General features: G+C 38.9%; 1 protein-coding gene and 1 pseudogene across 1 annotated transcript; one reads left to right on the top strand and one right to left on the bottom strand.

Annotated features, from left to right (window-relative positions):
• Positions 1-5,669: 5,669 nt before the first annotated feature.
• LOC148190289 (transposable element Tcb1 transposase) lies at positions 5,670-7,445 on the bottom strand. The gene is given in 2 exon segments (XM_088071415.1): positions 5,670-6,586; positions 7,439-7,445. Coding segments are annotated over 2 exon segments (924 nt in total).
• A 15,924-nt stretch (positions 7,446-23,369) lies between these two features.
• Positions 23,370-69,172, top strand: LOC148190288 (uncharacterized; annotated as a pseudogene).
• Positions 69,173-72,089: the final 2,917 nt, after the last annotated feature.

The raw sequence follows: 72,089 nt of genomic DNA, 5'->3' as shown, positions 1-72,089 counted from the left end.
GTAAATCTCATATGAACGCTCCTTAAGTAACACAGAACAGGCACTGACCTTGTCATCAGCAGGTGGAGAGGATGGTGGATGCTATACCAGACGAGACGCCTGCTGAGCTTCCGGCCACTGCTCAAAACCAACAACTAAGTTACAGAGTCATCATTGCGTTTCAAGTGGCTTTTTTGCCAAACATGGGTGTTTTTCAGACAATCAGTGCTGTTTTTCCACTAGAAACAGTGCCACAAAAGTTGTTTTTTAAGATTATATTTATAGATTTATAGAGCAAAGGGGCTCGATTTGGAATCGAACCCCAGCCGCTCCAAAGGCCTAAGGCCTGTGGGGCATACACTCCACGAGGTGAGTTAGAGGTTGTCCCAAAGTGATTGTTTTTTGCCAAGACATTGCTGCGTTTCAAACCATGATAGTGCCACAGAAAGCTGATATTTTAAGCCAAAAACACAATCTTTCCCGAACCAGCCTGAAGTGGCTTTGTGCCCAATTCTGTAACACGCTTTAACAAAAGTTTTGTTGAAATGGAAACATAAAGCTTCATACCATCCACTACATATTATTATTATTATTACTATTATTATTATTATACATTTTATTTATAGAATACTTTTCAAGGTACTCAAACACACTTTACAAAAGTAAAAAAGAAATCATAAAATTGAAAACAATAAAATAAACACTAAAATACACACGACATTAAAGTTGATTTGACACAACAACAATAATAATAACAAATGTAACATATCTGTGGGTTGCAGAAATGTACAGAGCCGCCATTTATTCTTGTTATAAAAGTGAACACGAGGGTGTATTTCATCGTGAGTGTAAATATGTTCTTTCCTTTTTCAAAAGTTACATAGCCTCACTTTATATATAATATGTTCCTTTTTAAAGTTGTAAATGTGCATTTTTCCAACTCCACAGAATAGCCCCCCACACATGACCCCTGTGCTGTTATGACACATCCATAATTATATGGGTGAAATATAAAAAAGCGTTGTTTTGAGGACACATCTGTTCTCAAGAATAAAAAAACTGACACTTTATCAAAACATTTAGTTTCATCCTGGTCGTTCTGTTGGGCGGACTCAAACAGAACTTGTCCAGCTGTGAAACTGTTTTTGTTCTGCTGGTTTCGGCCTCTTGGCCTCGAGCCGGCCGCCTGTTTACAGGAGGAGGTTGGGTGGTCTGGGATGCGTCGCCAGGGCAACCACCCCGCTGAACTTTTGTTCCTGTGTGTTGCCTGGATGACTGCAGCAGCAGTAGTAATCACGAGGAGGAGCAAAGCCCGCCAAACTTCAGCAGCCTATCAGGAGCCGAGGAGGGAGGGGCTGAGTGAGCAGCAGGGAAACACAGAGAGAGTGTGTGTGTGTGTGTGTGTGTGTGTGTGTGTGTGTGTGTGTGTGTGTGTGTGTGGTCATACACTGCAAAAAATGAAATACGTATGGTAGTTTTAAGTCAGGCTACAATGTTTTTACATTATGTGGGGGCAATTCAGTAATCTGAAATTATATGTAATGTTTTGCTTGCTTATACTTTAATGGCATATGTAAGCCGTCTAAGTTATACCATTTGTCCTGTTTCTGTGTTCACCAACACCATAAAATATCACAAACAAATAGAATTTAAGACTCAGAGAAGTCCTAAAACATGACAACAAAACACAACAACAAGTATATGTTGCCATGACGAATAATGGCATTAATGACTTGAAAACTTATTTGGCTGTTGAGTAATATTTTTTGTGTTGTTCAGATGCCTTTCCCAACTATTTAAACTTATAAACCCTTTCGCAAACATGGGGGGAAAAGGCAATGTTCTGCAAACGGCAAGAACATAGGAGATTTAGAAAATTATATATATAAAAAAGAAAAGCCAGGGAAAACTGCCTAGAAAACGTTTTTTATGATAATCACAATGATATATTTAAAATGATGTTGGAGAATAATTGTTATGTTTTAACATTTTTTTTTACATTATTTCCTTGATTGTTTCTTTTTTTAAAAAAAATATCTATTTTTTATTTTATGTTATTTTTTCCTTTTTTTCTCACAGTTTCTTTCTAATTTTTGTGTCATTTCTTCTTAAGCTGCTCATTGCCTTCCTACCAGGTTTTTAAAGAAGTCATGCTAGTTTATTCTGGTTTTTATTTTACTTTTTTTACTTTTACTTTTGCTTTGAGTCCGATAACAATCTCTGCGATCATGGATCTAACCCCGCAAAACAAACACACATGCACCTGCACACAAAGACTGTGAATAAAATGATATTACAGTCCACACTCGTCACTTTTCACAGTGTGGATGTACTTGTCTGCGTGTTTTCCCGCCACTGAGACGTTTTTGGAGTCCTGCCAAGAATACGTTCCAGAGAAGGAAGGAGACAGAAAGTCTTTCATTCACAAATGTGAACATGCTCCTGGTATTCACTGGAACTGCCTCCCTCTGTGTCTGTTTGTGTGTGTGTGTGTTCATTTTCCTTAAAAAAAAAAAAAAAATGCTTATTGAGTTTCACTCAAGTAAAACTGTGAGTGGACGATGCTTCACACATGAGTGGTTGGATATGCAAGTGCGAGTGTGAGAGTAAGGTGTTACTGCAGCAGCACATGTACGAATACTGCTACACACACACACACACACACACACACACACACACACGGTCAGTTCAGGTCAGAATAATGTTTAAAGGGCCTCACAGTCAAGTTACAGACACTCAGTTCTGTCATCACTGTCTCAACAGAAACAAATAATAATTGTTGAATTTCAGGAAATATGTTGTCACTATTTCTCAGGCAGCAACACCGAAGGATTTTAAAACTTGTTTGTAAAAAAGCCATCACTCCTGAGGTCAAAAACAAGACATTACTATTTTAGCCACCGAATTTCAGTGCAGGATAAGCGCAACTCTTTCCTCTTGCAAAAGGATTTTAAAACTTTTGCTGCTGTGGAGAAGCTGAGGGACTCATACCTCTTTTTTTTCAGTTGTTCTCACACAACACAATATATTGGGAAAGGTCTCAGAGGTCTCAAACACCTAGGAACCCCAAACAACATCATAATCCCTTTTTTCTTTTTCCTCGAACTGTTTCTCTATACTGTAAAGTCTATTTCAATGTTGAAAATGAGGAGCAGCACAAAAAATAAAGTTCATGCAGAAATGCCAAAAACTGAAGCTCCTTGAATGACCACTTAAAGCTAGTTCCCAAAGCAAGTCAATCAATTTTTAATCATTCGTTGACCCCCAGGTGTTTGCAGAGCTCAAATCATCAAGCAGATTAACTGGCAAACTTGCTTAAATGTTAGAATTGTACATTTCTGCAAACCACAGATATGTAAAATATGTATGTTATTATGTCACAGATATGTCAGCATATTCTCAGATTGTCACATATTGCTGATTTGTCAGTGGACTTTCTGCGTGTACATATTATGCTCTCGGTATCCTCCAGTGACGGCTGATTTTCGGGATGCCACAACCCACAACGGATGTCAACAACATCACATGGTTAGGTTTAGGCAACAAAACGCCGTCCAGTTGTGTATGGCGACAGGCTTCATCCAGGCGTGTTATCAACTGATGCTGTCCATGTCCTGTCATACTGCCGCACTATGTGCTCTCCGGCCGACTGGCAGTGTGTCATACCGCTGCAAAAGGTCACTTCTGGACTCACAACCAAGAATGCATATTGTTATAGTTGTAATAACATAACATTGAAGCAGCATAGTGTGTATGTGTGTGTATATGTGTGTTTGTGTGTGTGTGTGTGTGTGTGTGTGTGTGTGTGTGTGTGTGTGACCTTGTAAAATGACACCACTTTGAATGAGTTCTCAGTGGCCCACTGACACATGATGTTGAGCTCACATGTTCATGTTCACACACTGACACTCACTTTCACCTACACACACACACACACACACACACACACACACACACACACACACACACAGAGAACTGTGGGTGACGTGGCTTCAAGGTAAAGGTCTAAACAGAAAGACATGTTGTGTACTTCCTCATCCTTTTTTCTCTTTCATGATTTCAATTTTAGTTCTTTCACTCTGCTGATTTGGTGTTATATTATTATTTGATGTTATATTTTGGGATTTAACTGTAGGAACAGTTAAATCTGTCCAGCAGCATTTCTTAGAAAACTGTCTGACATGTGAAGTCCAAGTCACACCTCAGCTGGAAGTAGGCTGCAACCTGAAACACCCCCATACACACACACACACACACACACACACACACACACACACACACACAAACACACAGCACATGCATAACTCGTAGCATACCCTTAAGGTTTAACTGATGCTGGCATGCCACACACTCCGCTGAGCTGCTGTACATAAACCTGAATGAGTTTGTGTGAATTGTTTGACGTAAAGAAGATTCACATGTCACAGCGAACATACATCTGAGGTAACACTGAGTTGGTCACCTGGGAGTGTGTGTGACACAGGTGTCAGGTGTATTTGCTCTCACGGTTTACCGTCAAAGTTGTATAACAAATGTAAAAGTTGATGAAGTAAATAGCCGCCTGACATGCCAAACAGCAAAGGAGAAACACTGATTTTTAATGTGAAACTTTTAATGATAGGAAATTCAGTTGAACACTGTTTTTTCTATGATTTTTTGTTAAATGAGCTCTCATAATATGAAAATATAATACATTTTAAGGATAGACATATATGGGTTTCTGACTCAATATCCTGATGTGACAATCTGCCATCATAAGGTGCTGTAGCAAATTTAAGGTGTGGAAGAAAATGTATTGTTGTTTTTCCAATTTAAACAGTCAATCTAAAAAAGGCTATATGTAAAATAAATATATAAAAAATAAACAGAAAAGGGACACAGCGTTCCAGCAGTGTGAGGGGGCTGCATGTGAACTGTAAATCCACAGGTGCATTTATACAGAATTAACACAGATTTTTCTCTGTTTTGTCTGATCTGCAGCAGGAAGGGGCTGACAATAAAAATCAGTAAATTTAAGGGAACAAAGGAGGAAGCAAAGTTTAAGTTAGAATGTGGAGCAAGAGAACAGGTTCGTGTTTCTGTAGAAAACACTAAGAGGAAGCTCCAGCTCCCGTAAAAAGTCTTTAACAGCACAGGGTCAAAGGTCAACTTTAGATAGGAGACGAGAGACAAAGTTCAAAAGGTTGAGTTTAAACAGTAGAGTTACGAGAAGTCTAACTTTGAACATATTGAAGGATCAGCTGTATAGGAGGGAAAGTTTATATTTAACAGGCTTAATGTTCATCTCTTCATCCAAAACTCAACTTTTAAACCACATTTATTACAGTTTAAAAATCATTTTAGCTGCACTTCAATCATCCTCACTAAGAATTATGTACAGTGGGCACGGAAAGTATTCAGAACCCCTTAAATTTTTCACTCTGTTATATTGCAGCCATTTGCTAAAATCATTTAAGTTCATTTGTTTCCTCATTAATGTACACACAGCACTCCATATTGACAGAAAAACACAGAATTGTTGACATTTTTGAAGATTTATTAAAAAAGAAAAACTGAAATATCACATGGTCATAAGTATTCAGACCCTTTGTTCAGTATTTAGTAGAAGCACCCTTTTGAGCTAATACAGCCATGAGTCTTTTTGGGAATGATGCAACAAGTTTTTCACACCTGGATTTGGGGATCCTCTGCTATTCCTCCTTGCAGATCCTCTCCAGTTCTGTCAGGTTGGATGGTGAACGTTGGTGGACAGCCATTTCCAGGTCTCTCCAGAGATGCTCAATTGGGTTTAAGTCAGGGCTCTGGCTGGGCCATTCAAGAACAGTCACGGAGTTGTTGTGAAGCCACTCCTTCGTTATTTTAGCTGTGTGCTTAGGGTCATTGTCTTGTTGGAAGGTGAACCTTCGGCCCAGTCTGAGGTCCTGAGCACTCTGGAGAAGGTTTTTGTCCAGGATATCCCTGTACTTGGCCGCATTCATCTTTCCTTCGATTGCAACCAGTCGTCCTGTCCTGCAGCTGAAAAACATCCCCACAGCATGATGCTGCCACCACCGTGCTTCACTGTTGGGACTGTGTTGGACAGGTGATGAGCAGTGCCTGGTGTTCTCCACACATACCGCTTAGAATTAAGGCCAAAAAGTTCTATTTTGGTCTCATCAGACCAGACAATCTTATTTCTCACCATCTTGGAGTCCTACAGGTGTTTTTTTAGCAAACTCCATGCGGGCTTTCATGTGTCTTGCACTGAGGAGAGGCTTCTGTCGGGCCACTCTGCCATAAAGCCCCGACTGGTGGAGGGCTGCAGTGATGGTTGACTTTCTACAACTTTCTCCCATCTCCCGACTGCAGCTCTGGAGCTCAGCCACAGTGATCTTTGGGTTCTTCTTTACCTCTCTCACCAAGGCTCTTCTCCCCCGATTGCTCAGTTTGGCCGGACGGCCAGCTCTAGGAAGGGTTCTGGTCATCCCAAACGTCTTCCATTTAAGGATTATGGAGGCCACTGTGCTCTTAGGAAACTTAAATGCAGCAGAAATTTTTTTGTAACCTTGAGCCAGATCTGTGCCTTGCCACAATTCTGCCTCTGAGCTCTTCAGGCAGATCCTTTGACCTCATGATTCTCATTTGCTCTAACATGCACTGTGAGCTGTAAGGTCTTATATAGACAGGTGTGTGGCTTTCCTAATCAAGTCCAATCAGTATAACAAAACACAGCTGGACTCCAATGAAGGTGTAGAACCATCTCAAGGATGATCAGAGGAAACGGACAGCACCTGAGTTAAATATATGAGTGTCACAACAAAGGGTCTGAATACTTATGACCATGTGATATTTCAGCGTTTCTTTTTTAATAAATCTGCAAAAATGTCAACAATTCTGTGTTTTTCTGTCAATATGGGGTGCTGTGTGTACATTAATGAGGAAAAAAATGAACTTAAATGATTTTAGCAAATGGCTGCAATATAACAAAGAGTGAAAAATTTAAGGGGGTCTGAATACTTTCCGTACCCACTGTACATAATCTCCGCACATGTATTCTAATAAACGGTTTGTATGTTATCTTGTGAATTAGTGTCTCTATCATTTAGGTCAGATTAATGAAAAGAAAGACTAGTTTCCTCACATTATGTACATTATGTGGAGTTTTTAATCAATCAATCACAATTTTATTCATATAGCATATAGCTTTCAAACGTATTACATGCAATTGAAAGTGCTTTATAGTTTGATTAAAGTACCAAAATTAGAACAACATGTGAAATAAGCAAAAAATAGAATAAATAAAAAAGCAAAAGCAAAAGCAAACCAAAACAAAAAAACCCCAAAACATTTTGGTTTCTGATATCCTGGGTCATCCAACAAGCCTAACAATTTAATGCTGGAGTCTGATGTTCACTTCGCATCTGAACCAGGTGTTTTTTTTCCTACACCTTCACATGTGCCCTTGTTGCCCAGTCCATACCATCCATGCCAGCATGTGCTTTTGTTGACGTTGTAGCGTTGGTTGCCATGTGCTTTTGTCGCCTAAACATAACCACGCTCAGTGTAAATTCCACCATGTGCTTGGGTTGACATCACAGTAGCAGCATCAACATCAACATCAACATCAACATCAACATCAACAGCCAAGGATACCTAGAGCTTAAGATGTAGACTCGGGAGTCCACTGCAAAGCGGCAATATGTGGAGACTTGGGATAAGAACGTATTGGTCAGATCAGTTTTGTTATGAATGTTTTGTAAAGTGTAGCTAGAAATAAAAACAGGTGCACCCACATTAGAAAAAAAAATCTTTGTCTCTAGAGGGTTATACAGTGCCTGCCTTAATTTATGGTTTTGGAATTGAGTCTATATTCAACAAAAATAAAAACAAGAGAAAGGAAATCAGAAAAACTGTCTTCAGGAAATTTATTCAACGGACACCTGTGGTTTGGACTGTCTCCATGGCAAAAGAGGATGACAGTCATTTCAGCAGCAGAGCTACGGGTTCAAATCCCTTACCGCACCAGATAATTTGGGCTTTCCTCCCTCAGAAACAACCAACCAGCTGCACTGAGGCAACAGAAAGACTGAGTTGGTCCTTGGACAAATTAAGTGTTTCAGAAACAGACAGCTTTAACAGCAGTTGGACTCTCTGCAGACTCTCTGCTGCCAGCTTTGCATCTGTTTTGAAACTCATTTTCAGGTTGTGGTTGGGAAAAGACTGCATGGAGTTGGGTAACAGTTAGAGGTTTGGAGTGTATTCCACATATTTCAGGCTGTTGCATCACAATATTTAAAAAAATGTATTTATGATCATGCAATTCCCAGCAGATGATTTTAGGATTTAGGAAAATACCCTGAGGGCTGAAGTTTAGTTTTTTGTCTAGTTTAGTCAATAAATACTGCTGTCAGAATCATTAATGTAAGAACAACTGGTACTGAAACTGTTTAAAAATGTAAATGCTCAAACAAAGCAACAGGATCTCAAAGCTGTACATTACACAATTGTTTAAAGAGTGCTGCAGTTTTCATGTTAAATCTAAATAAGGTCATCAGCATAGTAATGATAACATTATTTTGCGCTATCATGGGTAATTTGTTTTAATTTTATTGTTGGGAATTTAAGCCATATAAAAACACATAACTCTCATAGAAACTCTTTGACTTTTGTTGTGTTGACTTTTTAAATATACAACAATGACTCATGTTTTTCCATAACCAAGTGGTTTTAGATCTTAACCAGACCTTAATCATGGTTTAGCAAAGCCAGCTGTTGACTAGACCGGATGGACAAAAACTAGGGTTGCAGGATGCTGCAGGAGGCACAGCGACCAGACAAAGAGAGTGAGGGTGAGAGAAAAAGTGCATCTTCATTGTTTTCAAAGCTTTGTCTTTACTTACATTTCCATCTACTTTTAACCACCAGGAAAGCTATTTTCATAACTTCATGGGTTCTCAGAGCAGCAGCTTTTGAAACTGGGTTCCAGAGTGTAATTTTTTTAAAACATTGTCACCGCGTAGACTGGCAATGTGTGGATCCTGTGAGAATAGTGACGTCACAGCCGCACTTTGCGCATGCCCATTACATTACAGATAAAGACAGCAACAATGGTGAATTACCGAGCTGTGTTTGTGCTGCTGACTCTACTGAGTTTATTAACGCTGTCGGTCGTGCATGCATTCGCCTTTGTCTTCCTGTAGAGCGCAGGCACCTGGTGTTCTTCTATAGTATGTTATTAACAGTTTTGGTAGGGCCATTCTCATCTAAAGGTCGGCCTATGTTAGTTTTATTCCTGGAAAACCAGAGGCAAAAGCTGTATTGGTGCTGTTACATAAAACTGGATGATGCAATAAATCTAATATGACACTTTTACCCCCTTTTGAGCTCTACAGCACTAATTTGTGTCAAAGTTCACCAAAGTTGAAATAAGATTTACTTTGGCTCCAGAAGTGACTCCACTGACATGGACATGCAGTATTTAGGTCAGAAATAATGTTATGAAAGTACAAATGTGTCCCAGCTCTCAATCAAAATATTTAAAAAAATGTTTCAATCAGAAAAAAATGGACAGATATTTATGTGAGATCTGGATGTGAATATTTCCTGATGGTCAACATGACCGGGTGTCCTGACAATGACAGATTTGCTCAACGTCAAGGGGTTCACCTCAAATCTTTCTTTCACACACACACACACACACACACACACACACACACACAGAGTACATTCTGTTAGAACATGATAGCATGTTAAACACACACACAAGTCACCATGACCTTGGTCAGGTACATCAGACATTCACGCCGGCCTGCACACCTACACATCCACCTACACACACACACACACACACACACACACACACACACACACACACACACACACACACACACACACACACACACACACACACACACAGCAGTTGCACATTAACTGGCAGCGCAGCTCCAGAGTGCTGACGTGGATCTGAAACACACCAGCTGACACACTGACTGATGAAGCAACAGCAGTGGGTCTGACCTGAGGGTGGCGCTGCAGTAATGGAGTCATGCACCTGCTACACTGTTTTACTACATGAATGTGCTACAGGAAAGTCAGAGGATCACAATCACAGGGTTCATTCATTAGGGATCAAGAACATCCACAGAAAAATCTTGCCGTAAATGTTTCATTTTGTGCTTACAAAGCTGACTTTTTGTGTCCAGAAAATAAAATTAAAAAGGTTTATTTAAGGTAATCTGTCCATTAGATGCTGTATGGAGGTCAGGCCACACAGAGACAAGAAGAATTAATAAGCCGAAATAGTTAAGATGATAGTGAAGACAACATCAAGCAGGTTGAAAGAAAAGGCTCCTTTTTATTTTCCTTTTACTTAAAGAAACATTATGCAACTTTTTTAGTTCACTGTTGAGTCTCATTCCCCAGTCGTAGCTTTTGGGTTGGTGCTTTGGTCCGACCATCAACCAAATGTGTTGATCTTTCCTTAAACTTGCCACGAGTATCCAAACATATCAAGAGACACAAGCAATTATTGCATTCAAAGATCCGAAATTGTTTTGTTAAACAATGAAAAACATTGTCAATGAATACAGATACGTTCAACATTAACACTTTTTTTAAATTTATTTTTTACCTGGATACATTAATTTACAACATTACAGCCCGTTTTCATTCTGAACTTGTCAAATGCGTCTGCTCTGTCAGTGCTTTCTGCATACGAGTGTGACACCAAAAGCCACCTTCCATGTCCAACTGGAAATATCATGACTGTCTGCGCTGTTGTGCAAACACAGGGACTGTACTGCTTCATCCCACCATGTGCCTTTGCTGACATCACCGTAGCGACATCCTGGAGTGTAAACAGCAGACACAGAAGGTACCTAAAACGGCATAAGTACATGCAGAAGTTCACTGACAGAGTGGCACCATGTGACGAGTTGGGATGTGAACGTATTACACCCGCTTACCTTCTGATTAGAGGACCCACTGCAGCTCTGAGCCACAGCCGCCCAAAAGCATGAAGAGCAAAGAATTTCCTGGAGGAGGTTCTCGGTGTTTAATGGGTCAAAGAAAAAACTGACTTTCACCTAGGAGGCCAGTGTTCACGTCCAGTAAAATGTGAGGTAAAAGATGACGGTGACTTCTTTTAACTTACAACATGCAGTCTTTACATGGTTTTGTAATGTTACCTGATGTACCTATGGCATTTTACAATGTACCCACACCCCATGCGCAGCAGATTTAAAAAAAAAAAATCCAAATTCTTAACCAAAAGACAGACTTTTTCTTAACCATTTGGTATCTAAACTCAACTGTGCCACCACTATGTCATTTCATAACATTAAACACACCACAACCATGTAATGGTCATTTCATGTATTTCTGTGAGATCATGTTAATATAAACTTAATTTCTAGGAGACAGGTTTGAAATTATTGAATGGAGACACGAGCTGCCATAAAACAGCTCTTCTCTTCTGCTGTAGTTGTTTTTTGCCAAAAACTGAACAAACACTGAAACTATAGTGTGCACCGTTGCCACTTTAGAAAGTGAAAAGCCTGCTGGGAGTATTCACACCTTCATATGAGTTTAAGCATGCAAGAGCAAGATGGTGTGGTGAGAAAGTCTTTTAGGTTCACAGAGTTTGTGTCAAGTTTACTCCACAGTGCACTCTCGTATATTATAGTTCAAACACTGATACGCCTCGGCCTGATATGATTGGTATGTAAAGTTGCAATAGTTAAGAAAAAAAGAGTTTAGGTAAATGTGTAAAAAGTGTGAAGACGGGAGGTAAATTATTTAATATGACTGTGCTCAGACATAAAAAGGCAAGGCGCCCAAAAAAATGCAGACAAGTAACAGATCATATTAAAAGAAAGTGCAGGATTACAGAGGTCAGGTTATGATCCCTGCTGTGTCTTCTTAGAATTTTAACTGTTTTCACCTGCTGTTTGCAGCGCCTTTAAGCCCTTCCCACTCATCTTTCCACTGAGTTCAAAAACATTTCTCTAAAGAGACGGCTTGAGCATGCAACATGTTCTCATCCCAAGTCATCACATATTTCCTCTTTGTCAGGGGACATCTGCGTCTACATATTACACTGTCAAGATCATTCTCCATCTGCTGTTGACATTTCAGGATGACAACAAACGCCCACACTTTGACTTTTTTTATTCTATTTTGGGCTCCACACTATTGCATGACTTTTTCATGCTGTTTTGGATTACATACTAATGCATGAGTTTTTTGTAATGCTACTATACTATGACTTTTTATGCTACTTTGACTTTTTCATTGCTATTTTGGACACATACTATACTAGTACTACACTGTGACGTTTTTGTGCTATTTAAGACATACTAAATTCTGACTTTTTTGTGCTATCTTTTGCAACTTTTCACACAGTTACTCTTTCTTGCTAATATGGACCACATATTATACTATAACTTTTCAATACTACTTGGGATGACATACTATTTTATGACTTTTTTCGATGGCTATTTTATGACTTTTTATGTGTTTTTAACAACATACTATACTATGACTTTTTTGTGCCATTTTTGACCACATACTATACTAAGATTTTTTTTTAATGTTATTGCGGACATCACACAAAAGCACATGCTTAGGTTTAGGCAACAAAGGCTGGTTGTTGGCTGGATGGTTAGGTTTCAGTGAAAGAGGCACATGGAAAGGTGTAGAAAAAGAACACTGGTCCCTTTCATGAAAGTTTGGGGTTTATTGCTTTCGGCATCAGAATCCTATGCCAAAATCACTACAAAAGCAGCAGTATTTGACGACTTCGGAATAAAAACAGGCTAGAACATGCTCTGACTCTATCTGTCTTTTCAGCAGTTTGTGTAGGAGGTTGAATGTGTGTGAGAGACACATATGGTCTTAGGATATATGGTGTCTGTTGTAAATGTACAAGATAAATAACAAAACATGATTTTAGAAAGATGCTGACACACTTCTTAACACTTATTTTTGGGTTTTTGGAGCTATGAGTTTATTTGCTTTGTTTCTGTGTTGTTCTTCATCCAAAGATGGTTAAGAAAAGGCCTACAGTCACTCATACAGTCTGAAAAGACTACAGGCTCTTGGTATAACTGGGACATTGACACAGTTCATATCTGTGGTTCACTGGGTTCGTGCCAGTTTTACTGCAGTCTCATGTATCACAGCTATGCTATACATGAGCATAGTATACATCTGCACTTATGTATCCTATATGTGTGCAGGTTCCTGTGCTTGTGTGTGTGTCTAAACCTGCATGCATGTCAGCAGTTGGGCAAATATCCAGCTACTTTAGATTGTGATATAGTTAAACACACGTCATACTTTGAAAAATCCTACAACAAAGACGTGAAAACTTCTTTTACTTCTTTAATTTACAGGTCTGTTGGTCCACACCTGTCGGGGTTTCAAGAAAAATTCTTTGTGGGAATTAAAAGTTTTGTTGTCTTTGACTGTAATCCATTGTTTTCTCTATCTTGAACATTAGAGTTTAAAAGGTAAGTTGAGATTTTTTTGAGGCAGGACTGTTTGATAAACTTATCTAGTGTAATATACAGTATATCATTCATAGCCTTTTCCTAAAAGCCCAATAGTGCTGTGCATTGTATTACCTCACTTGTCCCTTTCAGTTTACATTAGAGTAGACTAAGCGATGCTCAGATTGTGATCTGCTTTATTTTAATGCTATCAACTGAAAAGAGGCTTCTCCTCAATAATAATATGAACAACAACAAATAACAAAAACAACCAAACAAGGAAACCATCTACTTTGAATCTTTGAATCTGGAGCAAATTGGCTCGATTTCTTTCAAAACCTGGAAAGAAGGCAATGAGCAATGAAAAAACAAATTATCCAAACATTTGCAAGAAATTAGTAAAAGTAAATTTGAAATAAATAAATCAATAAAAAAATGACATGGGAAAAGTGTTTAAAATCACAAAAGATGCTGTAACATAATTTTAAATATGTAGTTATGATCATTTATTCAGAGTTTTTCCCAAGCTATCTTTTTTTCGTATACAGGTTTCCATAGCTTTAAAAATTATTCTCTAAATGTACTATTTCTTACAATTTGTAGAACATTCTTATCAAGTTGCTCACTCACTGCATGTTATCCCGTGTTTTTTAGAAAAAGGAATCGCACCGATTTGCTCAAGATTCAAAGCTTTAAATACTTGTAAAAGGCTTTTGAAAGCTGCAAAAGAAAAGTCATGTCACTCCATATTTCAAAGGGTTAATTAAGAAGTAATGAATTCCCACATGCTTTTAGATGGTGAATCAGACTGATTTCCACTTTTAGAAACTAGAAATGATTGAATTCTCTAAACAAGCTGATTTGTTTTGAATTTGAGTTTTTAGAAAACATGTTTAAAAAAAATCACCTGTAGTCCAGTGAATATGTAATACTTTTTTTTGGTCAATAAGCTGCAGATACTTTACACTGATTTTTTTGCACAAAAATGACATAATGGCGGATAATTTTATGTTCAACACACACACACACACACGCATGCGCACACACACACACACACACACACACACACACACACACACACACACATTCTGCACTGTATATTGTCCAAATAAGTACTTCCTGTTCCTCCGTCCTGGCAGGTGGGAAAATGAATATGGTTGTAAATTGATTTACTGCCAACTGTGTAAAAATGGATCACAGTGGATTTCCATATTTGATGAGGTGTGCGTAGATCAACGGTGAATCATTAAAAGAACTTAACAGACTTAGTGTGTGTCATAATTTATCCCTGTGATGTTCACAACTTCATTGCTCTCCATGTTTAAATAACAAATCAAATAAGAGCCGGAAATCCTGTTGACTTTTTAAAGGGCAGGTGAAAATAAAAATGTCCACTCATCATCGCTTATACAATAACTTACTGAAACATATTTTTAAATATAGTATAGTTATGTGTGTTTATACTGTACAGTATTATGATCATTACTAATGTCAATGTCAAAGGTCTTAGACATCTCTTTCATTTATTTAACATTTTTAGAGCTCTAGATCAACTGCATAACTTCTGCATACATCCAAACATTTTACATTTTTAATTGCATGAAATGTACAATTTACCTGCTGATGAAAGTAGCTAGTACAATAATATTTGATTAGCTATGGTGGTTTTTGAGTCCTCTGTGATTGTGTAATGATTTGTTTGCAGGTTGACAATCATTGCATATATGCTTAACTCTGATTATCAGCCATAAATAGCTTAAATAATGAGTTAATTACTGAACTTTTATATGTTTTTTACTGCTTTTCTTCTAATTTTTATTTAATGGCTTTTGTATGGTTGTATGATTTTTAGCTTGGTGTTTTTTCTTCTACTTTTTCTTTTATTTTCCAGAATTGTAAGGCACGTTTGCTACGTGCATGAATGGCACAATAAGGTTCACTCATTCATCAATTCATTAATTACTTCACTGACTCATCACTGTTAGTTGTGATCTTTAGTAAATTAAGTCCACAAATGCATCACAAAAGACTGTGAATTAAATTGATAATCATGCATAATGTTTGCCAGAGCAACACAGCACATGATTTCATTTAATTTCAGCGATAGTTGCATTTTTAGGAAAAGTGTGCTCACAATCAAATAATGTTGTTATACTGTGTTTTATAAAACAAACAGCATATACAGTGGTCTTTCTTTCACGAAATATACAAAGTGCAACAAGAAACATTTGAAGGTTATACAGATTTTTTAATTCCATATCTTACTAAAACATTATTATCTTTATGTTTCACTACAAGGCCCAACGATTTGTCTGTGTGAATGTACTTCATTGCATCAGTTATTTTAAATATTTATTCTTAGACGTCATCCTTTTGTAGAGTGCAGAAGTCTGGAAATGTTTTGATATCAAGTTTCCTTTTCTGGGAATTGATCTTTCTCTCTCTCTCACACACACACACACACACACACACACACACACACACACACACACGCATGCAGTGCACTGTGACTGTTGCAGTGAGTTTTATTATGTAACGGTGTAAAACATTAACAGCGGTGCTTTTGTCAGCCAGAGGTAGCTGGGAGGTTATGGTGGTGGTGGTTGTGTTCTTGGTCTGATGACTAATGTTTGTTCATTTAAAGACAGTTGACTGAGTGAAGTGCTGTTTCTCAGCCACGCCCTCCATTCATCTAAAGACACTCACAATGAGAACTCCACTGTGGTGATGTTTAACATCTTGCTCAAGAGCTATTAAACTCTGAAGTCCAATGCCTAGGTTCAGCTATGAGTTTGAGAGATGTGAGAAAAATCCTACGAGCACATTTTAGTCAAACCAAAGAATTTACAAACAGGGTCCACTTTAAATCATGTATACTGATCTTACATGAAATTCATGAAAGTGTGCTTTGCTTTGTGTATCAATGCTGCGGGCAATTTTCAAGTTCTTTCATGATCACTACACCAAATATCCCCACCTTGCAACTATTAGGCAATTTAATGAGAAAATGTTGGAAACAGTTAGATGTCTTCATGTGAAACTTAAAGCTACAGTAGGTACCCTTTCCATAAACACGTTTTTGTCATATTTGCTGAAACTGTCACTATATACACACAGCAGTACATGAGAAAGATCTTCAAAATCTTTTATGACTCGCACAGATAAACAGAAACAACCAATCAGAAATGAGTAGTCTCTAATGCAGCTGTGAATCAGTGATCTTGGAGTCAAACTGCCAAACAAATATTGCAAAATGACTGTGTTTCCACTGAGTGATGTTATGCGACTTCTCCTCTGGCGATAATATCCCAAGAAGCATGGCGATGGATGTTCAGAACAATAGCAGCTTTATTTCTATTGCAGCAGCCGCACTAGCCGTCATTATTTCTAATCAAAGGCTACACAGGCGTGTTATGGGAAGGATAATGGAAAGGCAAGCCTGTTATATGTGGGAGCGATCACGTATGAGGGATTTCTGTGAGGTGATAATCCACAATGCAATAACACCTCTTGTAGCGTCTGCTACATGATGCGCGAGGGAGCCATTTCCTACTGACAAGTGCATAGCTAGGGCATCATGTGACCTATAAATGTGACCTTAAAAAAGTAACATGATTGTATTAGAAAGATTTTATATTCACAATTTCAATTTGTGCAATTTCAGAGTTAATGGAAACCTGCCTACAGTAGGCATTCCAGTTCATCCCAAAGTTTTTGGATGGGGTCAACATCACAACCTTGTGCAGGGCAGTCAAGGTCTGGAGAACACATTTTTTCTGGAGCTGGCTTTGTGCACGGGGAAATTGAAACAGAAATGGAAACAGGAAACTGTTCCCACAAAGTTGGAAGAACAGTATCATCTCGAATATCATTGTATGCTGCAGGGTTAAGATTTCCTGTTACTGGAACAAAGAACATGAAAAACTGTCAGATTAAAAAAAAACACACAACAGTACACATGTATAGGGGTGTCCATATACTTTTGGCCATGGTGTATTTAACATATATATTGCATCCCTTAGTGTGTGATTGTTGTCTCCTTCATGTCTAGTGTGTAGTTTTTTTTTCCTGACAGCTCATGTTCTCCCTCAGGATCAGTTTTAACAGTCAGATAAAATCTACATTCTTGTTTTTCATGAGACAACAAGGTGTCGTAATGATTAATCCACATAATGTTTTTCTTCTTATTATGACTCACTTGCAACCTTAATCTCTAAAAACCTCACTTTCTCCTTGTGGTTGACCATCGGTCATGCAGCATTTTGGGATGCCTCTGTGCCTGTAAAGTGTCATCAGCGGTCTGTGGCTCTGAGTCAGAGAGGAAAGTGGTGACTGTACTGGGATTATCAGCGCTGAAGAACCGGTTTCAGAATGACTGTCAGCTTTGAATGTGTGTGAGAGCTGGTTTCAGTATGACTGTGTATTTGTGAATGAGTGACACAACTAATGTTTGACTTCCACTGCCTGGCTGTGTGTCAACTCTTAACAGCTACTGTGTTTTATTGTCTTTCTTTGGCTGCAGATTAAAGACGTCTGCCAGCTGTGAAGAACAGCTGGAATTTCACATGTTTTTAATAAAAGCGTTTTGGTGATGAGAGGAGAGGTCGATGGGGGTCAGATCACACACCAAGGAGTAACATTTATCATTCAAAATACAATTAGAATATCTCATAATGTGCAGAAATAATTTAGCAGTTTAAATGATTTGGGGAATTTAAAAGTATTTGCACATATAATCTTTTCTTTTGTTACATATATTTTCTTTGTTGTAGGCTATTTTGTAGTTTTGATATTTAAGAACTGAAAGGTGGCTAAAGCATTTAATTATACAATGCAGATACGTTAAGTATAGTAAGAAATAAAAACTTAAAACCCTGAAACATGTCAAAGGTTAGACTATTAAAATGCAGGTTTGTTGCCAAGAGATTACAATTGACGACAACAAAGACTTCAGTATGTTAGTAAATATGAACTTGCCTCTGAATAGAAGAAAAAGTTACTTTAGATGTAATTCATTAAAAAATGCATATACATGCTAACTTGAGTGTAAAACAGTCTTTAGATGGGAAATTGCTGAAATGGTTAATTGATTCAAAGCTTCCATTCACATGTGACCCCATGCAGGAAATGTTCCTGAACATTGTGGGAAAGGGACTTTAGACAATAGAGCTTTCACATTCATCGCAAATAATCACATTTTTAAAACATCCTATCAAGTTTTTTGCCTCAGAGTTAGTTTTGATCGGTGACCCGGGCGGCTGCTATAGAAACTGTGTCATGTAAACATACTAATCCAGGATTCTTCTCTGACGAATCTGCCGCTTAAATGTCTAAGAAATGAGTCAGAGAAACAAACAACACGATGAAACACGACATGATGATCAAGGTGAACGCTCGCCTGGAGACTTGATACCTCTGTGCAGCCTTTAGAAGTTTCTACATGTCCAAATATAAACCCTGGTCTTGACCTTTGACCTTTAAAACATGTATCCTTATAGTGATATCAGTGCTGATGAAGCTTTTCCTTCCTCCCATTTGAAAAACAGATTCTTAAATTAAGGGGAGAGATTTCCTTTTTCCTGTGAAGCGGTAACCTGTTGTGACGCATGCACACACACACACACACACACACACACACACACACAGAGAGCGAGAGAGAGAGAGAGAGAGAGAGAGGGAGAGCGCGCAGGGTCAGTCCAGAGCGATGGGAGGTCAGTGAAACAGAAGTGCTGACTTCTTTTGTTCCCGATCGTTCAGCCTGACACTCGATTGTGTCTCTATTTCTTTGTGTGCATGTTTGTGTTACAGAACAGAAATAAAAGTTGACATATTAGACAGCTTAATGGGATGTGTCAGCCGGAGACAATGAAGAGGTTTTTTTTCGTCTCGTTCTCTCATTACCCCCCTCTTTCTCTGGCTCTCATAACAAAGTGGGGGGGCTCTCTCTGTCTGTCTCTCTCTCTCTGCCCGGCTCATGTCCATACATGTCCGTTTCCTCTCTGCCATCATTGTGAGAAAAATAGTTACCCACATTGAATCACTTCATCATTGATTAATCAGGCAATTATTTTCTCCATTAACCATTTGGTCCATGAGACATGGTGTTATTAAATGTCTTATTTTCTCCCACAATCCTGAATTTAATGATATTCAATGGAAAATGAAAAAAAACAAACAATTGCTGCAGCTCTACTTTAAAGTCATTAAATAGTTAAAAACACCAAGACAAAATAGGAAAACAACATGGGAACTTGATTGGAAGCCCGTCTGTATAAACAAGTCTTCAGGGTTCACACAAGGTTTGTGACTCGGGTTGTTTTCAGAGCTGCCAAAAATCTTGTAAATGTGGAAAGAAACCGAAAAGCAGTGAACATTGCCTCAAATATCACCGCAGGAAAATCCCACTTTACGGACAAAATCAGAAATATGAAAGAAGGTGCAAATATTAAAACAAATGCACAACAATGATGCAAAAATGGAAATGTGCAGCAAAAAAGGAAATGCTTGGAGGTAAGAAAATCCTAAAATGTGTACAAAAAAGTGAAAAATGTCTTGCTTGAAAAAGATACTTAAGAAAAGATTAAAATAAAATTAGGCTTTAATATCTTTAGAAAGGTCAGCAGCTGCTGCCTCTGGTATCAGGCTGTACTGCTCTCTCGCTCTCTCTCTATCCCAGACCTGTTCCATTCAATATTAACTAAATTAGCATGATACTCTCTCTCTCTGTGTCTCTCTTTGTGGGCATGTCCTGGCATGTCTGCTGGTGGTCAATAGAGTCAAGCCCCCCCTCCCCCCATACACACACACACAACAGATTTGATATGCATGATGTCTTTCACTGTTTCACTGTCCTCCATACAAGGACAGCTCAGCCGTTTCAGCGAGCACCCCAAAGTGAAAAATGTTTACATCCTTCATTAACGGACTGCAGTGATTACGCCGGAACAAAGAAGGAAACAAAGCTGTCATTTCTTTTTAACCCAAGTCACTATATTACCCCATAATTAGCCTGCAGTCATGATCTTTTCTTTAACCCCAGACAAAAAGTTTTTGTGCCTAAACCTAACCAAAGCTCAACTATAGTGGTGTCACACTATAAACAGCTTTTAAGCGTTTTGGAGAAAACAGAAAAGGGGCATTAAATCAGAAAATGCTTCTACGTGTCGTTCCTGTCCGTTCCCACTCATTACTCATCAAATAGCGCCACTCTGTCAGTGTTTTCAGCGTACAAGCGTGACACCAAAAGCCATATTCTGTGTCCAACCGGAACACGACCGGATGGCGTCAGATGAGAATGCGCTGGGACAGAAGATGTGGCGTTGTTATTATATGTTGGCAGATGGCCGGATGCAACTGGTCACGTGCACATGAAATGCTGAAGGACAACTCAGATTAAAATGCCACAAACAATCATGTGTAAGTCTCAATGTGAGTGTAAACAACCATGAAATTGCATTGAAATTCAAACATTCAAAATGCTTTCTGAGGTGTTCATTGGACCACATATCTTTTGTAGTCTAAGCTGTAACGTCATCACTGCAGGACGTGGTGGTTGTTTTTGGTGACGGCGCGCTAACACTCTATAACTTGCCTATTTTTTTGACAAGCTGGACAATATGTGGCATGACTTTTGCCCTGTGGAAGGAGACATGTTACATTTTGCTGACAGTGATATTTCCAGCTGTACTGACATAACTGCTAACGTGTCTAGCGAGCATAATAACTGTGCACAGGGCCCTTTGACCTTCCAGAGTAAGTGATAAACACAGTAACAAAATTAGACCACAAGTGGTAAGCTGCAGATGCAGGATGAACACAGCTGTGAACAGCTGTCCACTTGTACTTGAATCACCAAAACACGTTAATACCAGGTGTAAACAGGTTATGATACTTGTAAATTGGGATAACTGCTCATGCATGGATTGCAAGTACTGCAAAACATGTCAAAAGAAAAGAGCATAAACTGAGTCACGTTGCCAACTGCAGCATGAATGTTGCAAATTTGATGAAATCGGCACCTTCGGCACAAGTGTCATTTCCTCAGCAGTGACCATCAGGTTCTGACTGTTTTAACACCTATAGCAAATAAAAATAGCAAATAAATGCCATTACTATGATTTTTAAAATACTCTAGTAACTTTTAATGTCATGTGAATTTTAATGGTGTATTTTATTGTGTATTTTACTGTATTCAGTTTTATGATTTTTTTTTTTACTTTTGTAAAGTGTCTGAGTACCTTGAAAAGTGCTCTATAAATAAGATGTATTATTATTATTATTATTATAAACCTGTAATGTGACTGTGATTATGGCTTTCTCGATTTATGTAAACCACATGAAAATTTACTACTGTCGGCTGAATGTGTTGCTGTTTCAGGGCTGCTGGCTGCTGCTGACTCTGAAATTCCACTGAGCTGCCACACAGGAGCTGAAAGCAGCTGAGATGTCACATATGTAGGCCGGTCGGGAGTGTGTGTGTGTGTGTGTGTGTGTGTGTGTGTGTGTGTGTGTGTGTGTGTGTGTCTGTGTGTGTGTGTGTGTGTGTCTATTTTGTGTGAATAAATGAGTGTATGTGAAAGACTTAGACAACATGTTTCTACTCGTTTCTGTATGTGTGTAGATCCTTTATTTGTCTGAATGTGTGTATGTTACTGCAGTTACTGTACTCATTGGTCTGCTGTTTGCATGTATGTGTGTGTGTGTGTGTGTGTGTGTGTGTGTGTATGACTGCGAGTGTTGCAAGCTTAGCTGTTTTTGACATTTATACAATGATTGATGAGCATGGCGCGCTGTTTGCTCCTCTGCTGCATTCATCATCCTATTTCTCTCTGTCTTTTACTCCACTCTCCCTTCTCTTTGGCTCTGGATAAGCTTTGTGGTCATTGAATACCTGGAATATCATTGTGTGTGTGCTGGGAGGTTGAGGGTCCACAGACCTGAAACACACTGGAATCTGGACACATTTTGTGCCCCAAGTCAAATCAACTAGATTCAGGAAAGAAAAACTCCCAAAACCCATAAACAAGGAAAGAAGGAAGAAACACCAGGAAGCTTAAGAGGAGGGGTCATTTTTCCAGAATCGATGGAATACAATAAATCTTGTCAATACAGATTAGACAGAAAATGTAAATTTAGTCATTTAGTCTGCACGGTGTTTCGTTTTTGACTCGTGTTCCAGCTCCATTTTGTAAAAGTATTCGTGCGGCAAGAATAAACTTAAACAAGGTTTATTTTGGAATAGAGAAAAATACAGCAGGCGAAGTCCTTTCATAATCACTGCTCTATCGTCTTGTGCGTGACAGGTTCAGCATAATGGTTTTCGCCCCTTGGTGCAACTAGTACACACGGTGATGGCGATGCGGCACAAAGATGATGATGACTGCTCTCTGCTGCATGTTACACACATCTCTTCCACTGCTGGGGGGCAGAAACAAACACTGCCAATCAAGTCACCTTGCAGCCCCCCTTTGTCTCTCTCTCATTGTCCGTCCCTCTCTTGCGTATGCTCTCGCTCTCTTTCTCTTTCTTTCCTTCATGATTCAGTCCATAAAAACTCCTGCCAAAGAGCCATTTAAGCACCAGACAGTTTACAACTGTTTTGTAAAAAAATTAAATAAACGTTGAATCGGCGAGAACCCGACCCAATTCAAGCCTAAACGCAGTGGGTTGGGTTAGCCCCAGTCGTGTTCGGGCAGAGAATCAGAGCTCTAATTAAATAATCACTTCATCTCATAAAAACATATCTGCAGGTGGTTATGAGGCTGGAGTCCAGACACAAACTCTATGTTTTACTGTTGAAATAAACATTTAAAATGTGACTTGTTTGACTGAATTAAGACAAATTTAACTCATTCCCAGGAATTTTCTGCAACCTTACAATTTTGTGCAAGCACCACGACTTTTCCGCAGTGACTGTAGAGGATGCCTGTCGCGAAGTGGATCCACATGCACGGTGACGGGTTTGATCCCAGTACCTTGAGCTTTGAGATGAGCCTGGAGGGAACTGTGCTGTTGACGGTAGTCAAAGTTAATATTTGTATAATATTCAAATGATTTTCACAGACGAAATAGACGTTATTACAAGACAAACAACAGATGAATCAGACTCCCCCAGCAGGTTACACATTCACCAGCACTGACAATGAGGAAAAACATTTGGCTGCATATTTCCACAACAACAAAAGCCCTTATCTGAGGCAGACAGATCCACAACAAACCAGCCACATTCTCCACTTACTACTTGTGAGACGCTGCTACTGCAGTCTCAAGTTTCATAAAAATGCAGCGAATGGTAGACAAATAATAACAGTTAATGCTGAAATGAGAAAGAACACACAGTTAAGGAAATACACTTTGGTTTTTCAGGACATACAGTAACTTGTTTATTGGTGCCACTTCCTGGTGTTTGGAAAACCCCACATATCCATCACCATCTTTTCAAACTGCCCTTTACACGTCCCTGAATCTGAAAGTGTGTTACAGTTTGTCACACATTCTTTGGATTACACTGAATGGTTTTCAAACGGAAAAACAACATTAACATGTCAGGAAGGAAGTAAAGTTCAACAGTATGTCATCAAAGTGTTTGGGAAGGTTTTTTTTCCTTACAACTGAGCTGATATGAAATAATCCAGAGATAATTGACTAAATCCATGACTGACTTCAATCTCCTGCTAATTTATCAGCATGCAGAAACAGCTGTGGTACTTTTTGAATTATGTGCACAAATGCAAAGAAATGATGCAATGGGATGAATGCAAAGCTACAAACTCTAAACAGATATTTTTACAGGATGTGTTTCCTTTAAAAGCCTCTTTCAACTAAACTTGAAAGTCTGATTTTTACTGTAACGTCACTACAAATGACTCCCATTGTTCATTGATTCACTGCACCATGTTAGAAGAAACATGCATTAAATATTGCAACAAAACCCAGTACCAATTAGTGATAACTGGTGGGGGAAGAAGTTCTCAGATCTTTTACATACAGTATGTAGAAGTAACAAAATGTGAGTAACTGATACAAATTGTCCTTTAATATTTGATTTTATTTAAATGTATGTGCCAGCAGTGGAGGCTTTGCATCCAATTCATCGATGTTTTCTTTTTTCTTTTTTGAGACTTCTGCAGCTTTTTTCACAAAGTGGGGGATATTCTGTAGAAGCTGATTACATCTTCAACCCATAATTATCATTAGAGGCTGTGTTAAAGATGTTTTCTTATTTGGCTGCTTGTAATCACAGTCTGGGAAGTTTGAGCACTTAGTCCACGACAAAAACAAACAAACAACAACAACAAAAAATGGTTTTAGCGTTTAACAACTGTAACAGCTGGAGGTTTTAGCCACCATGTGAAAACTGCTGTCTGCAGCTGATAAAAACTTGGGTGATGCAACCCAGTCGGCAGTTGGCATGCTGTACATTTGTGCAAACCACGAATACGTTACATTTGTACGTTATGATGTATCATATCAACATTTCTAAAGTGATTATATGAGCTGACTTTGTCATCTGGCATTGGAGGCGATGGCCGAGCTGCAGACCACTTTTAGACCAAAAAACAGTGATGGGTTGCTACTAAACAACAAAACTGGTTGTTTTGTTGCATATTTGGTGGAGTTTTGGCCACCAAATGTGGGAATTTTTAGCACCCCATGAAACAAAAAGTGATTTTTAGATTTTTCTTACCAAGACATCAATGCTTTTTCAGCAGGGATTGTGCACTAAAAACTGGGTATTTCAAACCAAAAAAAGATCATTTCCCCACAATAACCAAGTGTTTTTTGTGCCTAAACCTGACTGATGTTTAATCACAACTTTGTTTCAACAAACAAAGTTTCGAAGTATCTGCTACATAATATTGTGCACGTAACATATCTGTGGTTCGTGGAAATGTACAATGCTATCAAAACTATGAGCTTAAACAAGCTATACCACCACTATAGTCTGCAATGACTATACTCAGCTGATCATTCTCTGTGTGTTTGTCACTATAAACGACCCCTTTCTTGATCAGTCAGTGTGAATACCTTTATTAAAACTGATGGTGTCCGTGTTTTTTTGGTCATAATGCTCTGTGGTTCTTTGACGCTGCCTGCTGTCTGTGAGGTGGTGTCTCATGGGAGTCTGCAGCCGGTGTGACAGTGTTTATGATTTCCTGCTGCTGCGTGCTCTTCCTGTAAAACTGTCAGTGCTGCTGTGTAAAGCCTTTAACCTCTTGACCTTCAGCCGTTCTGTTTCACACTGTCTGCATCGCTCTGTCCTCTTCTTCAGCCCTGCATCCATACAATGGTTACGCTTTCTGTCCAGAAACTACACCTTTCATCCTTTGTCTATTTTCCCAGAGGCTCTGGTCTGCACCAGCCAAAGCAAGACAGCAGTATTTGTTTGTTTTTTTTCCACACAGTCGAGACACTTCATAATAAACACATCATAATAAAAGCCAAATTTAAATTACTCAGAGAAGTTTGCTAAAATGCAACTCAAAAAAATAGATTAGGTGAAAAAAAATACTAAATCGTGTTCTGCCCAGCTGGTTATATATTCCCAGTTTGTCTTTGGGATACTGAAGAAGGTCTCCAACACATGTCTGTTCAAGTGAGGAGCAAAGCTTTAATCTTGGTAACACACATGGGCTCTTTCAGGATTGGCGTTGGCAACAGCAACCAGCTAAAACTGCACACGATGAAATTTATTGCAGCAGAATGATTCCGTTTTTGTTGGCATGGGAGGCCAATTGAAGTAATGGCACCACCAGCTGGTGTTTGCTCTCAGCGGCTCAGGATCTACAGGGTCTCTGCTGGCTGTATCCTCTTCTGGGGCAGACTCGATTTCTCTTGGCCTCAATGAATGAATATGACTGAATATCCAAGACAGCCAAATAACTGTACAATGTATCCTTGTCCATAACTTTCTTATACTTAGGGATGTTATTTTGGCTTTTAGCTAGTTTGTATTAGAGTGCCCCACAGGAGATTTTTTTCCTGTAAACCAACTTGAAAGTTAAAGTCACCCTGGTTCCCAAAAATCCTGTGACTTTTCCATTAGATTTTGGATTATCACAAAAAGTTAAGCTCTGTGGTAACCAAACTTTTATGATACTTACACATTTTGTTCAGCAAGATAATCTATTCAGTATTGCTGAAGCTTAAATGGAATCGCTAGAAATATAAAGCTTAATATTAGGCTAAATACACTTAAGTGTCACTAACGCTGAGAGGCTTTAAAACTATTTTCAGCATAATGGTGTTCCTCAGTCTCATTTAGCCACTTCTTAGCAACTGACTTTTTTAAGACATTTAAAAGCCTAAAAGATCACAGTGGGGTATTTACTGACATATTTTATGTCGTAAAACAAAATGTGAAAGTCTCTTAAGTTGGTGTTAACCACAAACCTTATTTAAGGGCTTCTGACAAAAAAATTATTATAAAAACTCACCGACTTTGAGACAAGGGGACAGGAGGTGTTAAAATGCTTTCTTTCGGGATAACATTCCAAGAAGCATGGTGATGGATGTTCAAAACATTAGCAGCTTTATTTCTATTGCAGCTACCGCACTAGCTGTCATTATTTCCAAACGAAGGCAATGTAGGCATGCTATGGAGCCATAATGAAAAGGAAACCCCCTTATATGTGGGAGAGGCCACATATGAGTGATTTCTGGGAGTTGACAGTCCACGATTTCACAGAGGAGTTGTGGATTCAAAACTTCCAGATGATACGCTCAACTTTCTCAGAGTTATGTGATGCAATAACAGCTCTTGTAGCTCCTGCTGCATCGTGAGGGAGCCAGTTCCTATCAGCAAACACATAGCCATAGCATCATGTGACCTATAAAAGTGTTTTCCTTGCAGTTTGTGGAAAATGGATTTTTTGAATTACCTAAAATACAACCGCATGCAAAGTTAAAAACTTTTTTGGTGATAAATGGTAGTTTAAAATTAAACAAAAATGGACACGTTTCCATTAGGCATAGTTTATATTCGCAATTTCAGTTTGTGCAATTTGAGGGTTAACAGAAACCTGCCTTGTGATACTTGTTGGAAGAAGTTTACCTATAGGGCTTTCTGCCAGACAGGAATTTCTTGGTTAAGTTTAGAATAAAACAATTATGGTTTGGGATAAAAAAAAAATACATTCCTGCCAAAGAGTGCTTCTTGGCAGAAAATCATAGTCAAACTTTTCCCATGTGTCCTATGTCACTGTCATGTCAAATTATGACGCTGGATGCAGGAAGAACAACAGATTTTGCAGCTGCAAACTCAGCTTTTTCGGTCAATATAGCACGCACTGAGGAATTTATTGCTTCAATCGTCTACGTTTACCATCAACATTGACCGGAGAGCCACATAAAAGATGGCAAAATTCCCCCTTAAGGATCTGAATACTCCACCACTGTACTTTTCTGTACCTCCATTCTTTCCTTCCTTCAGCCTTCAACTCTTACAACGTCTTTTCTTTCTTTCCATGCTTATAGCTCCCTCCCTCTTTCTTGTTTCCTCTCTCGCTCTTTCAGAGAAGTGTCTTGGCTTGCAGCAGCTGTTATGTGCGCATACTGCCTATCAATATATGTGTGTGTGTGTGTGTGTGTGTGTGTGTGTGTGTGTGTGTGTGTGTGTGCACGGACTGTAACATGATCTTGCGACCGGGAGAAACGGTTTTAAAACCCTCACGTGTATCAGTGCAGTGTGTCACAGGAACTGCCATATAAGGCAGCAAGAAGATCAGGCATCCGTTAGGGCGTGCATGCGTGAGTGTGTGTGTGTGTGTGAGGTTGACAGATACAGCAGGTCTTTCCATTCAAAGGTAATTTAGCATAAATCAGACACTAACTTAACTTCAGGATTTAAAAGCAGTCTGAAATCAACATTTATATCTAATATCAGGTGTCTTTTTGTGTTCATTATTTTTACATCCATTATTTTTTTAGTTTATGTGCATCACATATGCTAAAAGGAGCCTTGTGCATTGGTATCAGATGCTGAGGGTGTGTGACATAGCGCTGCTATTTGATGACCAGAGAATAAACAGGTTGGTGTAGGCCGCAGTATTGAGCTATAAAGGGTATCTGTGCTTTCTGATGAGCACGAGACACACTTTAAAACACAGCTGCAATGCATCTGGTGTGAATTTCACTGAATGAGGCTTTACTGCATTGCTGCACTGCATTGTGGCTCTGTCACATCTCTGCTGCAGTTTCAGTTTGAAACTTTAAGGAGTCTGTACCTTAGCTGCAAGGTTTTGTGTTTGTTTTTTGGTAAAATTGTTAGGACTTTCACAATGTCTGCTGAAACACTAAATCTCTCTTTAACAGACTTTTTTGTGTTTTCACTACACAGTAACAGTCTGGTGTTTTTGCACAGTGTCTCCCTGTTTGAGACAATTGGGATTTAAGAAAGAAACCTACCAAAACCTACAGGAAAAATAAAAAATTTACAGATGTGTCTTGGATGAGCACCCTTATGTTTTGAACCTGGCTCAAGGGAAGCAACATGAAGTAAGAAACAAAGTTGGACAAACAAATTTTAAGTCTGAGAAAGCAAAATAAAATGAGTGAAGAAATTGGTGTGGAGAGACTCTGCTCCTGCAGAGAAATAAAGAGGAAGGTAGAGGAGGAGCCATTTATAGGTGCATCAGGTGCCACTGATTGCACAGGTGGAGTGAGTTGATTGGGAGCTCCCTGAAAGAGAGAATGAGAGAAATATTTCGGCCAGCTGGTCCAGGTGGACCAGGAAAAAATAAAATAAATTAAATTTCTGCATAGTTTAGTAACATGCTCCTTGTGGTCCATGTACTTTCTCTGCCCAAAGCCACTTTAAATCTCTCTTGATCAGCAGCATTTTCTGATTTGACTGCATCAGAAAGAATGTCCTGTGGCAGAAAGCCATAGCTCACCATCACTGCTGCTCTGACAGCAAGCTCCAACTGTGTCACCCAGCTGAGAAAACTCTGACTCCTGTTGTCAGTGATGGGAATGGGCAGGTCAACACTGACATCCCCGCTGGTCTGGCATCTGTGGAAAATCCCTGTGCCAAGTTTAAAACAGATCCTCTGAGGAAGCTAAACTAAAAGATAACAGTGTGAACAACTTGTACCAAACTGCTGCACTGCCAAGAAGTGCTGATTGGTGAAGGTAGGAAGTCAAAACCCGACCTCTGTGCATTCAGTCAGGAAAAAACAGAGGTTTGTGGACACTCCCTACGTTTCTCATTTACATAAATTCTCTAACAGAGTCCAGCAGGTCAAAGTTGAGCATACCTTGATGAACTCTGACCTTCAATTTGCATAGCTGGCCAGTTGAAATTTCCCTATGGAGACAATAAAGTGTATAGTATCGTATGGTATCGTATGGTATCGTATGGTATCGTATGGTATTGTATGGTATCGTATGGTATCGTACGGTATTGTACGGTATCGTATGGTATGGTATCGTAACAGACACGTGAGGATTCTGTAAATAAAAATCTTGAATATAAGAGCTTTAAGGCTAATAATCAACTGTTACAAGTACAACTGAATTAAACATATTTGCTTCATATTTTCTGAACCTTGTTGACAAAATTTTCCATAAACTGTCAAAACATTGAATTATAGTTGCATTTGCAACCCCAAAGTCCCTCTTTCCAAGTTGCAAACCCTTTCCCCTTCTAATGTAAACACTCATTTTAACTGGAAGCTCCAATGATTGATTGACTGGTTATGTGTGCGTTGAAGGCCGAAACATGTCCTCATCTGCCGGCACTGTTTCAAGTCTGCAGAGTTACAGTTCTTCACTGTACTGCTGAGCATAAAGTTGTGCAATGTTTCAGATGATGAATCAAAGGCATTCCTCACATGAAAGCACTAATAAAGCTGTACAGTAAAGCCTGAGGAGATTAACGTGTGTTAAAGTGTGTACACCCCACATGCAGGTTTCTGCCTGTTATACAGATGTACAGGGCAGGGTTTATGAGCAAACTGTACATTTGGACATGTGACAGAGGGAGAGAGAGAGATTTGGAGAAAGTAAAGTGAGGCTGAAAAAGACAGGAGGAACAGAAAGGAGAAAGAGAAAAAGTGTGCACGTGACAGAAAGAGAACATGATATTATCGGTATGTGTGCCATTTAATGTGTGTGTAACAACATATTTAGATGTGTGTGTGTGTGTGTGTGGGGGGGGGAGAAAGTATGATCGGTTGTGAAATTGATTCCTGCTCCCAGAGGATCGTGGGATACGTCCACGCCCGTGTGCTCCATTCCTGACTGACACCTTTAAAACTGATACACTCCCCCGAGGAGTTCTCACACACACGCCGAATTTATACCTGCTCCCACCAAGCTCCAAATCATAAATACACAAGTGATTCATCCCTGTGTCATGCTGTACTCCCCACGTGTACACACATGCACACACACACACACGCAAAATACAACATAATTATGCATGTAATTCCTCACAGCTATAATTCTGCTGAACTGGCTTATAATAATTTCCAAGGAGCCAACTGCTCTCTAAATCTCGAGTGTGAACTTTGGCTAATGCAATGATGTCTTGTCAAATATCTTAGGGACTAGTCACATGTAAAGCTAGCTAGTGTTTATACTAGTGTCCCTTGCATGAGCTTTGTGTACCACAAAATGTCATAATCACCCCTTTTACCTGAGTGTGAAGGCTTTGAAAGCTGTCCATGTGCTTGGTCCTGCACCTATGAATATTTGTATCTCTGCACCCACTGCCTGAACTACGCTTTCCAGTTCAAGAAAAAAACACTTTTGAGGGAAAACTAGCTTAGAGGTTTCTTCTGTTTGTCTGTTTCCTGTGCAGATATCTCTTATGATGTCCAACAATAGATGGATTTACTTTACAGATTTGCATTAAACTTAAGCAATATTTTTGAAATGTTGATAAAACACAACTTCAAAATAACTGCGTTTCCACTGATTGATGTTATGCAACTTCTCCGAGAAGCATGGTGATGGATGTTCAAAACATTAGCAGGTTTATTTCTATTGCAGCCACTGAACTAGCCGTCATTATTTCCAATCCAGCAACACATATGCGTGTTATGCTCATGATAAGATTGGTGACCCCAGGGGGGAAACAAAGCAGTATAAAGTAATTTTGAGCTTGACATAAGCAAGCAACACTTAAACAGCACACACACACACACACACACACACACAGTGTTTTGCAGTACGTCAGTGTTTTGTCAGGCAGCCTACTTTTCAGGTAATATTCTTTTGGTAACTTGGTGACTTTTTACTCATCCACAGAATATTTTGTTTGTCCACTGCATGTAGTTTGGAAGCATATTGCAATGAACAACCCATGGAGCTGTGCAAGCTAGTCAGATGATATCCGAGAGAATAAGAAAGTAGTGTGTGAGGGACTGGATAGATTATCCTGGAGGTCTTATCAAATAATATGAACGGGAAAATGAGTAAGGACAAGCTGTGAAGATCGAGGGACCAAAGTATTAGAGACAAGTCAGATGTCCATGAGACTAGTCTGATAGTGGTTTAGTAACATCACAGTGACTAAACACAGAGGTATCTAGAATTAGGAAACATTTTCAGCAGAAAAGGTCAAACCTCTCTCTCTCTCTCTCTCTATGAATACCAGAGGAGCTGACAGTGTGATTCACTCCTACGCTGAAAAACTTTCCCATGCTGAACAATGTGAGAGGGCAGGACGCTGTTTTTAGAGCCAGGTCGCCGTACGACAAAGGTATCACTCAGCCAGTGAATCCACATGCGCGCACACAAACACACACAGACACACACACACACACACACACACAAAATTCATGTGTATCAGATTTTATTGGGTCAAACGTTTTTTCAAACTGAGCAATAAAGGAAAAAGCCTTCTCTGTCTGTCCTTCCTTTCAAGTCATTGTGTGTGTGTGTGTGTGTGTGTGTGTGTGTGTGAGACACTGCTGCAACAGCTGGTTCAGAAAAAGAGAGAGATTAAACTTTTTCTTCTCAGTTTTTCAGATTGTGTAAATCAGCAGCAGCAAAGTGCATCTACGAGTTGGTCTCTGAAGAAAAAGTCCCCTTTTTTCTTTAATCTTTGACAAATGCAGCTTTATTTCACTGATGACAGCTGATTCTAATTTCATTAGTCAACAACTCTTTGAAGCTCAGTCATACAGACAACATTCCTCAGAAGCTGAAGTAGCCGTGACTTTAACTGACAAGATAATTTTATCTGGTCATAAATTATTGGACATCATAGCTCTGGAGAAAGCATCGTCACTGCAGGTCTAAATTAATCCCTGGAAGGCTACTGATTTAAAAAAAAAACATACAAACAAAAAAAAGCATTAATTTTAAGTTTGACAAAGGTCAAGACAACTCAAAATTTACATTCAAAGAATGTATTGCAACAAATATGAATACATTTTGTTATTTTTGAAGTTCTAAAAGTGAAATTGATGCTGATTGTTTTCAAGTATTTTAAATCTCATCGTAAGTTTTGCAACCCACTTTTATTTGTACAGTTATGAAAAATAACGCATTCTGCTTCATGCATTACTTTTTCAATAACTGTACAGCTTGAGGAAGATTATTAATAGGTCACTCTTTGTACAGTACAGGTCGCCAAACTGTCTGCACTGTAAAAATCAACAAAAAAAGTTGAGAAAACTCAAAAAGCTTGACGCCCATCACCCTCCAGTTCTCATCTCGTTAACATCGTTGGCTCTGTCAGCACTGTTGCCGTTGTTTAACGCTGTTTATGCTGTTAGCACTGCTAGCTGCCAGCCCAGCCACCTCCATATTGAGGGCCATGTCCAGACAAATCATACACATGTGCTCTGAATTTTGCAAAGTGCCCCTTTAAGGCTGCAACAACACATCGCAAGCAACAACACAAACAACATGTTATAATCCCAAATCGTCACGTAGTGCCGCTCTGTCAGTGACCTTCTGTGTCTACTTGTGATGGTTTAGGTCCTTCAGCGTCAGCTGTTTACACTCCGGGATGCCATTACCATGATGTCAACAAATGCACATGGTGGGATGAAGCAGCACAGCCCTTATATTACCACAACAGTGCTGACCATCACGATGGTTACGTTTAGGCAAGGCAGCAATCCAGGTACATGCAACTGGTTCGATCCGGCCACATTTTTTAGTGACGGCGCTGTGCGTGTTGCATGTGGACGTGCCTGGTACCATCTGGCCATCCGCCAGCGTGTACCAATGCCACTGGTTCTGTCCGAGTGCGTTCTCATCTGATGCTGTCCAGCTGTGTTCTGGTTGGACATGAAATGTGGCTTTTGGCAGCATGCTCGTATGCCAAAAGCACAAACAGAGTGGATGTTTTTCAATGAGTTTGAGCGAGAATGGGCTGGCCATTGTTATCCAGACTGATGCCCCTGATAGAAACAGCTGATTTGAAAATATTTAAAGTTTGTTTTGGTTCTCTTTTGTGTCACTTACAAAATGACACAAAAGCAAACTGAAATGTCAGAATCTACAAATCCAACCAAAGGTGGCATTTCCACCTGTGCCGCCTCATCTGAACAGACAAGTAAGTGACATTTTGATTAACACTGGGCTTCCAATCAAATACTTTAAATTACAGCTGCTAAAGGTTCAGGTCATGGTGCGAATCTGAACAAAAGAAGCAGAATTGATTTGTGAGAGGCTGAGCTTTCATTCTGATTGTTTTGTAATAATTTGACACATTTTCGGTAGTAACAGGAAGTTAGGGTGTGTGTTGTCTGTGTGTGGGTGTGTGTGTGTGTGTGAAAGGTGTTATCGATGTGTGCTTTGATGATGTCAGCTGGCAAACCGAAAACTGAACTTCCAGATAACAAAGAGACACAAAGGTGATGCAGTTTCAAACGAAAACACAGATAAATGCAGGTGTTGTAGAAGTTTTGGCTTCAGTGTGAAGCCACTTCCGGTTTCTAAACTCTTCATCCCCACACACACACACACACACAAACACACCTGATCTGTGTGTATTAGATGATGAAAAGGTGCCAAATCACACACACCCACGGACCGATTCCCATGGGATTCTTTGTTTGAACATGGGTGTGTGTGTGTGTGTGTGTGTGTGTGAGTGTGTGCAGGTTGTTGTCGTGGTTTGGGCGTGTGGCAATAGTGTGAAAAAGAAACTGTTGAATAAAGGAGAGAAAAACATATTTTTGAAGAAGTGTAGCTGCACAAAAGGCAAAATGTTGCAACTAATTAACTTCATTGATGGTTAATACATAATTTGCTGATAATTTCATGAATAATTGATAATTGTTTAACTCCTCTTCCCATCTCAGTCCGCTGACAGCACAAGCACATCAAGTGTTACTTCAGACAGTAAATATACTGTACAGCTGAACGGCCCTATGGGTAAATGACAGGCAGATAATACCTACCTATATGAACAGTGGGAGTGCCTTCATTACCTTTCACCTGACTTGACAGATGACTGAAGGCAGACTTAAAGAAACACATCTCTCTGACTTTTGTCTGGTTAATCTTTATTTACACTGGGAAGGTTTGCAGATAAAGCTTGTTATTTTTCACCTGCTCCTCCCTGATTTACATAACATACAGTACTGTAAAGACTAAAACTGTAAGATCCTGCAGAGATGCATGCATGAGACTGAAAACTGTCAGCAAAGGTGTTGACAAAAAACAAAACAACAGCTGTGAAGACATGATATACACAATTGAAGTACGAACACATTATGCATTAACCCTTTGGAACCTGGATCAACATCACTTTCCGTGTGCTACTTCCAGATGCCTTCACAAGTATTTACACCTTCAAAATCTTAGCTTATTGTTTTTTTGTTTTTTTTAAAACAACCTGGGGAAAAAAAGACAAATGAGCAACTTGACAAGAGCATTCAAGAAATTACTAGATTTGGAAAATTATTTTTAAAAAGTTTGAGAAATTGTCCTCAAAACTATATTTATAATAAGCATAATCATATATTTAAAATGATTACTCACAGAATAATTATTATTTTCAAACGCTTCTAAAGTCGTTTTCTTTTTTTGTGCTTCCTTTTGTACTTCCTCTAATTTTTGGGTTTTTTTTTTTTTTTTTTTTTTTTTGTATATAAAATTTTTGGGTTATTTCTTCCTAAATTGGTCATTGCCTTTTCCCCATGTTTTTTTTTCTTTTTTTTTTTTTAAGGAAATCAGGCCAATTTGCACAAGTTTCAAAGGGTAAAGTGAATACAAATGACGACAGATGTAACCTGTTTCCTACTGCTTCTTTGTTGTGAGATTGTGACAGATTTCATTTTTTTAATGCTTTTTCCTAGAAGTACACATGGACTCTGTCCACTTCCTCTCTGACAGGAAATCTCCCTGCAGCCTGCTGTCTTGTGGCGGCGCAAAAACATCGCAGAGCACGTTGGAAAGACACAGCTGATGTTTGTGTATGTATGTGTGGGACCGCAGACCGTCAAAAACAGGTGATGCTGCTCTGTATCCATGGTTACCACAACTTCCTGTCAAAGTCAGGCAACAGGAAACAAACAATCTTACAGAAAGAGAGCACAGCTTTAAAGTGGTTTGGGCTTTCTACAGAGAGCATCATTTGGGAGCGGGGAAGAAAGAGAGAAAGAAAGAGAGAAAGAAAGAGAGAAAGAAAGAGAGAAAGAAAGAGAGAAAGAAAGAAAGAGAAATGGGCAGAGTAAGTGAGACAAATTGCAGAGAGCATGGAGCAAGAGACAAAGAAAAAGTATAAGTAAGAGAAAGTGGGAGAGAGCAAGAGGGAGATGAAAGAGAGGCATGGAGAATGAATAGAGGCCTGCAGTCTTCTTTTACAGTCAGAAAAAAAAGGGAAAAGAGTAAAGGAGAGGGAGAAAAGCTGCTTGAGGAATTCCATTCAGCCATTTCTAAGAAGGCGTGGGAATTCTCTGGAGGCAGCAGTGGGAGAAGAAAACACCAGAGGAGGAATGGCATGCTTTCAGGGTCATTTCACTCACACTTATCCCCAGTGGTATCTGTTCAGCTTTAGATTAATGCTATGTGCTGTAGATTTAGGATACACATCGGTGGGAATTCTGCTGTCAGAGTTCAAGAAAAGGATTGGATTTGTGGTGTTCAAAAACACTGATAAAAAACTGAAACCTTTTATTAAACTCAACATATCTTATCAGGAATGATGTGGTTTTATCATCAAATTGGAAACTACTTTTTAAAATGTCTGAGTTAAGGTTTGCAATATTTTGCACTTTATCTCAGTCTGGTGTTTGCTTTCTGTCTGAATGTGATGTTTCTTTTCTCTTCACCTCACCATGTGCCTCCTTCCTCTTATCCTAAACATCTGTGCCATGTGTGTTTGTTGACATTCTTGCGTTGATTGCCATGTGCTTTTGTTGCCTAAACATAACCACATGCCACATCATACCATTATGAGACTGTATTGACATGATGTTAGTGGCATCCCAGAGCGTAAATAGCAGATGCAGGATAACTAAATCCTAATATATAGATGCAAAAGTCCATTGCAAAGCGGCAAGATGTGATGACTTAAGATGAGAATGTGTTCTTAATACCGTCCATCTCCGTCCAAGCAGCGCTCAAACACAGATCCAAATTAGTCTGCACTGAGTTTGAAAAGAGACAGAATAAGTAAGACTCATATAAAAAGAAGTAACCACTGTAAAGTTTTCACAGACCTCCATGCTGCTTTCTAATGTTGACTACTTGATACGACACATCCAAAAATGAACAAAACAGAACGAAATGAAAAGAACAAAAAAATAAATAAAATACCTTAGTACATGCACTAAATTTGGTGAAAAAGAAATGGAAGATGTTTTTTTATTTAAAAAAAAAAGGGGGGGGGTGGATTCAGTAGACAGTACACTGCTTTATTCTGACATTATTACATCATAGATTATAATTTCTATTTCATATTTACAGTGGCAACTGATGATGCAACAGCATGAAAAAGCACATTTATTGTCATTTGTTGACCCGTTTCATCTCATTTTCACTGCTCCCTTCATCATCTGACAGCTATGATGAAAGCGCTGAAGACCTCCAACATTCAAACTACAGCTCAACTCATCTCTTTCCCAGAGGTGTTGCATTACTGCGGGGGGTAGGGGTGGGGGGGTGGGGGGGTTCTCAAAATTAGGGGTCAGGACCCACAAATGGTTCACAGGTTCACTCCAAACCCTATCACAGGCCCCCAGAACCCTTCACACAGGCTTGATTTAATGAGCAGAGGGTCCTGAGGTGAGAGGAAGATCTTTTGATATCCACAGTGTGAAAAATGACCCAATCCAGTTTTAACTGGACAACAGACTGTCTCCACGTTCAGCTGTCAAAGTGTCGTTAAAATTAAACGGGACAGCAGAGGGTGTCAAAGAAAGAAAGAAAGAAGTTAGAGAGGATGTGTGGTTTTGATTTGAGATCATTATGTACTTGATATAAAGGTGGAGCTTCCTCAACAACAGGAAACCAGTAAAAAAAATCCCTTTTTCAAATACCAAAATATGAAAAAAAACAACCACAGGTTTTAGCCACATCAAAGATATGCAGATACGGTCTAGAGCAAATCTACACGAATATGCTGTGTAGAGCAAATTTACTGTGGAGGATAAAGTGCAACACACACCAGCGACGTCATGTCATTGCACATCATATGACACCCATAGACACACTGCTCACCACACAGGAAAATCAACATACAATACACTGGTTTACTTTTGTGAGCTGAAAACCATTTCCCTCAGAGCAAACATTTATTTTTTTTATCTTTTATTTACATTTATTTCACAGATAAGAAACAATACATTTTAAAGACAATAAAGCCCCCATCAAATGGCATTTGAAACAGCACTGAATTCTTAAATGATAGTTTTATTATTTTCCACGATATCAACAGAAGCCCTGTCGATGTACCGTAGACTCAATCAAATAGTATGAGACAACACTCCCCCCATGCTGTGTCTTTAGGGTGGTTTCACATTAGCTACCTGGACCCAGATCTGAGTACACTTGACCCCAAAATCCAGTTCAGTTGATTAGTGTGAGCACAAGTGTCCCAGGCTCTACAAGGCCACTTGAAAAGATGTTTGCCGGCGCGATTCATGTAGACTCAGGTGCAGTCCGCACGAGGCGTGAAAGCAACCGTGCACATATATGCATGTGCTGTGTGCACTGCGGTTATAATAACAGAACTTCTGTCACTGCTTTGGCAGCTTGTCCACACTTTTTAAAGATGCACTGTGGAAATCTAAAGAGAATTTTCTAATTTGGTCTGTTTCTGTAGCCTGTTTTCATTCAGAACTCGTCGAATAGCTCCGCTCCGTCAGTGCTTTCAGCGTACGTGCGTAATGCCAAAAACTGCCAACTGCCTCCGCCTGGAATGTGGCTGGACATCGTCAGCCGAAAACAGTGCCGCATAGACCTGGTGGGGTTGCTATTATACACCGGAGGTTTGGTGGACGGCACCAGGTGCATCCACATGCAACGCACACGGGCAGCATCACTTGAGAACGCAGCAGAATCGGTCACGTGCTTATGAAACAAGGAAGGACGTTGTCAGGTTATAACGCTGCTGGTGACGACAAAATTAGCGCCTGTTTGCTTATAGGGCAGGTTTTTTTTTTGGTCTCTGTATGTTTTTAATTTTCTTTTTTGGGATTTTTTAAGGAAATTGTCTTGTAACTCTTACTATTTTTTTGAGGGGGGGGCATATCTTGTAAAGTTACTTTCTTCTTATGTTCTGTCTTATGGTTTCAAAGGGTTAAAGCAAAAGTGACATCCTCTGAAAATCTGAACAGAACAGTTAACCCTTTGAAACCTGGATCGACATTACTTTTTTTCTTCTGTGTAGATACTGTCATGATTACTTAAACTTAAACTTAAACTACTTTATTTTGAAAACATGGAAAAAAGAAAAATAAGCAACTTAGCAAATGTTTTGCAAATTTCAGAAAATATCAGAAGTAAAATAATTGCTTAAAAGAGCTAGATATAAACATAAAAAAACCCTATATAATTAAAACTATAATTATATTTTTATCATATATTTTACAGAATAATCACAATTTTTTTAGCACTTAATCTCAGGTCATTTTCTTGTTCGTTTCTTTTTTGTTTGTTTTATATACCTATTCAGGGTATTTTCTTGTTCTTTTTACATTTTGGTTTTGCTAATTTTGGGGAAATTTTTAAGTTGCTATTTTCCTTTCTTCCCATATCTTTAAAACACACTAAACCAATTTTCTCAGGTTTCACAGGATTAAAATATATATTTGAACTCATTAACTCTTAATTTGTTAAACTTCTTGATTTTGAACTGTTCCAGAGACAGTAGTTTGGGGCCCTCGACAGTGTGTATGTGTGTTGTTTCAGTTACTTTATCATGCCATCCCCCCCTTTCTCATCACACACATGCACACCCCATTAACCCCCCATACAGTACCATTACACCCTGTGCGGAAAAACAGCAGTCTAAGAAAAACAGAGCGAGAGTGATTGAGCAAGTGAAGCTGCAGAGAGAGAGAGAGAGCATGCTGTGTAAACATTGGTCCTGCAGATGAATGAGACTTCCCCCAGTTTGTTGTTCCAGTGTTTGGTCTGACACAGACAGAGAGGATGAATGGATGAGTGTGAGAAAGTGAATGAGGTAGAGAGAGTGCGTTGGGAGGGGCTCCAAAACCAGTGGAGTCGGCGGAGTTTTTTCAAGCTTCCAGTGTTTTAAATTTCCTGTTTCGTTTTGGGAGTTTACAGAGACAAATGCTGTTGTTTGTCTTGTCGGGACAAGACTAATCAAAGCTTATAAAGATGTACTGTATGTTCTGGGATGTATTGATAGATAACCTGATAGGAGCCCTGCTGGTGGAGGGATATCTGTGGTCAGACTGCAGTTACAGACACAAAGAGGTCAACAGAGAGTTAAAGATCTGCTCACACAAGCACCAGTGATCATGATCACACACACACACACACACACACACACACACACACACACACACACAAACACACACACACAAAGAGAGCTTTAGAGGACCGACACAGCAGAGCGGAGCATCACTAGTGTCTTTGTGTGAATAAAAGAGTTGGATTTAAACTGCTGCTGAAGATTAATCACTTCTTTCTTTCTTTTTTTTAATTAGTGCTTATAACCAAACTTTCCTGTCACAGCATTCAACTTAATCATTCAACTTTGTTTTTGTTTTTAGCTGTTACACATTAACAAGACAAAAAGCTGCTTCGTTAATAGATGTTAAAATTAAAATGAAGCGCTAAAGAAAAACTTTCCCTAAAATGGGGGTTGGGGGTCTTTTCAAGAAAAGTTTTAAACATCAAACATGTAAATTCCTACGTTTTGGTGGATTCTTATGCACTAATATTCAGCAGAAGATAACTCTTCTGCTTGTCTTATTGTTTTTGTTAATTGCACTTGGCTGTAAGGCTTGTTTGCTGTTTTTACATGTTCGAAATAAAGATTAATTAATCAATTTATTTATTAATTCATGTCTCATCTACTCAGATCTCAGCATTTAACTTTGACATTTTTTTCTTTTAGAGGTTTCTCAAGTCAATTCATTAACAACTGCGACTACTCCAGCCATGCTAGCAGGGTGTGAGTATTTCCACAGCACATTTTCGACAACATTTTATTTTTTTAATAAAGCAGCCCTGGCTGCTAGAAAGTACGCTTCTACCATAAAACTTTCGTTAATAATATCTGAACTTTTATTTCCTAACTGCCGCTCAGCAAAGATTATTTAAGAAATTGGGAAGAATGTAAAAAGAAGCACATAATTATATATTTAAATTTCTATTAATATATCTATTCATTAGTAGCTGTCATTCTTTTTTGTCAATCTTCAGGAAATTTTCTTGTAACCTACTTATTTCTTTTTTAATTTTTGGGGCAAGTTGCATTCTTTTTATGTTCTTGAGAGAAATCAGGCCAATGTTTTTTTTTTAGGTTTCACACAGTTAAACCACAAAGTCACCTGCTGCAGATTAAACACAGCAGGTAAAGTTTATCTTTAAACCTTTTTTTTTAAAACCAAAAACACTTTTATAAAAATGAACAGCATGGTAACCGGGCCTCTCGTTGGTAAAGTCGTTTATTTGGGAAAATGTGCAGCCACACCTGGCTAGCAAAAGGAACTGAGTGTTTAACTTATATCTGAAGTTTAACGGTGTACAACTTAGACTATGTTTACATTTTAAGTGAATGTTGCCCAAATCTACCAAAAATATCACTTAATTTAATTTGACATGAAACCTAATCATACTAAGTTACTGATAAATTTTACTAAACTTGATCTCTCTCTTCTCGTTTCTCTCCTAAATCGCTGCATGTCTGAATGTTGTTTTTTGGGAAATCTCATTACTTTCTGAACCTCGCTGACCTTCAGTGACCTTTGGTGAGATAAGGGCCATGACCTGCTGTGTGTGTATGTGTGTGTTTTGGGAGTTAACACAGAGGTCAGAAGTTCGAGCAGCGCTAATGATGCAGCTCGTAACTGTGTGCACGTGCCACACGGCATTAAGAATAGCATGACTGCTGCATGTTGGGGGTGAAAAGTTGACTTTTTTAAAAATGTTTGTCACCAAAGAAGGAGGTCACAACTCTTTACGGTTTGGGACCGTGGCTGACACCGCAGACTCTCTGTCGTTCTATAATCCTGCACGAGCTTTCAGATCTTCTGATGTTTTTTTTTAAATACACACAATTATATGCACAAGAAAAATGGCAGTTTTTGTCAGTTATGCTCCAAAATTATGAAATACCCTACCAAAAGCTTCAAGAGAAGCAGGCTCTTTGAACATTTTTAAATGACAGCCGAAAACCCATTTATTAGTCTGTTTTTATTAATGTTATTCTTGTAATTATTATTTTGTATATTTTTATTCTAAAGCACTTTAAACTGCATCACTTGTTTGAAAAGTGATAAATAAAGTTTATTATCATTATTATTTTATTTATTATTATTATTATTTATTTATTTTATTTTATTTTAGCTTATAAAGACAGTGCTGTCCTACACCCTTTATCCTTTTCCATTTCCCACTTGTTTAATTCCTTTTTTTTTACTTGTTCTTTGTCTTCCTCCTCTGCTTCTTTTTAGGAGTTTATTTTCTTTGTTTATACGTTTTCTTTTTTCATCTCTGCTATTTTGGTCTTTATGACCTCTACCTTTTGTATTTCCACTTCTCATCATTCGGTCTTTCCTTTTCTTTTCTTCTGTAATTTCTTTTTCCTCTCTATGTCCTCTTGTTTGAAATGTTTTTGCATCTTTTTAGGTGTTTTTTATATTCTGGATTCCTTTCTCCTTTTTTTCTTTGTATAAGCTTTTTTCCCCTTTTCTCTCTTTTTCTCATGTTATCGCATTCCCGTATTTCATTTTCTTATTTTTCTTCTCTTTAAACCATCTGTGAAATGAAAGTGAATGAAAAAAAGGAAATATATTCCTTCACTAACACCTTGTTAACATTACACAAAAAACACAAAGCTCAATGAGCTCACAAGTATTTGTCAAATTATTTGTCTTTCTTTGTTTTTTTGACCTCAGCTTGAACGCTTGCACCTTCCTCGTATTGTGGTTAGAAAAATGTGACCTATCTTGCCAATATCCGATGACTCAGTGTGTTGTAAGCTCACTTTGCCTCGGGTGAATGAATTAATGACAGAAAAAAAAAAAAAAACACACAGAGGGTGGGTCCAGTTTGCCAGCCTTCCCGTAAGTAAATCTATTTTTTTTTATCACAGGCAAGAGAAGAGGAAGAAGCTGTTAGTCACTGTGATATTAAATTACGAAGCAGCTTGAACCTTGTCCAATTCAAACAACCCCTGTTCCTTTACAGCCAATCACGGCATTCCTCGCCGCCCCCGGTATTCCTCTCAGCCAATGAAGAGCGAGCGTTGAGTGACACAAGTGGTATTCCATTCATTCCTGAGCGCTGAACGTTAAACGTGTGGTTTGGTGTTTCCTTTTTTCTCTCATCTGGCCATCCCACCCTCAGCCTGTATGTGTGTGCGCATGTTTGTGTGAGTGGGAAGTGGAATGTGTGCTGGGATGTGAGCAACTTCCTGTTTTTAGTTGTTAAGTCCTGTACATTTATGTGTAGCTTCACACTATATATATATATATATATATATATATATATATATATATATATATATATGTATGTGTGTGTGTGTGTGTGTGTGTGTGTGTGTGTGTGTGAGAGACCAAGGGGAGTTTCTAGACACTGTCAGGCAAAAGGCACCTTAAATGATTAAATGATTATTGATGATTCAATAAACAAATCTTTTATTTTTAACAATGTTTTTTAGAGGTTTTTTTTAGTTTTTTTCAGACAAATACAAACATGAGCAACGTAGTATAAATATCAAAACCAGAAGTAAACTTTGCTTAAATTATATAAATAACAAAAACACAAACATTACATGCTTCCTTTCAAAGAAAAATGTGGAAAGTTTGCATACATATAAGCTAATAACAACACAATGTATTCTTTTAAAGGAAAGATGAGCAAACTTGGTCTGAAGGAAAGGTGGCTTCATTTTTCAACATGTGTTTGACACCAGCAGCAGCAAGCGGCTAGAAGGGGGCCCCATTAGAGAGATTCCCAACGTGTGTTTGCAGTTTCTAAGGGGGGTTCAAGTTGTGTCGTTGATATGGACCAAATATCAGCCGTCAGTGGGAGGCCCCCTTCTTACCATTATAGAGCGACAGCTAGTAGGGGGCCCAATTAGGGGGATTCCCGACCTGTTTGTGTTGTTGCAATATGTCTGCTTTTGGGAGCCCCCTTCCAGTTAGGGGTCCTAGGCAATTGCCTACCTTGCCTACCTCGTTGCAAGGCCTCTGTTTGTGACAGTGAACATAGAAAGGAGATTGACAAAGGGGACTGAGATGCAACATATGGCCAAAAGTAAGTGGACACCAGAACATTCCAGCCTATGAAATGGTTGAACATGTCATTCAGAGGCGACAGGCATTAACCTGCTGCTGTAACAGCTGCCACTCTTCTGGTTTCAGGTTTCACCAGATGTTGAACCGGGCTGCTGGCTGTTGTTCACTTTAATTCATAACAGCATTAATGAGGTCAAATGCTGATTTTAGGTGATAAGATCTGGTTCCAGTTCATCCCAGAGAGTGTTGGATGACCGGAAAACAAAACAAAACAGTTTTTTTTACTGAGACATTCTTGCATATCCAGCCGGGATAGTACGATAAAAAAGCTGTTATATTTTCCTCAGACATGGTGTTTCCTGCTAGGACAGTGCCACAAAAAGTGACTGTTCATTAATGAGAGAGCGCTGCATTTCCAGCCTGGATAGTGCCATGAAAAGGAAATTTTTTTTGGACATCACTGTGTTTCCAGCTAGGATAGTGCTACAAAATGTAATCGTTTTTTCCTGAAATATTCCTGTGATTCCAGCAAAGATAATGCCATGAAAAGCAATTGTTTTTACCAAGACATTTCCATGTTTCCTGCCAAGATAGTGCCACCAAAAGGGGCTGTTTTGACCAAGACATCATAGTATCTCCAGCCATAACAGGGCCATGAAAAGTGTTTGTTTTTTACTGAAACATTGCTGTGTTTCCAAATGGGTTAGTGCCACAAAAATGTTTTTTTGGTTTTGTTTTTAAACAGCATTTTCCAGCGAGGATTGTGCAATGAATAGCATTTGCATCTGACTGAAATAGCACTTTATACTGAACAGGGATTCTAGCACATGAAGTAGTTGTTCAAGACATGTCACTGCGTTTCCAGCTGAGATATTACATGAAAGTAGTTGTGTTTTTTAGTTAGACGCCATCATCTTCAGTAGTGATAGTGTCACAAAAAAGGATTGTTATTAACTGAGACATCACTGTGTATCTAGCTGGGATTGTGCCACCATAAGTGGTTATTTTATGTCAAAACACGATCTTTTGCTAACCATGTTTAAATGATTTTTGTGCCTAAACATGACCACACGTTTACCACAGCACTATTGAAAATATAATCGTATCCACAACATAAAAACGCACAAACATATCTGTGGTTTGCCAAAACGAACAATGCCAACATTTATTCTGGCGGCAGAGATGTTTGTGCTGGGAAGCACCGTTGTGTTGAAACAGGAAAGGTTGTTCCTCATTAAACTGACACTATGTTGGAAATAAAGTATTGTGTTATTTTAATATTTTCCTTCTCTGGAACTAGAGAGTTGAGTTTATGTCCTGGAAAACAACCCCAGACTAGGTACTGTGAGGACATCCCTGTTCAAATACTTAAGACCATTTTCAGTAACAAGAGAGAGAGAGAGAGAGAGGTGGACTTGATCTGTCTGAATGACTTTGCATATATTCTCTGTGTGTTTGCTCAGAGCTGCTGAAAAAGGTTTTGATTGAGTATATATCTTGTCAAAAGGAAAACAAAGAAACAAAAAATTTAGTATTACATTCAATAAATAACCATTACAAGATTTACATTCATATGTTTGAAAATGCTGCTTCATGGATCACTTTTAAAAGATTTGAAAATGCCTTGCTTGGGTTTGATGACCTCTGACCTGCACTTTTTTTTGATAATTAAGGCATTTTACATCCACTGTGGAAAAATCAGTGCAGCTGCAGCTCAGTTGAAGACACATGAAAGTGTTTACGCCACAATTTAAACACTCACAGTTTTGCCCAAAGTGACTCAAAGGTCAAGTTCATGCTGTGCAAGTAAAACTCCCTCCTTGTCCTCCTGGAGAAAGAAACGTGTGTGAAGCACAAACACGCAGCAGCTAGATTATTAGCATGTAAATATTCAGCACTACATCATCCCCCTCAGCCTGTTAGCTGTTAGTGAAGACGGCTAACTGCTGTGTGAAAGAGTGTGTGTGTGTTTGTTTTACAGGGACCATGTATGTAAATACATCCGTCTTGTGGAAATGGCCTGTTAAATGGATGGACACACACACACACACACACACACACACACACACACACACACACACACACACACACAAAATACAGAGACACTGCTGATCACACTAAAACCCCTCAGGACTCTCAGGGAAAAAGCTTGTACGTGTGTGTGTGTGTGTGTGTGTGTGTGTGTGCGTGTGTGTGTGTGTGTGTGTGGTCACAGTGGTGTGGAAGATGTACTCAGATATTTTACTTAAAGGGGAAATTCACCCATTTTTGAAATTTGTTATATGTTATTCCAATGGTCTAAGACAGTTCAAAAATACTATTAACATGGACAACTCTCTCCTATATCCAAAAACAAAAGTTCTTTTGCAAAATGAGCAGGTGACCAGTTGCAGCAGTCCCATGTTTCTAGGATTTTAGGATATTTCTAGGATTTGAGGACCTTTCTCGGATTTTGGGACGCTTCTCAGACTCCCGCACTCTAATTAGTTCATCCCAGAATAATTATCAATGCATTCATGTGTTTATTAATTTATTGTTGCGAATGGTAAATGTGAGGTGTATTTTTTTTTACTACACTGTACTGTTGTGAAATTCACTAAGGAATCAATAAAATCTTTACATTGTTCATAATAATACATACTAATTTATTTATTGATTCATTAATCCGAATCTGCAAAGTAACTAAATATATCTAATGAATGCAGGTGGATAGAGAGATTAATATTTGCTTCTGAATTTGGTTGGGTAGAAGTATAATGAACACTCAAGTACCTCAAAATACAGTACCTGAGTAAATTTAGTTACTTTCACCACTTGTCAGTGACGCTGCCCTTTATACTGAGTCGTGACTGAAAGGTCATGAGCTCAAACCTGTGTGACAGACGTGTGTGTTTACAGGTAAATTCGGGACAAGGTCTGAGCTTTTCTAGGAAGACGAAGCCAATCATGTGGTCTGCTCAGGTAAACAGCGTTAGCAGATCTCTCACTCTTTACTTTGGGTTTGTTTATGTTCTACATAAAGGAAGCTGGAGCCTGTTTTGACCACAGTGGACGTCACTCTGTACGCTTTGTATGGATAACAGGTTGAGGTCAGTGTCAACAGAGTTGTACTCTCATTTTACTTCCATTTCTCTTTTTAATTGCGTATTACAAAAACAACCTACACAGAGCAAGGTAAGGTAAGGTAAAAAAAAAAAAAAAAAAAAAGAGACATTCGGATTCAGCTATTCTCATGTAGTGTTTACACATTTTTCTAAGAAATTTAATGCACTAAAATTTGTACATATATAGGTAATCATGAGTCAATAAGCTATATGTAATCCACATATTTGGGAATGCTGCATTAACATGAGCAATGTGATGAGGGGAGTAAAGAAGGAAGCAGTTTGGAGGCAGGTCTTGGCGGGTGATGCCTCAGTAAACACAGGACTTTTCCCCGGGACTTCCCCCAGGTGACAGGTGTTTGGAACCATATGACTTTTCAGTGAACTTTTAGTAATTTTAGGTAGTGTTGTCACCAATTAAACCTTCAAAACTGTTTTACTGTGATGTCTTGTTTTGGAATGTTGAATTTAATGTCTGCACAATAAATTAACCTTTGGGTACTATTAAAGAAACCTTGAACCTTAATATTAAACCTTAAACCAGGGATATTGAAACTTGCTTTGCTTGGGGGCCACTTCTGAAAAATGACAGGGGGTCAGGGGCCAGTTGCGGCAGACCCATACATGTTTCTAGGAATTTAGGACATTGCAAGAATTTTTGGATATTTCTTGGATTTTTAAACATTTTTAGGGTTATAAGTAGGACCTCTGTCTGGGGTACCTCATGTATACTAAAAGTGCTAAACCAGTTTTTTGTATGAATCACTTTAATTTGATTGATTGGAAAATGGTTGGGGGACCCACCTGGCACCCTACCAGGCCCACACTGAGTTGAGTCACACCGCCTTGAACCTTATCTCATACTTAACTTAACAATTCACTTCACATATTACTAATTTTCTCTATTTTCTTGTGAGACTTTTCCTTTCTCGGATTTGGAATCCATACCTATCCTCACCAGAAAAACTCGAGAGGCTGTGCTATTATGGTTCAGCAAAATTCAGAGGAAAAGGAGGCACCAGGCTTAAAATGCGTGACGCAAATTTTATTCTATTAAATGTTCAAACTTTTTTCTGTTTGGTGTATAGGCTAGACATTTTATAGCTGAAGAACAACAGCATCACTTTGGGCCTACAACACTGATGAAAAAAAACTAAAATTGTTAAAAATCCCTGTTCTCCATTTCAATGTAAGTTTTTGTCACTGAAGAGGGGCTTCAGATTCTGGACTCTGCAATTTCCAACCTTTGACCTCCTAACCACTAGCTGACAACTGACCGCAATGTTTTGTCATTGAGGAACTGAATCTTTTAATTCTCTGCAGCTGGCTCACACGCGCATGCACACACACACACGCTCAGGCAACTCAAAGACTTTCTTGTTACAGCCTGCTGAGCAACAGTTCACTGCGTACAGCATATGTACACGTATGTGTGCGTGTAAGAGTGTGTGTGTGAGTCCTTTGGCTGTGAGCCCATCCAAACAGAAAGTGTGAGGAGTTGGCACAGCTGATGCAGAGTTTTAGTGTGTAAGCGCCTCTCTCTGCATAGACTTTATAATTGTCCAGGGAATTATATGAAACAGACGTATTGTTTCAAATCTAAGAAAGTACCAAATCAAATCTTAACTGGAGACACATTTAGTGGAAACTGAATGCAAATACAGTATCAGCCCAGAAAGACCTCTCTTTTTTTTGGATATCATGTTTGAATGTGCTCTTTGAAAAGAACGAGTTTTGGTCTCTACATGTAGAAAGTTGAATTATGGGATTTGGTTTGCAGCCTCAATGATGTTTTTAGTCTATTAATCATGAGACATTTAGAACAATAAAAGTGTTAAGGAAACCCGACCAGCAGTAGAGTTTTTTATAGTTCATGTGCTGTGTGTTTTGCCTTAACAGAGGACATTAAATCTGTGAAAACGAGTTGAAAGCAACTCCCAACGAGGACTATCACTGGGTCATTCCTGGTTGCTTCCCTCACAAAGCAGCAGCTTGTGTTAATTAGGGTTTGAAACCTGGTAACTTTCTGCTTTTTAATTTTCTCCTTTCTTTTAACATCCATTCAATGATGTTCAATCGCATGCAAAACTGAATCTCGCAAAAGGTCTCTGTTACTGAAAGACAAAAGAATTAAGATGCAGCAAAAAATTCAAACAGGAATGGAAAAGTTTGACTCTTAGTGTTGATTTATTTCCAAACACCAATCACTGAATTTTCCATATATTTGGTCTTAAATCAAAGCACTGGAGGAATATAACATTTTAGTGGGTCTTGGCAGTGTTTTTGTGCAGTGGAAAAAAGGCTTTCAAGGAGGCTGAAAAGACAAAGAAGCAAAAACTCAAGCAAAAGTATTCATGTCTGTACAACACAAGCAGACTGAACGATCTGGAGATGAGTGGCTGCAGAGCCGGGCTTTAAATGCGATATAGATAACATTAACGATTGTTTGCGATTAATCTTTTCTAGATTACATTTGATAATGAAAGTATCATTTGTTTTTTGTGCAGTGGGGCTCTCATGTACTTTGTACCTCCATCCTTTGTGTTGCTGCCTGCTGCTATTAAGTTATTTCCTCTCATTTGGGCGCAGAACATATGTGCTAGTTGGATGCCATCTTGAAGGTGTTTTCAGTGCAACTTTTTGGCATCGACACTTTCTTATTCAGTTTGATGTTTTCTGGGCGTTTAATCCGACCAACAATTGTTAAGATATTTTAGTCAGGATAGGGTTTCAGAGAACGACACGTTTTCACCCCATATCGTCACATGCTACCGCTTTGCAGTAGACGTCCACATCTAGATTTTATGCTCTTGGTATCCTTCTGTGTCCGCTGTTGACGTGCTGGGAAGCCGCAACTGTGATTTTAACACAAGCACATTGTGAGATTAAACTGTACGTGGTTATGTTTAAGCAACACAAGCACATGGCAACCAACGGTGGGACGTCAACAAAAGCAGATGGTTAGGATTAGGCAAAAGAGGCACATGGTAAGGTGTAGAAAAAAATATTATGCAGACATGAAAGGTGGCTTCTGATGTTGGGATCTTATGCTGAAATCATCACAAAAGTGGCACACTTTGATGACTTCCGAAAGAGAACAGGCTGCAGCCTTAGAATTACCATAATGTAGGATTACAAGATGCCATTCATGACCCATGATATTCATTTATTACTTGTTTTTCTCCTCCACGCAGTGCTTACTTTGATATCCCTAGTTTTAAAATTACAGTCAAGAGCAGAACAAGTCTGATTCTGAAGCTGCAGAATCACTTCACTTCTAGATTTCATCTACAACAACAGTTATTTTATTTATATGGTGTTTTGTTTTTTTTATTTTGTTAGATAAAAAAAGACAGAAAGATAAAATTGTTCCAAAAGAAAATAATAATAATAATAAAAATACTCAAACTAGCTTGCTTAATTTACTTTGTCCAGCCAGGGTTCACTTTGGAAATTGCCCTGCTGAGTCATAAAAATATAAAATTTTCCTGTCGTCAAGGAAAAGTTGAATCAAAAATTGCCAAGCTGTTTGTAAGTTTGTTCCATGGTTCCCTCACTACAGTCTTTACATGAATTGGAAACATTTAGGAAAAGCATAAACTGTCAAAGATGTCCAGTCACAGTTCACATGGTCTTTATGTGGTATCTGTGAAACCCAAATTTGTAGTTACATTTTCAAGGAGAGGCATGTCCAGTCCTGCAGAGCCCCAGGACCTAGCATCCAAACAATGAGGTTTAAATCTGTTTTTTCATGACAGGAAAACTTTTCTTAAAATCCTAGCGTTGCAACTTCTGCATCACCAATATTTTTTTTTAACAGTGATATCAGAGGCTGCTCAAAATACACACACACACACACGCACGCACGCACGCGCGCGCGCGCGCACACACACACACACACACACACACACACATACCCTGGAAAGTTATTAGAGGAGTCAGGACTCAGTCGTCAGGATGCAGACATAAGCCTGTGGTGTGGGTTCCTAGAAGGAGTGAGTGATGTTATATAACCTCCTCCTGGCTGTGTGTCAGTACACTGTGTTACTGTCTGAACTACAGGCAGCTGGTCGCCTGCCGCAACTGCAAAACTTACACAGTTTGTACATTCAGTAGTAAAAGTCAGTGAATCAGGTTTCACGGTAGCAGCGTGACTTTGGCGTCGTTGTTGGTCCACCACATTTATTCAGGCTAATAACATCTCAGCAAATATTGGTTGAGTTACCATTAAAGTTTGTACAGACATTCATGGTCACCTGAGGATGCATCCTCCGACTTTTTATCTAGTTCCACACAACATGTTTTCATCCCAACTTGTCACATGGTGACACTTTTTCACTGACCTGTTTCTATACTTCCTCTGCGTCAGCTGTTTACGCTCGGTGATGCCGTTACATGATGTCAACAAATGCACATGACACTGTCATGATGGTTAAGATTAGCCGACAAAGTCACGGATGGTTAGGTTTAGGAAAAAGCTAGCTGTGGGAGCTAGTGGCTCTGGAGCTCATTCCTCACACTGTGGTGACAAAGACCTGGTTAAAAATTGGCAGAGCATCGCTTTAAGAGAAAGTCACATACCCCTGAAAATCTACCCATTTGTGAATTAGAATGTCTGTCCGCTATACTATAAATGCCATTTAGAATTGTTCAAAGGCTCTAAAGGGGTTTCTGTTTTATAGAAGAAGTATTCTTTACTGTCACATGTACATTGTAAAGGGAAATTATCTTTTGCATTTTACCTATCCTCTATAAATCGGTGAGCAGCCGCATTCAGCGCTAGGGGACCGAAAAGAAAAGCTACTTTGCAGATAAATATTTTATTTGCAAAATACAGTAAAGCAATAAAATGTGGTATGCTGATAAATGTTGAGCATATCCTACAAAAAAACTAAATTTTGTATCCTGGTTTATGAAAAAAGCACATTGAGAAACTCATTTATGGGAGTTCAAAACTTTTTAATGACCAACACTATGTCTTAATGTTTGTTTTTCATCATGGTGGTCAAATTTACTCTACACATATCATGTAAAATAATTTAAAAAAAAAAACGAACAAAGATAGTTTAAACTCAAGAGTGCAGCTGATAAAAACTAAATAAATATGTTAATGCTCAAAAGTTGCTTTCAGTATTAGAAAAGTAGAAAGCCTGATGTGTTTGAGTTTATTTGAGAGCATCATCAGGTCATAAAACTACCTGTTAAACCTCCACACCGTCACCTCACACGTGCTTTATCCTCTGAGTGAAACCTTCCTGTCGACACTTTAAATGTCTGGCAATCACAGCTCAGCTGCTGGGCTGAAGGTGTTTTCTGAGGTGAGTGATCAAAGTGAAAAACAAATGGGCCATAGTGTAAATTTTCCACTGAAGTGACCTTTTCGCCTCCAGATGTTTTTTTTTCCTTTTTTTGAAAAAAGGCTTTCAGTTATCGATAATTAGTTAATGACAGACAGACTTCAATAGCATTCAACAATATCTGATCTCACATTCTTCAAGGAAACATTTGAATAAGATTTGCATTCCTGTAAACTTGCCCTCTGGGCGTGACTCAGCAGAAGACGGCACACTGAAAACTGGAGGTTCAGTGGGAGAGATCCAGAGGGAGCTGAAAAACTGCCTGAAGACAAAAACGTCAGTCAAGAGTTTCTAGAACATCTGTGCGTTTAATGGTTGTGGGAAAATGTAAAAGATTTGCGTTAACCTCTGCAAAGTTCAGTTAAGTTTCCTTGTGAATTGATTCTCTCCTTCATTTTCACTGATGCTTTTTCAAACATCACTTTTATTCTTCTATGTGATTTATTTTTTTAAGGGGCAAACGACCAAATAATGTTTTTTGAAATATGCCGCTTGGAGATAGCCTACTGGCACTTTCAATCTGTCAAATGTTACAACAATTCAGGGGAATCACTCGACTGCATTTATTTTTGCTATGATGACGGCAGCGCATGTAGATGCAGCAGCCAGTAGCTTCTGATAGAGCTATGCACTGCTCAGATGGAGATGGACGGTAGTTTATGGCTGCACGTCATTGCATCGCGCCAGAAAATGGGTGAAAATTAAACCAGGAGTGGTATTTCACTGCTGATCGGAGCCAAACGGAGTTGGAGTGAATAAATACCCATGTATACTGCAGAGTCATCTGAAGTGGGAATCCATGGCGATTGTTACCATTTCAATAAAATACAAAAGCTAAATGTTTGTGGGTTTTTTTTTCCGTTTTTTTTGTCCAGTAGAAAAGGGAATAGCTGTGTCTTTGTGTGCTGTTTGATACTAAGCAGGGAGTGTACACTGGGGTTGTCAGATGTTTTTGAAAACAGATTCCTGCTGTGGCTGAAATTCAGGTGATTCATGTCGTTTCACAGGGCGTTTTGGTACATTGTTATAATAAAAATATAAATTATAGCTATAATGGTTAACTGAGCTTCGAGGAGCTGTTACAGGTTCATCAGGTTGCTGCCCAGAAGCTTCTTTTAAACTCAGTCAAACATGAACTGTGATGTGGGTCATTACAGTCACCTCTCAGCGATGTCTCAACATGCTCGCTGGCTGCCAGAAAGACATACACCCAAATTCCTTGAAATTGCTCAAGAAGATTGGTATTCAAATTCCCTGTCGCCGCAGGATCAATATTTGAATGGCATTTGCATGTAAGTGGAAGTCAACCTGAGGCGAATATCAGGGTTTTTTTTGCATCTGAACTCTGAGGCAACTGAGACGTTGGAGAACATTCCTGTCAGGGCAACGCTTATCTCTGGTATCGCTTATCTGCTGACAGCGTTGACAGGAGGCGTGGGCTGCATGGGGGGCTGCAGGGGGGCGGGGGAGGAGGCTCTGTTTACACAGTCCTCTGTTCAGTTAAACCAGTTCACTATCAGATCACGAATCACTGTCATTACAACTGTTACGCATACCTGCTCAAAAGATCGAAACAGACGTAGAAACAAAAAGGAAATACTGTAATGGAAGTTGAGACATACAGCGAATAGGAGTTTTATTTAGACTGTCAAATGATTCATTTTGGTAATCGTGATTAATCGCATAATTTTTAAAGTTAATCTTAATTAATCAAAGTTTTGAATCATGTTTTCAACACCATCACTTGTCATTTCAAAACAGTTTTGATGTCTATATTGAAAAGGTAAAGCAATATTTACCAGATTGTATTGATTAGAAATCAAATGACACTCGAAAAACTGCATGGGACTATCATAAAGTGTATAAAGGCAGAAAAAGGTCCACAGACTATTAAACTCACAATAGGCTTTTTTTTTACATGGCATAAGTGAGCAGGTCTATGAAGGGGAGACTCATGTGACTCACCAATGGAAACTATTTTCATTCAGATATTTTGTGAAATGGCAATGTTGTTTCTCCATTGATCTGACTGAGAGGCAAGAATGACATGGTTGGTACTATTGGATCCCTCGGGTCATCTAGTTTCACATGATACCGGTATACATCAGTTTTGCTTTAACACTCAGCCTGGTACAGGCTCTTAAAGACAACAATGTTGGCCGGTAATTACGCGATTTAATAAAAGAATGTGTTAGTGACGGACTTAATCGCATTGTGATCAACGTGTCAATGCTGCCAGCCCTAAATTATATGCTGTATATACGGTATATCCATTAATTAAATCCATCCTCTACTTAATAAGAGGTGTTGAAGACTGAGTCAAGCATGTCTTTGGACATCCAGCCATTGACCAATAGGGGAATTTGACATGCAAGCTCGACTGCAAGCTCAAAATATTTAAAGAAGGTTTTAAAGGCCGTGACACACCAAGCGTTTGGCTGTCTGCCCACATTGGGCTGACGACGGGCATCTGTGGCGCTCGTCACTGCGGTGTGTCCCCATCCCTTCGCCCTCATCTACCCTCGTTGACTTTTTCTTCAGGTCAGTTCGGCATATTGAACCAGCAGCGGCCGCCGTAGAGCCCCCATTCATTAAATCACTTTGATTGACCATTCAACTCAGAGAAGACCAACGGAAAGTAGAAAGGAAACAAACAGCTAAATATAAGAGCGAGTGAGGTTGAACCAAACGAGTTATAAGAAGTAAGAAAGTTGTGTGTGCGTGTGTGTGTGTGTGTGTGTGTGTGTGTGTGTGTGTGTGTGTGAATGGATGCATGTAAGTGAAATAAGAGCCACCAGTTTGTTAGAGGAATGTGAGTGAAAGCTTTGAGGTGTTTTTGTTTCCATTTCCTCACCTTAAAAAACAAAGAAACAAACAAACAAGCCAGCAACAACAAAAAAATCCGGCCTTGGATAAAAGGTGAGTTATCAGCTGATCTTCAGTTCATTTAAATACATTTTGTTTGTGGAGGAAACGAGCTGTGTTTTAGTCTAAAGGGGTTTTACCCACCTTTGTTTTCACACAGGGAAAAAGACAACTCCAGGTTACTCCTCCACAGTGTGATTAAGAAAGACGATTCATTCACAGAATTGTTGAGAAGAAAAAAAAAAACAGTTTTGTCAGTAGTCCCAAGTCAGTTCTGAAAATCTGGTAGAAAAAAAGTGTGTTTTACCCTGTGCTGTATTTCTCCACAGGTCGATAAAGTTTTCTTTTTTCTTAAGTTAAAAAGTGAAATTCAACATTTACTGTCAATTTTCACTAACATCTAAGAAAGATTGTTTTAAGAGGAAAGTAATGAGATTTGACAGCAACCAGCATTGTTTAAATTCAAATGATTGACCAACCAATCAGTCACCAGGATCACACTCTGAGAGGACTCTGATTGGTTGACAGATGAAACGAGAACTAGAGTCTTTACAGCAGCTCCATCAGAGACCACCATGACTTTCAGTATAAATGTTCTCCAGCTCTAAGTCAGACAAACCATCAATGATTAAACTCGGTTCGCCGACACAGTCACTTTTTCACTCGCTGCTCATTCTGGGAGACCTAATGACTCAAACACACAAAGACCTTTAGCAGCTGCTTTCAGCTTCACAGTAAAAAGAAACTAAAGAGAATCACCAATAACCCCGCTTCCCATTCAGGTGGGTATTTATGGTACACCAAATGAAAAGCAAGTACTTTGCATAAAGACAATCTTCTTCTCCTTCTTTACAGCTGAATCCGGATCATCAACTTGACTCCAAAACTTTTTTGGTCCACTTGGTTCATCACATCTTAATTTTTTAAATATTTTAAAAATTTGTTGAGGTGTTACGTTTATTCTAATCAAGTCTGATCAGTTCCACTGAAATAAGTATGTATATAAGAAAACCTGCTCCAAATTAGCGACAGACTCCCTTCCCATTGCCAGTAGACCAGAACTGTGTGCACGGCTCTGCAGCAGAGAAGAACATCTTTGTGTGTTATCTTTAGCCTCTCTCTCAAACTCAGCCGAGTAATTTGGAAAGATGTTTGAGCGCAGCTTGTACAGAGATGAATGGTATTTTTTGGCAGCCTGTCATTACATTGCGCTGGCAAAGGGGCTAAACTTATCACGACTATCGGATTGTAACCTTTCACGTTAATAAACAAGCAAGAGGTTTTTTGTCTTTTTATGTTCAGTTGTGCGTTTCGTACATATAATATGAACATTTCTGAGGTGATGTAGTTCTTATTACATTTGATTTGATAAGCTGACTTTGTCATCAAGAGGAGGAGAAAGGTAAGCCCAGGGTCAAGGGCAGGCCGTACTGAGCCGAGCCTGCCCATTTGACATCTCTCCCTGCCCAGCTAATGTGTAATTTTTCAGACAAGTAGAAACTGGAGAAACTTGCAGTGGCAGTCCTTTGTTTTAAAAAGGGAATGGATATATAAAAATAGTTAAAAACCGAGGACATTATGCCCTTGCATCAACACGGAGCGGGGCAGCACTGACTGGGAGGGTGAGTAGACTGTTGTCATGTGTATCTTTTGTCTGCTGTTCATTGCGGTAGATTGTAATGTTGTTTCTCTATATTGTGTGTATTTATTTGCACGCTGTTGATTAGTTGTGCTGCTTTATACAGTGTTACTGGTCATGCTGTTCAGTCTATTTGTGCCTGTTTCTGCACCTTTAGCACAGGTCATGCTGTTGTGTCGGCTATGCGCGTATTTATGCACAGAGTGCGTCTTTACTCGGTGTTGTTGACTGTCATGCTCGGCTGTTGTTTTTTTTAAAAAAATTGGTATTTGGCTTCTAGCAACGAATCCACTTGTTGTTGAGTTTAAAATGTACATCTGTTGTGATACTTTTGTTTGGGGCTGAGGGTCACAGACTGATTCGGAAAATACTAAGAGATGGAATAATCCATTATTGGTTTCTTTCTTGGAATTTATTGACAAAAAGAAAAGATCTTATAAAATAATCAAAATTGAAAAAAAGAAACCTTAACTCAAAATAGACATCCAACAAATACCATTTCCTGAAATAAAACACAACAATGGAAACAATGACAAATGTAAATAAATAAATTTGACAACAGTAATTGAGTCCAACTTAACTCCACTCTATTTATCTCAGTACAAACACAGTTAAGCTGCTGGCCAACACTTTAATACTTCCATTACAATGACCCATCCTTTTCTTATTATCCAATTTTACTTTTTCCATCAGCTAATTCTTTCCTGCTGAGTAAAGACCATTATTTCTCCCTTTTAGAGTCTGAAACCTGCTCATTAAGAAACAAGTGCAGGCTACATTTATTATCCTTTTATTGCTTTTTCAAAGAACACAGATACGCAGACATGTGACATGCTGGGTGAGAGGTTTCTGCTTTCTTAAGAGCTATGTTCAGCTTTAAATGCTTTTACTGAGTGGAAAACAGCAGAAATAACAGTACTTGTCGTTTAAGTACCCACAGAAGTTCAAAATAAAGGTCAGAGAAAGCATTCGCTTCCATCTATATCGTATTAGATAATGTAGTTATTGTTTCTGAGCTGTAGCAGTTGTATGAGGAGTAAAAGTGAAAGTGCATTTCCTGAGATCCAGCCTCTGTGAAACCTTCAACGCTCCGTCTTTGAGTACTTTCAGGTCCCGCTTTTAAAAGCGACCTTGAGTCAAGAGCATTTCACACTGAGTTTCTGAATGACTCCCACTTGTGAAGACAGCGGTATCAGTGTCGGTGACACAAAGTGTTTCCGCTGTAGAGGAATGAGTCAGTCGAATAGTAAACCAGGTTACGCCAGGAAATGTTCCATCTATATTTGTTAGAGAGAGTCTGATAAAAAGATAAGTTGAAGGTGTGAATGCAAACAGTGGGAACACTGCTGCTGAGGATCAATCCTTTTTTTTTTCCTTTTTTTTTTCTTTCAGTGCTTAAAATCAAACTTTCCTGTCCCAGTATTCAGCCTTGGCCCTGCGTCCTCAATGTGCCCCTAAGCCTCCTGCAGACTGTGAGATTTTTGCAAAGTTTAGTGCAGTTGCACTGTGTGACATGGATCTTAATAAACTTGGGTACAACGTTAGGTTTGATGTATGCAGACTGTACAGTGATGCTACTGAATCACAGGCTATGACCAACAACCTACGACCAACGACCAATGACCTACGCCCATCTACGTTGACATGCATGAGCAAAACGCTGTCCAGCATGTGTCATCTGTCCGTGACGCCAGAAGGTGGCTTCTGGCGTCACTGTCGTATGCTGAAAGCACTGACAGAGTGAACATATTTGACAGGTTTGGAGTGAGAAACAGGCTGGCCTATTTCTTGCCTAAAATGTTTTCAGAAACGTATTTTAATGCCCTTTTTGCCAAATTAACAAGGGTTTGTGAACAGGAAGTGGACCCCAAACTGCTTCCAGCACGGTGAAAACGAAGGCCGAAAAAGCAGAGTTCAAACGGTCTGATCAAATGTAAACCAAGATTCTGTTACTGAGTTTCTTGCTTCAGATGGCTTCAGAAACATGTTTTGGCTTAATGTTTAACTGCAATAAGGAATGCGACCAGCCGCCATTGTTTCACAGGGACCAGTCCACAATACCGCAGGTGCATAGCATTCTGGTAGTTGTAGGTTTTCTACCTCTTGAGCAGAAGCTCTAAGTTTTCTCTTTCTCCTTTCTCTCCAGCCCCCCCAAAAAACGCTAACACCCGCTAACACCCGCTAACACCGGGCTTTTAAATGCAATGGGAATACGTTCAAACGGCTCTCACACCCGGTCAAGTGACTTTGCATTAGACTCAGGTTTTTGTCGCATCAGGCTCCAGCTGGCATTGATAGGAATGCAACACATGGGTGAACGCAGTAATTTTAGCTCCTTAAACGATGAGATGCAATGACGCGCCGTCAGTAATTAATATGTGTCCACCTAAACAGCCTAAACACCGATCCAATCACATCTGCACCGAGTTTGAAAGGAGAACTTAATGAGTAAGAAATAAAAAACGAGAAGAAACCACTGAAACGTTTTCAAAGACCACTGTTCCTTCTGTTGTCTTCTGTTTACCTGTCCTCCTGCCAACAAGACAACGCACACACACAAACACACAAGCCCGTGCCAGGTAACGGAAAGTCTGACTCGCTCTCCAGAGATAAACTCAGTGCCAGTGGGAATACAGACATTTAGTGGGTTTAAAAAACCTGCGTGCACCTGCTAATTGCCGTGGGAGGTATCTGTTTTTTCTTTGCTGGTCTCTCTACTGCAGAGACGGCCTAGTTTTATGGGACGGCCATCTTTATATCGGTGAAATTCTCTCTTTTTATTTAGAAGTGGTCTGGGTTAGATATAGCCACATTCTTTCAGCAGTGAGTGCGCTCAGGTCTCCTGAGCTACACTGAACATCCTCCGCATAGTGTGTGTGTGTGTGTGTGTGTGTGTGTGTGTGTGTGTGTGTGTGTGTATTATTCATAGAGATAGGTGATCCACAACAGCTTGTAGGATGACTGAAGGATTTCCTTTGCAATTCAGGTAATCCTTTGTGTTGTTGTAGGGGGGCAGTGATAAGTATGTAAGGCATATCTATTGAGGGAATCCCCATCTCTCCTTAAAACCACCTACAATGTCCGGCACTATGTCCCCTCGAGGCAAACCAATAAAATGGTGCTTAAAGGGCATATAGAACAAACCTCCCACCGGTTAAAACAACAGTGGATTGGGCTGTTATCAGGTTATGAAATGAAACTTTATGCCAGAAAGGGCTTTCATGGACCTTTCTCCCTTGTGCCAGAGAGTCATAACACCTTCTCATCCCAACTCATCACATGGTGCCCCTCTGATATTGACCTTTGGTGTCTACCTATGACGTTTTAGGTAAATCACTTAGAATTTTTAGCTGTTATATTATTTCAGCTGAAAAAGATACAAATTCAGTGGGTTAAAAAAAACAACATATTTTTCCAGTGCTTCACTTATTGGCCAACTGGGATTGCTTGTTGTCTAAAATATATTGTTGTCTTGTTGTCTATAAAATTATAATAATATAATAATATAATAATTATAAAAATATAATAATATTCTGACTTATGTTGCCCATTTATGACATCAGCAGAAACTCTGCTAAAAACAGTGCCAACTTCCTGTTTTGTGCCATGAAAAGATTGAGATGACAGTCTAAACAAGGTAGATCACAACGAAACACATAGTCCTGTGGCTAAACAAACAAACAAACAAACAAACAAATGCAAGACCACAGAGCTGCAGCTGTTTTGAATTGATAACAGTCAAAGTTACAGTAACCTTGTAACGTGTTTTGAGAGGAAATTCAACAGTAACTTAAACATTTAAAGCCGAGGCACGAAAAATCGTAGATATAAAAATATAGTGTAAAATAAATATCTGTAAATATATATATTTTATTATCTTTTCTCTATTTCACTCCCTCTCTTACTCACATGTTTTTGTTTGTGGTTTCCGGTGTTCGTTCTTTCACCCCGCCCCTTTAATATGAATACCTTTAAAGGGCAGCTGTTTTTTTTTTTGTTTTTTTTCAAATATAGGATGGGAAACGTCTTTTTTTTAACCATTGTTCAGTGATTTCTCCGAAACAGAAAGAAATACAGATTTGTTGGTAAGGTCATTCCTTAGTCACAAACATGTAGATTTTATGGTAAATTATTTCTGAGAAGTAAATTATTTTATTTATAAATAAATAAAATAATTTACATCATTTTTTGTTTTATCACCACTGCAATCAAGTGTACATTAAAAAAAAACCAATTTTATACTGATTTGGAAATCAATAATAAATTCATTTTACTAAAACCAAAATAGTTTTCCTGTGTAATGTCTCTCACAAAACTGTGGAGGAGGCAGAAACCTCAGGTGTGAATGTGGAGTTGCCGAGACTATGAATCAGTCAGCAGATGTGCTCAGTTACCTCCCAGGGGAAAAAAAATGTCGCACAAAAAAAGAAACAAACTTGAACCCATGAAAAACATGCAGATGAGGAAGTGGGTGTTTTGCAGAACAGAGTGGTTATGTTTGCCGTCACAAAATAAAAGATCCCCTTTAACCCCCTCCATCATTATTGTTGTTTACTGTTAATCTGTCTGATCAGCAGCCAAGAAATGCCACCTTTGAGGAGCAAATGTAGAGTAATGCTGCTATAAAAAGCACCATATGTTTTAGTGAGATATGACATTCATATAATGAAATATATCTGTGACTGTTACAGTAATACCAAAATGATCTGTATGATCAATGCCAACACTGCATTCTCATCAAATGGCACCATTCTGCATCTTCTTTTAGAATTTCTTTATAGTTCATCTTTTTATGTTTGTTTTTAAATCTTACAATTTCATGTTTTCAAAACAGGTTTAGTGGATTTACATGAAGTCATGTTTATCGTTATACATAAATAAATAAAAGGTCCTCAGCAGCAGGATGAAATGTTTAGCAATGATTATGATACATTTAATGACTTTAACCCTTTAAAACCTTGAGCGACATCACTTTTCTTGTGCTGCTTTGTTTTTTTCTTGTTTTAAATCTAAATTTCAGGAAATCATTTTCTTTTCTTTTGTTGCTCATTGCCTTTTTTCATGTTTTAAAAGGTCTAAACACATCTTTTTGGCTCGGCTTGTGGTGCTTGCCCGGAAAAATACATTTGATAAACGCAGCAGCAAGGTCTCCTTGCAGAGATCATGACCCAGTTACTGAGGATAATCCGCAGACCTTCTGAACAGTTTCATGTAGGAACTACTTTCTTTCATTTGCTAAAGTTTTTTTCTTTGGTGCTTTGCTTTGCTTTGAGCATCACAAGCGTGTAATGGAAAACTGCCTAATAAAATAGTTCTGCAAACAATATGTTAACATTTAAAACTAAAACACAAAACAGTTCAGAATCACTGCAGTAAGAAAATACATTTGTGAATAAAGAAAATATTTAAAAGTGTTAATACTTTTTGTTTAATTAAAATTACTTTTGCTGTTCATGTGACTTTGGGATGCTGAACAGTATTTTCCTAATGTGCTTGCCCATGGACCAAATACTGCTGAACAGTGATGGGATCTCTGTGTGATGTTGATGTTCTACTGGAGATTCGTCTCATTTGTTTGGGCGTTTCGAGTTAAATAGCTAAAACGATACTGGTGTATAAGCAGCAAAAAATTCACTCTGACAAAAAAAATATCTTCAGTTATCTTGGTTTGTAGAGTCCAGAGGTGTTTCCAGAGCCTGTGGGTGTTTGAGAAGAAAATTAAAGTGTGTGTTGAGTCAGAGAGAAAGATGTTTGTATGAGTGTAAGTGAGTGTATGGGGGTGATTACAATAGAAGTATCTCCTCCCTGCAGAGCAGTCAGGCAGAACAGTGTGTGTGTGTGTGTGTGTGTGTTGCAGGATGAGTTTAAATTGCCACATTGCTGCAACTGAACCATCTGTCAATAAACTGTACTTTAAAAAGATTTTCCAAAAGAGCAACAAATAAGCAGTTTTACAACAGAGACAGGACAACATCCAGGAAAAAACAAAGAAACACAGGAAGGATTTGCTTTCAGCAGATTTACGGGATTTATTCTGTTTTATTGTTTCATGGATAAAATCAGGGAAACTTCATTCAAACTACCAGCTGTTTCTGTTGGTGCAGGAAAAAGACCATCTGCTTGCGTACAGCAGAACATTTTTACAAAAAGGGAAAACAAGATAATCTGACTAAATGCTGCAATCCAATTTGATTACAATGGGAGTGCGTTCCTGAATCAGCAACTGTTTTCATCGTGCATCTGTTTCTAAAACACGGCAATTCAACTTTCAGCAGGGAGAGAGAATGAAGGATAAGGGTGAAAACCATTCGTTTTTACGTTTTTTGTTTAGTAGCTGTTAATACTAGTTGTATGTAATTGTTTGTATGGTTTCAAAATCTGAATTTCTACATCAACGTTTCTAAAGGAAGCACATCTTTATTACATCCAACATTTATTTACTTATTTATTTATTTTTTTAGTAACCTGTTGCTGTGTTTCCAGCAGTGTTTATTCCACCAAGTGTATTTTTTGGCGACCTTTCACCGCTTTACCAACACTTTGTTCCAGCAAACATAGATGTTCTGTTACAAGCTGTTATTATGTTTCTAGTGCTGTTTGTGCCAAAAATGTCGGTGCAATTTAACAACCAGTCACTACTTTTCCAGCTGTGTGTTGCTACGTTTTTAGTGCTGTTTGTGCCAGATGTATTTTGACGACCTGTAACTGCATTCCCAGCAGTGTTTATTGCGCCAAACATAGTTTTTGTTGTTGTTTTGTTTTGTTTTGTCTGTCACCTTTTTCCAGTGGTGTTTCTCCACCAAATGTGGATGTCTTTTTAGCAAGCTGTTGCTACATTTCTAGTGCTATTTGTGCAAAAAATGTTGGTGTTTTTTGGTGAACTGTCACTGTGTTTTCACTGGGGTTTGTGCCACCAAATGTGAGTGTATTTTGGCGACAGATTACTACCTTTCTAGTGGCTTCTTTACCATCAAACAGTATTTCTTTAAATTAAATGAGCATGAATTTAGTGAGCTGTTGCTATGTTTCCAGTGATGTTTGTGCCAAATTGTGGGCTTTTTTGGTGAATTGTCACAGTGTTTCTAGTAGCATTGGTCGGCCAAGTGTATTTTTTTGGTGACTTTTAACTACATTTCCAGCGGTTTGTTCCACCAATTGTGGGTGTTCACTGGCATTTGAGCCAAACAAGTTTTTTTCTTTGTGATCTATTCCTGGGTTTCCAGCAGCATTTTTTCCAACGAATGTGTGTTTTCTTGCAACCTGTATCTGTGTTTCTAGTGTTGTCTGTGCACCAAATATGGGGGTGCTTTAGAAAATTGTTGCTACATTTCCAGTGTATTTGTTTCACTAAATGGGTTTCTTTTAGCAAGTCATAGGAGGAAAGTGTCAACGCGTCCTTTAATTAATAATGTACAAATGTACAACATTTATGATTTGATTCTTCTGTCTCTTCATGGCTGGATTAAATTGTTAGGGGGTTAAAATTCCTGCCAAGCCCCTATTGACACTCCCATCTCCCTCCCTCTGCTTTGCGTTGTGTATTTGCCCCTGCACCTGCACCTGCCCCTGAAGTTCCCATCAGAAACAGTGCACATAGTGAACTATTCATAGGAACTTCATTGTCAAAGCCTTCATCATCAGAGAATAACACTACCTAGATCCTGATTCTACACTTGTGAAAATAGCATACTGAGCCACATTTGGCTGAAAAACTAGTAAATCCTGCTTGTATGTACATGTCTTTAACATGGATTTAAGGTGAGCTCAGAGAAACTCCTCTTTCAGCAGATGAATGTGAAAAACTGTCCATCGTCCTGAGGGTCAAAAGGGGGCAAAACACATGTTTGAGTCAAGAAGGACTTTGAAAATTGATTTTTACACGGAGCAACAAGATGCAGGGCCCACATTCTCTTAAGTCGTAATTTAAATGCACACAAAATATCACATTTCTTGAAGCTGCTTCACAGTGAGATACTATTAACTTCCACTGCAGAAAGTGTTTACATTATAAAATCATGACTTAACCTTTCATTTAGCATCTCTTATGCAGTGCTTTTAAAGGGTCAGTTCACCCAAATTTAATATTTGTAGAATTGAAACATCATTAGCCTGAGTTGCTGTTGCTGTCCACAGATGCTAAATATATTATATATACAGGAATTTTGGATGTCCTGTGAGGGCCTGGCAATGTACGTTTTTTACATGCATTGTGTCGCTAAAACAAACAAACAAAAAACCCCAATGTAGATTAAAAAACAAAAAATTGGATTTAGGTTTTCTTCCTTATGTTTATGCCTCCTTATGTTTCAGTCATAACAGCCTATCCAGGTTAGCTACCCTGTTAACTGCCCACATTATGAATGAATGCAAAGCCATGGCTAGCTTGATGATTTTAGCATCACTTTTAAACCAATTTCCTTCTTTTACTTTTAGATTAAAAAAGAAGCTTTCCTGTAGAGGAAACTAACTTTTTGTAAATCTCTCCATTCATGCTTTCTCAGATGGGTAAGAGGTCAGCCAAGCTGTGAAGGTTAAGCACTTTGCTCAAAGGCTCTTAATCAAGTTCAAGTTTATTTTAGAGCAAAATGTAATTCAAACATTGTTCAAAAATACTTAAAACTGAAAAATAGTACACACAACTTTAAGTAAAGGTTGATACAGACATGCAGGCCGGCTTTAGTTGCAAACACATGATCACCACCCCCACTGCCAGACTGATCATTTAATCATGAGTTGCTGGTTTGATTTCTGGCACTGTGGCACCCACTGAGGATTATCTGGACCAATGAAATGACAGTATTTCTACCCACAGAGCAATGAGTCATATCAATGTTTCTTTTGATTCATTATTCTGCAGCTGATCTGTTGATTGAGCCTGTGTGTGTGTTCTCAGTTGTGTGTGTTATGAAAGGAACTTCACAGGCAGGTAAGGTGATGACGTTGGAGGGGCTGCACAGAACTTGGAGACCTTCCACCGGGGTAGACTGAAATCTGCTGGACCACAAAACACACCCACACACACACACATATGTAGGCCTTTATATACTCACACACCCTTCATCTCTTTCGAAATGCTTCATCACACACACACACACTCACACACATAGACTGTCCATATACACTGTGAATGCACAGAGGCAGAGAAAGTCCCCCTGCTGTGTTTTCAAGCCTGGCTCATTCAGTGACTCACAGACCAAGTGAAGAAAACCACACACCGTCAGCTCGGGACTGACACGGGTTTTTTCAGTTTCAGCTCACAGCCTTGCTGCTGAGAGATGGAGAAAATGAACCATCAGTGGTCTCCCCAAAGTGGCAAACCCCTTGATGTTTACAAGAGACTGATGGATGGCACATAGCAAAGGTTAAACTATACTGAAGTGGGTTTTTAGGTGTTCAGCTCCATTTATTTCCACTGAAATGATCTTTCAGCTTGTTTATTTTTTGGAAGGTGAAACCCACAAGGCAGCAGTAAGCAATTTTCCTGCTGCTTTCTGTAAACTGTGGCTCCAGCAGACGTGCATGATGCAGGTTCACATTGGGCTCAGAAATAAACAGGAGTGTTCTTCCATGAAACAATGTCCTCTGGTCAAAGTGGAAATAAAACAAAAATTAAAATACTGCAGATCATAATAAGACAATAAAGGCTGGAGCTCAGCTGGCAGAGCAGGCAGTTAAAAGTAGGGTTGGCGTTTTTTTGTTGACAGTGTGGGTGGTAATGTGTTACCGTAACACATTATGTTTTTAATGCCTAATTGTTACTAAGTACACACATAGAATTATTAAACATTTATGTTGTTTCTTATGTTACAGAAGTTAAGCTTAATTTATCTGCATAATGTGCAGCCAACAACTCCTGTAGCTCCTGATGCATCTTGAGGGAGCCAGTTCCTACGGACACATGCATAGCCATAGCATCAAATCACTATCACATCGCTATAAAAGCCAAAAAAAGTGTGTCTATAGCAGTTTTGCAAAATATGGCTTTTTCGAATCGTGTGAAATACCACCTTCATGTGTGCTTTTTTTTTTGTTTTGCGAAAAATGTGATTTTTTTTCTATAAGCTTATTATATTATATGTTCGCAATTTCAATTTGCGCATTATGAGGGTTAATGGAAACCTGCCTAGTGAAAGGCGTCTTAGTCTGGACAGTCTGTGCCGACTGCTGAGGAGGAAAAAGGTGTCTGGCAAATGATTTTTACAGACGACATGATAAACGTAAAATAAGCTAGATAAGTGTACTGTAGAGATATTGACGGCTAATTAAATGCCCTTTGCCATTTAAACATGAAAAAAGGTGATGCAGCTTTTGCTAACGACGCTCCAAAATGTTGTCATACTGTACCTTACTAAGAGCTTGAAGAGATGCAGGCTCGCTGAACATTTTTAAACATTTTTTGTCATTGTTACTGCTCTCCATTTCTTTTTAATTTCATTCATACAATTTGATAATTTATGCACTTTTTATTGACCTATTTTGATGTCCTTTTTGCTTTTGTTTTAATGTTTTACATATTTATTATACTTTTATTGTGGAGCACACTGGGCTGTATCTCTTTTATTATTATTATTTAGCAGGTCCAGGGATTAAGAAAAAACACAGTATTGCACCCCCAAAGAAGCTGGGGGGATGCAGTAAAGACTTTCTGTCTTTTGAATGGGTCCAAAAATACTGTCTCTATTTCCCATAATGCAATCTGAAAACATCTTTTCATTGCCTCTCTCTGCCGAATAAACACCCACATCTTTCAAGCATTACACCTCCAGTTTGCAGCATAGACTTTCTGTTGTGATTGTGTAGTTTCCAAACCCAAATCTAGAAGCTCAGTTGGTGTCACTTGAGTCATTTCTTCAGAAAATCCTCCTCCAGAACCACAGATGACATTTTGTCATTTTACTGGCTAACGAGACTTCCTATGACTAGTAATATGACTTTGATGTGTAAAAGTGTTGGGAGTCCCCCTTTAAGAAAACACAGATTTCTGATTTCTTTGTTACAGTGGAGCAAAAAAGTATTTGGCAGCCACCGATTGTGCAAGTTGTCCCACTTAAAAAGATGAGAGAGGACTGTAATTTTCATCATAGGTACACTTCAACAGTGTGAGACAGAATGTGAAAAAAAATCCAGGAAATCACATTGTATGATTTTTAAACAATGTATTTGTAAATTCTTGCGCAAAACAAGTATTACACCTACAAACAAGCAAGAATTCTGGCTCTCACAGACCTTTTACTTCTTCTTTAAAAAGCTCTTCTATCCTCCACTCATTACCTGTATTAATGGCACCTGTTTGAACTCGTTATCTGTATAAAAGACACTAAGGGACAACATTGTAGACATGCAAAAGGCTGGGATGAGCCAATCTACAATAGGCAAGCAGCTTGGTGAGAAGAGATCAACTGTTGGAGCAATAATTAGAAAATGGAAGAAATACAAGATCACTGACAATCTCCCTCGACCTGGGGCTCCATACAAGATCTCACCTCGTGGAGTACAAATGATCTTGAGAACGGTGAGGAATCAGCCCAGAACTACACAGGGGGACCTGGTCAATGACCTGAAGAGAGCTGGGACCACAGTAACAAAGGTTACTATTAGTAACACATTACGTCGTCATGGATTAAAATCCTGCAGCGCCCGAAAGGTCCCCCCACTTAAGCCAGCACATGTTCAGGCCCGTCTAAAGTTTGTCAGTGACCATCTGGATGATCTAGAGGAGGATTGGGAGGATGTCATATGGTCAGATGAGACCAAAGTAGAACTTTTTGGTAATAACTCCACTCGCCGTGTATGAAGGGGGAAGAATGCTGCATCCCGAGAACACCATACCCACTGTGAAGCATGGCGGTGGGAACATTATGCTTTGGGGCTGCTTTTCTGCAAAGGGGACAAGAAGACTGATCCGTATTAAGGAAAGGATGAATAGGGCCATGTATCATGAGATTTTGGGCAAAAACCTCCTTCCATCAGTGAGAGCATTGAAGACGAAACGTGGCTGGGTCTTCCAGCATGACAATGATCCCAAACACACTACCCAGGCAACGAAGGAGTGGCTACGTAAGCAGCATTTCAAGGTCCTGGAGTGGCCTAGCCAGTCTCCAGACCTCAACCCAATAGAAAATCTGTTGAGGGAGTTGAAAGTCCGTGCCCCAAAAAAATCACAGCTCTAGAGAAGATCTGCGTGGAAGAATGGGCCACAATACCAGCTACAGTGTGTGCAAACCTGGTGAAGACCTACAGGAAACGTTTGACCTCTGTCATTGCCAACAAAGGTTACATTACAAAGTATTGAGTTGAACTTTTGTTACTGACCAAATATTTATCTTCTGCACCATTATACAAATAAATTGTTTAAAAATGGATTTATGGATTTATTTTTCACATTCTGTCTTACACAGTTGAAGTGTACCTATGATGAAAATTACAGACCTCTCTCATCTTTTTAAGTGGGACAACTTGCACAATCGGTGGCTGCCAAATACTTTTTTGCCCCACTGTATGTGGTGTCTTAACAGGGTTTCTGACAGAGTTTTAAATGGTGAGCTGGTGCATAATGACGAAGCAGAGCTGCGCAGAAGAATGGAACATCATCAGGTGCAGCAGTGCACGCTTAGCCATAGAAACATGTTCTGCAGTTTTTGGGTTAACCCTTTTTTCTTCAGAAACCTGCTGTAATGGGTTGCTGTTGCTGCTAAGTGTGTTCACACCTTCCACTGACCTAGTTTGGGTCCAGAGCCATGGTTTGAGAAACCGCTGCAGGACAGTTTGGAAGTTTTAGATTTAAAGCTGTGAAGAAGAAAAACGGTTTATAGAGTTTCTGTATGAATGGACAGATGTGTGTGTGTGTGTGTGTGTGTGTGTGTGTGTGTGTGGTTGCGACATGAGGAAACACTGAAAAAGAACATTTCTTGGTATTGTATGTGTTGGAAACTAAATTACAAACAGCCTGAAGGTGTGAAGGATTAGTATTAGTCCTTTGATGGACTGGGAGCCCAGTGCTTACTGGAAAATTCTGCAGACCCTCAGGACTCTTAGTAAGTTAGGTGGTCTATAGAAAGCCCTGAAAAGTCAAAACATGTTGGCTTTTTTAACAATTTAACCACTAAAGTGAAGGCTTTTAATGTATTTCCTCCATTTTTCACGTTTTTCACACTTTTGGAGTGACTGGATTTGCTTCCTGTTTATCTTGTTGGTTCCCATTTTCCATGAGCACCCGACACAAGTTTTTGACCTCCGATTGATCATAGCCTCCAGACCAACCACCCATCACCCGTCTATAGAAAATGTATCAAAACTGGAGCAAGTGGTTATCAAAACATTGGGAATAAAATGAAGTGAAAAAGAGGGGTAAGGTCCAAACTAAAAGGCGAGACTCGCACCAGAACACAGACCACTGTGTGAGACTTTTTTTTAAATTAAGCCATAACTTTGTTTCCAGCAGGGATAGTGCTACCAAAACTGAGAATTTTTCACCAAAACAACTTTCCCGAACAGTAACCAAGTGGATTTGTGTGCCTAGTGTTGTTGAAAAGTGTCCTCTACATAACAACGTACAGATGTCATGTTTCCATGTTTTACAGAAACATGCAATACTAACATTTATTCAGGTGCCTGGGTTGTATCCTGTGTGCACACTGCTAACATTTTATAAGTCTCAGTGTCTTCGTCTCATCATTTCTGCACCCACACACTACTTTAATTTGTCTGCAGTCCCTTGATGTGACTGAGAAAGCCATGTTTTTCCCACAAACAGTTATGTTGTGATAAATAAAATTCAACTTGGTTGCTTTTTTGCTACGTTCTCTGATCAGTTTGAAGGGAGGATTGAAGGGAGCAACAACACAAATAAAAGCAGGAAAAAATGGAAAAGTGGAAATGTGTATAGAAGCAAAAGTTGTAATTTATTTGCAAAAAAACAAGACCATAAAAGTGCACAAAAAAGGTCGGCAAAAATACTTTCTTTAAAAGCAAAGAAAATGATACTAAATTTATGTTGAAGTCTATTTAAATAAACAATTTAACTAAGAGTTTAACACCCTTAATTGGTTGAGCACAGGTGTGCTCAATCACTGCGTGCACGGTGAGGACGAGGGGAGGGTGGCACCTGGAAAAACACACAAAAAAGAACACAGGAAACAGGCACAAAAAATGGGCACACATACCCCTCACCTTTAACAAAACTGAAGAGGTTTTAAGATGGACTATGATTTTCTTCCACTGACATTTCTGAAATGCTGAAACATTAAAGAGGGTTTTTGTTTTCATACCATGAAACACATGGATATCAGCCACTGTGCTGAGCAAAATCATAACACATTTTACAGAATTATCTCTGATAGCTGAGGAAATCAAATTCAAAAAGCCCAACATTAACTTAAAACAGCACAAACAATGTGTAGGGCTTAAAATTACCACGCAATATTCTAAATTGTTCAGTGATTGGGGGGGGGGGTTACAATTTTCTTACCACCAAGAAAAGTTTTTGTGTATCAGTCTGTGGAGTGAAGCTACGAAACAGTTTTATTGTGGCACTAAAACAATGTCCAACCATAAATTAGTTTAAAATCATGTATAAAAACATGATTTTCACAAGGCACTTTATATTCAATTTTTTTTGTTAATCTTCCTCTTTTTTCTGTAAATATTAATGAATAATTGTAGATTTTTGATTTTAGGTATGTGAATGCATGCATATGTTTTGCAAATTAGAGTATAGGTTTAAATTAATAAGGAAGCTGGTTAATTATAAATCATTGAATTGTGGAGAAGGGTTGGGATTAAATTTGTTTGTACATTTTTTCACTCCTTTTCAAATTCGTAAACCAAGT

This window comes from Plectropomus leopardus, chromosome 2 (assembly GCF_026936395.1).
Source record: "Plectropomus leopardus strain MGB_pleo_1.0 chromosome 2, ASM2693639v1, whole genome shotgun sequence".
In the NCBI taxonomy this organism is placed as follows: Eukaryota; Metazoa; Chordata; class Actinopteri; order Perciformes; family Serranidae; genus Plectropomus; species Plectropomus leopardus.
The sequence above is the reverse complement of the archived record's forward strand: the minus strand, read 5'-3'. Positions and strand labels throughout refer to the sequence as shown.